The sequence below is a fragment of the Myotis myotis genome, unplaced genomic scaffold (assembly GCF_014108235.1).
Source record: "Myotis myotis isolate mMyoMyo1 unplaced genomic scaffold, mMyoMyo1.p scaffold_m19_p_1, whole genome shotgun sequence".
Lineage (NCBI taxonomy): Eukaryota > Metazoa > Chordata > Mammalia > Chiroptera > Vespertilionidae > Myotis > Myotis myotis.
In genome coordinates, this window is record NW_023416313.1 from 56,014,168 (window position 1) to 56,086,256 (window position 72,089).

General features: G+C 40.8%; 1 protein-coding gene across 1 annotated transcript; it reads left to right on the forward strand.

Moving 5' to 3' along the window:
• Window positions 1-30,274: 30,274 nt before the first annotated feature.
• LOC118678497 (haloacid dehalogenase-like hydrolase domain-containing 5) lies at window positions 30,275-39,285 on the forward strand. Its single transcript, XM_036354626.1, is given in 4 exon segments — window positions 30,275-30,357; window positions 37,557-37,720; window positions 37,723-37,940; window positions 37,943-39,285. Coding segments are annotated over 4 exon segments (1,434 nt in total). The 3' UTR covers window positions 38,912-39,285.
• Window positions 39,286-72,089: the final 32,804 nt, after the last annotated feature.

Genomic DNA, 72,089 nt, shown 5'->3' on the forward strand with positions numbered 1-72,089 from the left:
ACCCTTTACACCTCAGTTACTGCCAGTGCTGTCATGATTAGATATATAGATACAGATACAGACCCAGATATAGATATAGATATAGATGATATGGATATAGACAGATGTAGATGATACATATAGATGTAGATGTAAATGCAGATGTAGATGTAGATATAGATATAGATATAGATATAGATATAGATATAGATATAGATATAGATATAGATATAGATATAGATAGATATAGATATAGATATAGATATAGATATAGATATAGATATAGATATAGATATAGATATAGATATAGATATAGATATAGATATAGATATATAGATATAGATGATATAAGAGTATCTTTTCTCCAAAATTTCAATGGACTACCAATGTCAAACCTGCGAATAATCACAATAAACTTTAGAACTTTGTTTTGGAATCCCAAAACAAAGGCCAGAAAACAAGAAAAGTTTAAGAATGAGACAAAAACATAGAAATACACATAAAAATAGTGGCATGGAAGACAAAAAGAAAAAAATGAGGAAGAGACTGATATGGTAAATTTTGCAAGACCCTGGAGTGGCTCCAAGAAGAGACAAAAGCTGGGGACAATGAGAAACTACTTGTTCTTTCAGGCCTCATGCCCACCCGTCCCAAATCCAATACTCACCCCAAGTCAGGGCAAAGTCTCATTTCTATTTAATTGTTTTTCTCACAGCTTTTCCTTCCATAATCAGAGACTATGATGCCAACTAGCTCTCAAGCCAAGTCATTTTAATGAGGGAAAGATTTCAAAAAGATTATGGATAGGATTTTAAATGTCTACTGAAATACACACAGAAAAGTCTTCATTGTAAAAGAGGAAATGCTTTAAAAAGTACCTTTAAATAAATCCTCAATAACAGAGACTTGGCAGGCCCCGGGGCTGTTACCTGGCCATGCTGGAAGAGTGGGCTCTTTATGGATTCCACTCCAAGCGTTGGTGCTGACAAGAGCCCCTAATCTATAGTATTGTTCAGTACTCGCGAGAGTCTCATTAATTAGTAGCTGATGAGGTACAAAAGGAGTAAATTTTGTTTCAGTTCAACGATGACCTTCACTTTCATTCCATTTCCTTTGTGAAAACCTGAAAATTATATGATTATCCCCAAACAGTAGAGTTTTTAAAAGCTCCTCTAGTCAGGCAAATTGCTTTAATTTCCTGCCTCTTTGATGAATGCAGAGCTGCAGTGGACCTAATGCACTTCTGGAAAAAGAACTGACAAGAAAACATAGGTTTTTGGACTGTTGGGGAAATTTTAGCAGGAGATATATAGGAATGAAAAGAAAGGTTTTGTTTTGCATTTATGACCAAACAAATTACATAAAAAGTCTGAGGGTGACAAAAATATATTGTTAGTATCATCAAAAAAGAGCATTTAGTATATGTAGGAGATCAATCCCTGGCACAGAATATGTTTTTAATAAATGTTTGTTGAATGAATGAATGAATGAACGAATGAATGAATGAATTATTTAAATGTCACCTTACTCTCAGTCAACACTGGTATTTTCAGCTGTAATGTTCTTAAATTTAGGTAAGCAGGGGATTCAACACACTGCTGAAATGTTGAGCAATTCACTGTAAAATCAGCCCTTAGCTGCCCAGCAGGGAATAAACCAAAAGGTACAAGGACAAGTTGACCAGGCAACTGCCTGCTTCACCTCCACTATCACGTCTCAGATTGCAAACCCCAGCACCTGGGGTTCTCCCTTTCTGCCAGTGAGGGGGATGGCTCACTGAAGCAGCTTGGAAGCAGTGCAGGCAGACAACATTACCATGTCTGTGTTTGCACGCAGACATTTTAATGAAGTAAAACAAGTAGTGGCATTTTCTTTTCTTTATTTCACTTTTTAAAACAAGAAAACTGTGCAAACGCACTTTTCAGCTTCATGTCATCCCTGACCCTATCTTCTGAATGGAGTAAGGCTTAGAGATGGGTTGAGGATGTCTGCATCATGCATTACTTGGATGTTTTTCAAAACTCAAAGTTAAATTGCTTGAAAGCCTAGTAAAGTGCCCTATTTCCCACCATGACCTCTCCATTGCCCTGTACACACACACACACACACACACACACACACACACACACACTTGCATGAGTCTACCAGGCTACTATTTGAATGAATGAATGAGGGAGTGGTTGCTATCGTGAATTACAGCTAGGCATAGAATTCACATCATTGGCCACACTTAATATTTACCCAAACCAAATATTTCTAGAACATTGGATGGGTGAGTGATAATCTGAACAGAACAAGACATGATTTAAAACTGTCCTGAAGAACTTAGATCTAAAACTCTCTCCAGCTGAGAGAATCAAAGGTTCTCATGACCCAAGTGAGTTAAACCTTCGGGCCACCTTGGGGCTGTGCTGTCTCTTTGTTACTGTGGGAGAGAGTAACAGCTAGGATTCCATGGTGGTATTCCACTCTGCTCTAAGGACTGGAAACCACAACCCTTATTTCTTCTCGTCTCCAAGAACATTCCTAATCTCTCTTATTAATGGATCCAAAGTCATTTCAAAAACTATCAGGAAAGATTACTCTTCTGCCTAGCTACCTGTCAGTTCTGGACACCCCAAATGTTCTACTCACGCCCCTGTTTTCCCTCTTAGAACCAGCTTAACACACACACACACACACACACACACACACACACACACATGCACATACACATGAACAGAAACACTCATGGTATAATTTAAGAAAAAGTATCTTTCCTATTTCCTGGCTCAATTCAAAAGTTAGAGACATGTTTGCATTATAAGTAAACATCAGCAAAACAAAGAAAAAGAAAAAAACAATTTTATTAAAAATGGGCAGAGATTTCAATAGACATTTTTCCAAAGAAGACATACACATGGCCAATAGGTACATGAAAAGGTGTTCAGCATCACTAATCATCAGGGAAATGCAAATCAAAAGTAAATGAGATTAATCAAGAAACTTATATGTATACTAGAGATCCAGCACGCAAAATCAAGCGAGACCCTAGACCCGCCCTGTGCAAGCCGAGGGCCCTGCCTCTGCCATGTGAGCCCCGCCAGCCCTGCGTGAGCCCCGCCTTGCTGTGTGAGCCACAAGTCCTGGCCCACCAGAGGTGCTTCATGCACTTCCTGGTGACCAGTTGTTTGGTCGTTCCGCCATTAGGGCGTCATGACCACAGGCCTTTTATGATATAGGTATGCACAGCCCATAGACACAGACAATAGTATGGTAAAGGCCTGGGAGGGGTGGATGCAGGGTGGAGGAGGTCAATGGGGGGAAAAAGGGTGGGACATCTGTAATGCTTTCAGCAATAAAGGTAATTTTTTAAAAAGTAAATGAGATTACACCTCACACGTTAGGATGGCTAATATAAAAAAGGTAAGTGCTGACAAGGATATGGAGAAGAGGGAACCCTGGTGCACTATTGGTAGGAATGTGAATTGGTGCAACCATTATGGAAAATAGTATGGAAGTGCCTCAAAAAATTAAAAATAGTACTACCATATGATCCAGTTTCTGGGTATTTAGCCAAAGAAAACAAACACACCAGCTCGAAGAGATATATCCATCTCCATGTTCACTGCAGCATTATTTATGATGTCAAAAGCATGGAAACAATCTAAATGTCTATCAAAGGATGAATTAATATATTACTCAGCCATAAAAAAATAGGAACTCTTGCTATTTGTGACAACATGGATAAAAATTGAGAGCATAATGCTAAATGAAATAAGTCAGAGAAAGACAAATACTGTATTATCTCACACATGCAATCTTTTAAAAATTGAAAAAGTAAATACAGAGAACAGAAAACAGATCAATGGTTTGCCAGAGGTGGGAAGGAGGCATAAAATGGGTGAAGGTGATCAAAAGATACAAACTTCTAGTTATAAAATATCTAAGTCCTAGGGATGTAATATACAGCATAGTGGCAAAAGTTAATAATACTGTATTGTATATTTGGAAGTTGCTAAAACACTAGACCTTAAAAGTTCTTATCTTAGTGAAAAAAATTGTAACTATGTGTGGTGATGGATGTTAACTAGAAGTACTGTGAGGATAATTTCACAACATATGCAAATATTGAATCATTATTCCGTACACCTGAAGTAAAATAAAGTATATCAACTATATCTTACTTTAAAAAACAGAACAAGTCAACATCCTTAGTGAGAGCGAGAGAAATCTATCAACCATTCATACGCAACTGCAAATTACTAAGATCCACCTGCTTTCCTCCCTTATGTCTGCCTAAAACTTCTGGGGGGTTTTTCTCATGGATGAGCTCTGAGAAACTATTCTCAATAAAAAGAATCTGTGATAGAGACTGGGTATGTGGTGTATGTAGAGCCCATGCACAATAAATTTAACAGAAATTTTATTTGCTAAAACTATAAGAACTTGGGCATAATGATAAATATATATATTGCTCTTAAGCTTCTTCTCTTGCATTATTTTTCATTGAATCTCCACACAAGGCTCTGAGATACTATTATCACCAGCCCTATTTTATAGGTGAGAAAAAGAAATTGGACATCTTGTCTAAGAAGAAGGCGATCTGGACTGTGAAACTCATATAGAGGGATCCCAAAGCTGGGTGTCTTTTACAGTGCCAGGGTCTCTCTGGGGAAGATAACCTTGAGGTATCTTTGGAAAGGCACTCCTATTAATGTGTTTTAAGACATTTGCTACCAGCACATGACAAAATTTAGAAAGTAGCAAAGATACTGGCAATGACAGAGGTCCAAATGCAAGAAATAAGAAAAATAAGGGCCCTGGCCAGTGTTCTAAGTGGTTAGAGTATTGGCCCGCACACTGAAGGGTCTCCCGTTCCATTCCTGATCAAGGGCACATGGGCACATACCTGGGTTGCAGGTTACATCCCTAGCCCTGGTTGGGGTGCATGCTGGAGGCAATCAATGGATGTGTCTCTCTTCTCTCTCTCTCTCTCTCTCTCTCTCTCTCTCTCTCTCTCTCCCTCCCTCCCTCCTTCCCTCCCTCCCACTCTCTCTAAAAATCAATGGAAAAAAATATCCTCAGGTGAGGATTAACTAAAAAAATAGAAAGAAAAATAGGGATGCTTGCAAAGGTAGGCAAGTCCTTTCAGCTCCCTCTTTTTACTTTCCATTGAGTCTTCCAGAGTAAATGCAGTCAAGCTTTGTGCTTCTTCCTTCATCTGGACCATTTTAACAGCTCCTTCCATCCTGGCTTAAATTTCGTCTCCAAGCTCGGCCAGCATTGGCCTGGGTGGAGCAACCTGCCTGGCTTTGAGAGCAACACCACTGCTCAACTCACACTGCTCTGAGCTGGCGAGTCCAGGTGGAGGATGTTCCGCTCTGTTCTGTGCTCCTCTTTATGGGACAGGGTCCACTTTGAACACATTAAGGGGCAGGAACCCCACATCAGCAGCCAAGAAAGGTAATAATAAGGGCTAATAATTATTAATGTCTCACAAAGTCCTCCACAGTCCTATGAAGTGGAACTTTCACTAATATTATTCCCATTTTCAGGCATGGAAACTGGAAAATGGAGAGGTTAAGTAATTTTCCCAACATCACACAGCTCTTAAATAACGGGACAGAGATTTCACACAAGCAGTCTGATCCAAGAGCCTGGGTTCTTAACTAAGCACTATCAAAAAACTAAATCACGTGCCCGGCTGGTGTAGCTCAGTGGTTCAGTGTCAACCTATGAACCAGGAGGTCATAGTTAGATTCCCAGTCAGGGCACATGCCTGGATTGCAGGTTCAATTCCCAGTATGGGGCATGCAGGAAGCAGCCAATCAATGATTCTCTCTCATACTTGATATTTCTGTCTCTCTCTCCCTCTCCTTTCCTCTCTGAAATCAATAAAAAATATTAAAAATATAAAAAATTTAAAAAATTAAATCACATGAGATTTGTCAAAAACCTGGGTGCATTCATCCTAGGTAACCTAGGACTTGGAGATGTATGACAGTCTTCTATTTGAACAGGATGGAGAAGTGACTGCAGAAGTAAAACCAACAAGTAGATCGGAGGAAAAATGGCGGCGGTATAAACGGATGTGTCCTGTGCCTTGTCCTGGAGCAGATAAGGGTGAGCAGCTGAAACGGGTAACATGCAGCCCAAATAGGCAGAGGATTTTCAGCTGAGAGACTGTCTGCAGCTAGGAAAGACCGAGAACCCCCAGGAAAAAAAGGACGGTTGGAGACTGCGGCTGAAGCCTCTCGTGGTGCGCCAGCTAAGCAGCGGAGACTGCGCCATCTTGGGTGGTTGTTGCCGGCATCCAGAGACCAGCTACTAACCTGGAAACAAGGGATCTCAAGCAGCGTGACTGCCTGAACTCAGACGAGCACTGCTTCTTCTCACGGAAAGGTTGGACATCCCCTAAAGGTGCGGTTTGCAGTTCGGGTTGGAGGGAGGACCAAGTATCGCACGCGCTGGGCGGAATCTGCGCCCCACAGAGTCTGCAGCTGTTGGGACCAGCGTGACCCGCGAGTGGGGAAGGGGCCCCACAGGGCTGCTGGCAGAAGGGAACGCGAAAAATGAGCCCATAGCTGGACTGGATGTAAAGGAGCAGCCTTGGACTTTGCCAATCTGCTGGCTGCTTGGTGCCAGGGGCGAGTGGGCGCGCGGAGACTGTGCACAGAGACTGTGCGCAGACCTGGAAGGTGGAGGCTTGCGAATTCGCACAACTATCAGGCTCTTGTTACAGTTCCCCTTAGATCCGTGCATTTGATTATTAAACCCAGTGCATGGGATTCCCCAGTTGGGGTCATTCACAGAGCCTGTAGGGGAAAGTTCTTTTTGGGGAGCCTGGGAAACAGTGGGCAGTGGCAAGGAACCAGCTCTGGGCAGTGGTCTTTCCCGAATCAGTTCCAAATACCATAGAGGGAAAAAAAAAACAAAACCCTACTGATAGAGAGGACTTATAGCCTTGGAGGTCAATCCAGACACACTGCCACCCAGAGGCAGAGCCACGAACTGTCTCTTCTGCGATCACAAATAAAGGCAGTCTGGTAAACAAATACAAGCTGCCTTAAAATCAGGTCTGTGGTTTACTGCACGGAGGGACAGTGTATCACAGGGAAGTTCAACACTCCCCTGAATGCCTGGCAGGACTGAGGCGTGCCAAAAGGAAGAGTGGAAGATGTGAAGCACCTTCACTTCCGAATATTTTTATATATATATATTTTTTTTTAATTCTTTTTTCACCATTTCATTAAGAACCTATTTTATTTTTTATTTTTTATTTTTTTCATCACTTGATTTTACCTTTTTAATTACTACATTTTTTTAACCAGTATTATTGCTATCCTTTTACCATTTTTTCAAGTGTCATTTTATTTTTTATTATTTTTTTTATTTTTCTTTATTTTATTTTGGGATTAGTGTTATACACACTATTTTCATCGTTCCTTTAGCATCATTTCTCTCTAGCTCACATTTACCCTTAAGCCAAAACTCTCTTCCTCACTTTTCCCCTTTTGTTGTCCTGTTTCTCTTACCCTATTCCTACTTTGGATTTTACCTATTCCTTCTTTCTACCCACTGTCTAAATTTCACCCTAATTATATATCTAATTTCCAATCCCTCACTCTCCCCATACAAATAGCCTCTTCCCCACCTCTATTTCATTCTCTTACTTTTTTTTTTTGTCTTTTTGTTTTTTTCTTCTCTCCCTTTTCCCAATCTCATTTCAGCACTCCTTTTTGTTTTTTATTTTTCTCTTTCATCTTTTTCTCTTTTTTCTTCTTTATCCCCTAATTCTCTTCGCTCGGGGGGTCACCTTTATTTGGGGTTATTAATATCGTGAATGCATTTAGTTTGTTGCCTTGTACGTTGTGCCTTGTTGTGTTGTATTTTGTGCCTTTGAATCAGTGCAGCAGAGAGAGAACTACATAACCAAACACCTTGAGAAGAGAAATCATGGTGAAACAAAGAACCAACCCAAATATGAAAGAAAAACAGGCATCATCAGAAAAGGAAGTAAACGAAATGGAGGCAATGGAGGCAAGCAACCTGTCAGAGAAAGAATTCAGAGTAATGGCCATAAGGTGGATGAAAAGAATGGAAGACCAATTCAACAATATGTGTAGGAACCAAGAGGAAATGAAGAAGAACCAAGAGGAAATGAAGAGAAACCAAGAAGAAATGAAAAACGACATCACTGCCATAAAGAACTCAATAGAAAGCATCAACAGTAGACTAGAAGAAGCAGAGGACCGCATCAGCGAGCTAGAAGACAAGGTAGAAAAAAATACCCAAACAGAACAGCTTCTAGAAAAAAAAATTAAAAAGCAGGAGGAGAGCCTAAGAGAACTATGGGACAATGCTAAACGAAACAACATCCGAATAATAGGGGTGCCAGAAGGAGAGGAAACTGAGCAAGGAATAGAAAACCTGTTTGAAAAAATAGTAACAGAAAATTTCCCTGATATAGGGAGGAAAAAACTCACACAAATCCAAGAAGCTCACAGAGTCCCAAACAAAATGAACCCGAAAAGACCGACACCAAGGCACATAATAATTAAATTGGCAAACACCAACGACAAAGCAAGAATCTTAAAAGCAGCCAGAGAGAGACAGAAAGTTACCTACAAAGGATCCCCCATCAGACTAGCGACAGATTTCTCAACAGAAACACATCAGGCAAGAAGGAAATGGAATGAAATATACAAAGTCATGCAAAGGAAGGGTCTGAATCCAAGAATACTATACCCAGCGAGGCTATCAATCAAAATTGAGGGTCAAATCAGGAGCTTCACAGACAAAAACGGTCTACGGGAGTTTATTACAACCAAACCAGCAATGCAAGAAATGCTAAAGGGTCTGCTGTAAATAGAAAAAACAGGAAACAAAGAAGGAACGCAGCGGTAAAGAACAAAAATGGCGACTAACAAGTTTCTATCAATAATAACTTTAAATGTAAATGGATTAAATTCCCCAGTCAAAAGGCATAGGGTAAATGAGTGGATAAGAAAACATGACCCATATATCTGCTGTCTACAGGAAACCCACCTCAGAAAAAAAGACGCACACAGACTGATGGTGAAGGGATGGAAAAAGGTTTTTCAGGCCAATGGAAATGAAAAAAAAGCCGGGATAGCAATACTTATATCTGACAAATTAGATCTCAAAGTGAAGGACATAAAAAGAGATCAAGAAGGCCACTTCATAATACTAAATGGAGCAGTCCAACAAGAAGAAATAACTCTGGTAAATATATATGCACCCAATATAGGAGCACCCAAATACGTAAGAAATCTTCTGGAGAAGATCAAGGGAGAGATTGACAGCAATACAATCATAGTAGGGGATCTTAACACCCCATTATCTCCACTGGACAAATCCTCTAAACAGAAACTCAGCAAAGAAACATCAATCCTAAATGACTCACTAGATCAGATGGAATTAATTGACATCTTCAGAACATTTCACCCCAAAGTCACAGAATATACATTCTCCTCGGGTGCACATTTGTCATCTTCAAAGATAGACCATATATTGGGTCACAGACAAAGTCTCTTCAAATTCAAGAAAATTGAAATCATATCAAGTATCTTCTCAGACCACAAAGGCATAAAACTGGAAATCAACTACAACAAAAACAATCCAAAAAAATCAAACACATGGAGACTAAATAGCATGCTATTAAACAACGACTGGGTCACCAGTGAGATCAAAGAAGAAATAAAAAACATCATGGCAACAAATGACAATGAAAACACAACAATCCAAAACCTATGGGACACAGCAAAAGCAGTCTTGAGAGGGAAGTTCATAGCTCTACAAGCCTACTGCAAGAAACAAGAAACAATGAGAATAAATGACCTAACTCTACAACTCGAAGAATTAGAAAGAGAGCAGGAGAACCAAGATGGCGGCATAGGTTAACGCCGGAGTTTGCTGCTTTGAACAACTACTTCAAAAGTGAAACCAAAAAACGGAAGGGACATCACCCAGAACCACAGGAATGCTGGCTGAGTGGAAGTCCTACAACTAGGAGGAAAGAGAAATGCATACGGACACTCAGAGGAGGCACAGTGCTGAAGTCAAATTCTGAGGTGCGGAGTGCGCGGAGCGGGCTGGCGGCGGAGGGCGCGGTTGGCGTTTTCAATCCGGAGGGAGTCGCAGATTCTGAGCTCCAGATACGGGCGAGTCTCTAGGGACCCAGACTCAAATGGGAGAAGCGGGACTGTCTGGCTTCGGTCAGAGCAAGTGCAGCTTTCTCTCTGAGCTTTGCAGCGGGTGCTGGGACTCAGAGAGGCAGAGCCCCTGGGGACAGGACTGAGAGCCGCCATAACTGCTCTCTCCGGCCCACCCTGTAGATCCTGTGCGACCCGCCCCGCCCAAGCCCTGCACACAGGCATTTGCCGGATAGCCTCAGGCAAACGCCAGATTAGCACCTCCCTAGAGGACAGAAGTTCTCTCACTGCTGACACAGCTGATTCTCATAGCCACTTGGCCTGGAGGTCAAACCCTCCCTGGAATTAGCTACACCAATCAAGATTTAACTATAAAACTGCGAACAAAGACCACTAGGGGGTGCACCAAGGAAGCATAACAAAATGCGGAGACAAAGAAACAGGACAAAATTGTCAATGGAAGATATAGAGTTCAGAACCACACTTTTAAGGTCTCTCAAGAACTGTTTAGAAGCCGCCGATAAACTTAATGAGATCTACAAGAAAACTAATGAGACCCTCGATCTTATATTGGGGAACCAACTAGAAATTAAGCATACACGGACTGAAATAACGAATATTATACAGACTCCCGACAGCAGACCAGAGGAGCGCAAGAATCAAGTCAATGATTTGAAATGCGAGGAAGCAAAAAACACCCAACTGGAAAAGCAAAATGAAAAAAGAATCCAAAAATGCGAGGATAGTGTAAGGAGCCTCTGGGACAGCTTCAAGCATACCAACATCAGAATTATAGGGGTGCCAGAAGATGAGAGAGAGCAAGATATTGAAAACCTATTTGAAGAAATAATGACAGAAAACTTCCCCCACCTGGTGAAAGAAATGGACTTACAGGTCCAAGAAGCACGGAGAACCCCAAACAAAAGGAATCCAAAGAGGACCACACCAAGACACATCATAATTAAAATGCCAAGAGCAAAAGATAAAGAGAGAATCTTAAAAGCAGCAAGAGAAAGAAACTCAGTTACCTACAAGGGAATACCCATATGACTGTCAGCTGATTTCTCAACAGAAACTTTGCAGGCCAGAAGGGAGTGGCAAGAAATATTCAAAGTGATGAACACCAAGAACCTACAACCAAGATTACTTTATCCAGCAAAGCTATCATTCAGAATTGAAGGTCAGATAAAGAGCTTCACAGGTAAGGAAAAGCTAAAGGAGTTCATCACCACCAAACCAGGATTATATGAAATGCTGAAAGGTATCCTTTAAGAAGAGGAAGAGGAAGAAAAAGGTAAAGATACAAATTATGAACAACAAATATGCATCTATCAACAAGTGAATCTAAGAATCAAGTGAATAAATAATCTGATGAACAGAATGAACTGTTGATTATAATAGAATCAGGGACATAGAAAGGGAATGGACTGACTATTCCTGGGGGGGAAAGGGGTGTGGGAGATGCGGGAAGAGACTGGACAAAAATCGTGCACCTATGGATGAGGACAGTGGGTGGGGAGTGAGGGCGGAGGGTGGGGCGGGAACTGGGAGGAGGGGAGTTATGGGGGGAAAAAAAAAGAGGAACAAATGTAATAATCTGAACAATAAAGATTTAAAAAAAAAAAAAGAAAGAGAGCAACAAAAAAAGCCCACTGTAAGCAGAAGGAAGGAAATAACAAAGATCAGAGCGGAGATAAACGACATAGAGACCAAAAAAACAATACAAAAGATCAACAAAACCAAGAGCTGGTTCTTTGAAAGGATAAACAAGATTGATACACCTCTAGCCAGGCTCACCAAGAAACAAAGAGAGAGGACCCAAATACACAAAATCAGAAATGAAAGAGGAGAAATAACAACAGACCCCATAGAAATACAAAGGATCGTTAGAAAATACTATGAACAACTCTACTCCAACACACTAGACAACCTGGAGGAAATGGACATATTCCTAGATAAATACAACCTTCCAAAACTTAACCAGGAAGAATCTAAAAATCTCAATAGGCCAATAACTATGGAGGAAATCGAAGCAGTAATCAAAAAGCTTCCAGCAAACAAAAGCCCGGGGCCAGATGGCTTCACAGGGGAGTTTTACCAAACATTCAAGGAAGACCTAAAACCTATCCTCCTCAGACTATGTCAAAAGATCCAAGAGGAAGGAGCACTTCCCATCTCATTCTATGAAGCCAACATCACCCTAATCCCAAAACCAGATAAAGACAATACAATGAAAGAGAATTATAGGCCAATATCCCTCATGAACATAGATGCCAAAATCCTCAACAAAATCCTAGCAAATCGGATCCAGCAGTACATCAAAAAGATCATACACCATGACCAAGTAGGATTTATCCCAGGGATGCAAGGATGGTACAATATCCGCAAATCAATAAATGTGATACATCACATAAACAAATTGAGAGAGAAAAACCACATAGTCATATCAATTGATGCGGAAAAAGCATTTGACAAAATCCAACACCCTTTCTTGATAAAAACTCTCAGCAAGATAGGAATTGAGGGATCATACCTCAACATAATAAAAGCCATATATGACAAACCCACAGCCAACATCATAATCAATGGGCAAAAACTAAAACCATTCCCCCTAAAAACAGGAACAAGACAGGGATGCCCCCTCTCACCACTCCTGTTCAACATAGTACTGGAAGTACTAGCCATTGCGATCAGACACAAAGAAGAAATAAAAGGCATCCAGATTGGAAAAGAAGAAGTAAAACTGTCCTTATTTGCAGATGACATGATACTGTACATACAGAACCCTAAAGACTCCATCAAAAAATTATTAGACTTAATAAATGAATTCGGCAATGTAGCAGGATACAAAATTAATGCTAAGAAATCCATGGCATTTCTTTACACCAATAGTGAACTTACAGAAAGTGAAACTACAGAAGCAATCCCATTTACCATTGCACCAAAAAAATTAAAATACCTAGGAATAAACTTAACTAAGGAGGTAAAAGACTTATATGCTGAAAACTACAGGACACTGAAAAAAGAGATAGAGGAAGACATACACAGATGGAAGAATATACCGTGTTCATGGATTGGTAGAATCAACATCATCAAAATGTCCATACTACCCAAAGCAATTTATAGATTCAATGCAATCCCCATTAAATTACCAACAGCATATTTCACAGATCTAGAATGAACGTTCCAAAAATTCATCTGGAATAAAAAAAGACCCCGAATAGCTGCAACAATCCTCAGAAAGAACAAAGTAGGTGGGATCTCAATACCAGATATCAAACTGTATTACAAAGCCACTGTCCTTAAAACAGCTTGGTACTGGCACAAGAACAGACATAGATCAATGGAATAGAATAGAGACCCCAGAAATCAACCCAAACCACTATGCCCAATTAATATTCGACAAAGGAGGCAAGAGCATACAATGGAGTCAAGACAGTCTTTTCAATAAATGGTGTTGGGAAAATTGGACAGATACATGCAAAAGGATGAAACTAGATCACCAACTCACACCATACACAAAAATAAACTCAAAATGGATAAAAGACTTAAACGTAAGATGGGAAACCATAAAAATACTAGAGGAATCCACAGGCAGCGAAATCGCAAACATATGCCGAAGAAATTTCTTCTCTGATAATGCTCCTAGGGCAATGGAAACTAAAGAGAAAATAAACAAATGGGACTACATCAAAATAAAAAGCTTTTGCACAGCAAAGGAAACCATCAACAAAACAACAAGAAGACCCACTACATGGGAGAACATATTTGCCAATGATACCACTGATAAGGGTTTAATTTCCAACATTTACAGGGATCTCATGAAACTTAACAAAAGAAAGATAAACAATCCAATAAAAAAATGGGCAACGGACCTAGATAGACACTTTTCGAAAGAGGACATACAGAAGGCCGAAAGACATATGAAAACCTGCTCAAAGTCACTAATTATACGAGAGATGCAAATCAAAACAACAATGCGTTATCATCTCACACCTGTCAGAATGGCTATCATCAACAAATCAACAAACAACAAGTGTTGGAGAGGATGTGGAGAAAAAGGAACCCTTCTGCACTGCTGGTGGGAATGCAGACTGGTGCAGCCACTGTGGAGAACAGTATGGAGCTACCTCAGAAGACTAAAAATGGAACTCCCATTTGACCCAGTGATCCCACTACTAGAAATATATCCCAAGAAACCAGAAACGCCAATCAGAAAGAATATACGCACCCCTATGTTCATAGCAGCACAATTCACCATAGCTAAGATTTAGAAACAGCCTAAGTGCCCATCAGCAGATGAGTGGATTAGAAAACTGTGGTACATATACACAATGGAATACTATGCTGCGGTAAAAAAAAAAAAAGGAACTCTTGCCTTTTGCAACAGCATGGATGGAACTGGAGAGCATTATGCTAAGTGAAATAAGCCAGTCAGAGAAAGATAAATACCACATGATCTCACTCATTTGTGGATTATAGAGAACAACATAGACTGATGAAAAGGGACAGACCCAAAGACTGAGAAACAGCAATCAGGCTATCAATCCCCAGAAGGAAAGTAGGGGAGGGCGGGGGTAAGGGGAAGAGATCAACCGAAGGACTTGTATACATGTATATAAGCCAAACCAATGGACATGGACAACAGGGGGATGGGAGCATGAGTTTGTGTGGGGGGGGGGAGGTTGGGGGTTAATGGGGGGGATGAGGACACATTTGTAATACCTTAACTAATAATAATAAAAAAATTAAAATAAAAAAACCAACAAGTAGACAGAATAGGCAGATGAATGGAGCTTTCAACTTTCTAAACACTAATGTAGACCAAATATTTCTGCATCGATTGGGATGCTTTTAGTTTCAGCTATAAAAACCCAACCCCAAATAACTTAACCAGAAAAGAAAATTATAGGAAACTGAGTTTCCTGAAACTTGAAGGTAACTGGAAAGTGTAAGAGTGAATAGGCATGGCTAGATCTAGGTGTTAAGATGATGTCATAAGCAATCTGTCTTTTTCTTCATCTGTCCACTCAGTTTCTCTGTCTGTTCACATTCTCAGATGGACTCTATCCTGTTGGCCAGATATATCACCAGAAGTTCTAGACTTTCGTCATCCTAACAGTTGATAATCCCTCCAGAAATGCACAGAAATTAGTAGTTAACTCTACCCATGGGCATGGGGTGAAAAAATCTGGGAGGACTTTACAGAGGAGGTGACATTTACTTTCACTTTAATGATGGTTAGGGGTTTCCCAGGAGAAGAAGGATGCAATGAGATGGGCTTTCCTAGATTTGAGAGACTGTTCCACAAAGTTTGAGCCTATTGGAGCATGTGGAGGAAGACAAAGAAATGAGGACAGCTGCCAGGTTCCCTGAAAGGCATTTGCCAAATGACCAATTTGAAGAATGGCTAATTCACTGTAAAAACCAATTTGCCAAACATTCAATTCATAATTTACCAAATTTATTGATTTGTTAAAAATAACCTTTTTGACTATTTATATAAAGCATACAACAATTTTTAGTGGATCAATGGCCACAGTTAACCAGTTTTTATTTTGCCTTTAGAACTGCATTTTAAGGGCTATTCAGTTTATTAAGAATTGAGATCATATGGAGGCGGGTAGTCTTCTTAGGACTATATTTAATATTCAGAAGTGTATATTTTAAGTAAAGACCAAATGTCAGTGTTTCATATGGGAAGTTTTTTAGTTGCTACTGATTTCTTTCAGCCTTTTCTCACTTTTAAACATTTCACCATGTCTTGCCAAATCTTATGGGAGACCGTTCTCTTTGAAGGAAATTGTTGCTTTTTGGTTCAGACCTCATAGTTCTAATAATTTAGACTCATACTATTCACTGTGATAGCCACTAGCCACGTGTGGCTATCTAGCTTTCAATTAATTAAAATTAAATGAGATTAAAAGTTCAGTCCTACAGTCACACTAGCCGCACCTCAAGAGATCAGCAGCCACACGTGGCTAGTGGCTATTGTATTGGCCAACGCAGAGAGAGAATGTTTTCATCTTCATGGAAAGTTCTATTGCATGGCAAGTTTTAAACCTGCCTAATGAGTCAGGAGCCACCTTTTCCCTAGGAGTCTGTCATTGATTCCCTAAGCTCTATGCCCCACAGCAGCTCATGAGCCAGACTCCGCTCCCTCCCAAGGACTGACTTTATGTAGGAAGGAAATTTAAAAAACAAGCTCGTGGTTGATTATTTCAATTTTGTTCATTTTCTAGCCCAGCTATAGGATGACTTGTTCTAGTGTTTTAAGGGTCACTGTGTAAAATTTTCTAGGGGATGATCTACCTCAAATAAATCCAAATAAACGCTATCCTTTTTGGCAATGCTCTTATTTCTCTCACTCCACTGACCTTCAGAGAATGAGGGAGGGGAAAAGGAAGGGAGGGAGGGAGAAATGGAGGAAGGGAGAGAGGGTGGGAAGGAGAGAAGGAAGGAGAGAGAGAGAGCACGCGAGAGAAATCCTCCTGTCGGCAAACTCTTTACTGAAAATATTAATTCCACTAAAAGCATCAAAAGAGCTTTTTTCCCCCTTAAAATGAAAAAAAAATACAGTTGCATAGCAAAATGGAAGGCTTGAACGAACATTTCAAATCCTACCTGTCACAAGCCATTAGTTGAATTGCCTGAAGAAATTCCTTGACAAGTATAAGTGCTGTTTTTCTGTTGGAGTGCTTCATAATGTTGGCCACAAGAAGAAATTTCTCCACAAAAGCTCCTTCTGTTTAATAAAGTGATTTGTTCCAGTAACAGTGATAATAAAATTGCTGAATTGAAACAGGATTGTTCCACAAAGACCTGAATCCAATTTGCTGGACTAGTATGATTACACCTTTATCTCTGTGTTTACTCATTTGTAGAATTGCTACCAGGCTTTCGATATGCAATTAATAGGATTAATGGTTTGCAGGACCAGAGACAGTAGGAGGGAACAGGACCATTCAGGGGGCCTGGCAGCTGAGTGTGGCCTCTTTAGGGCAGTCCACTTTACTGGCTGTGTTCTGCAAGTTGAATGTCTTGCCTTGTCTTTTCAAATGAAATTCCTTTTTCCAATGAAAATTATTTTGAATAATTATATCTGTGGTAATTTATGCGTCCCCCCTCTGTGAGTTCTTCAGAATGCCGATGGTACAGCTTCACAGTCTAAGAAGAACAGGTAAAGGTTAGGGTAACAGTAATGATTTTCTAAAATTTAACTTTTGGGTGATCTATCTTCCCCATCTAATCCCATATTGAAGTTCTTATTACCACTATTAGTGGCTTTACTAACTGAATGAAAAAATTTGACAAACCATTTCATTCATTACCTAGAAATTTTTGAAGGCTTAAGTGTACACATATTTCAGTTATTTTTGTTACATATGCATATAATTTTTTTAAACTCCATGTCTTTGGGCTGGTGCCACATTAAACCTTCAAAGGGATTAGTGTAATCAGATGGTATACAAAGTAAAATTTACTAAATACATACTCTTTATGTGTGTGTGGAGGTATTTGTTTTATTTTGTTGTTTGTTTGTTGGGTTTGTTTGGTTTTTTGTAACAGATCAAGAAACGTAAAAATATATCTAATAATGACAGAAGCCAGCATCTTTATCAGTTACCAGGATACTTTTATTGAAATACATTTGACATATAACATTCTGTAAGTTTAAGGTATATAACATGTTGATGTGATACATTTATATATTGCAATATAACTGCCACTGTAGTGTTAGCTAGCACCTTTATCACATCACATAATTATTACAAATGCCATCAATAAATGCAAAAGGATAAAGAAGATGTAATATACAGTGGAATATTATTCAGCCGAACAGAATATTTTAAGACCAGACCTGGGTCATTTTTCCAAACACTGGTGTCTTTGCTTGAGTTCCTAGTAAACAGAGCATAAGGTAATGCTTTATTGAGGGCACAATGACCAGGAAGCAAGAGTGAGGTGGAAAAAATGAAGCTAGGCAGGAAAAGGGGAAAGCATATACAAGGTGGTATATTACCAAGTTGATAATCACTGGTATCTTAGTCATGCTTGGGAGTTCTCTATCCACCTATAGGGAGAATAAAGGGAAGCTCTGTATCTTAGAAATCTGTCACAGGGAAGAAGAGAGAGCAAATGTCCACTGGCTCCTTTCTGTCACTGCCTTTCACTGGTCAACATTACTTCATTGGGGTATTCACAACCAGATGCTTCCCAGTTGTCTGATCCCTCAGGAAAGTCATCAGGGAAGTCAGAGCCCAGAATATGGTGTCTTAGCTACTGCATTTATCCATGGGCTCAATGAAGAACATTCTGGAGACCAGCATTCACCAGAGAGTGGTCAAACAACCCCAGGAATTAGAAAATGAGGCTGTGACAGCTATAGCTTTATAGTCACAGGAACAGTATGAGCTGTCACCAGAGTTGATCTGATTGGGAGGCAGGGAAAATCGCCAAGGGCTAGGGAAGGGGGACAGGCAGATGAGACAAAGCAGATCTGGAGAATGCATACGTGGAGTCTATTATAACTACCAAGGGTAAATCTATTCTGAAGAGCTGTTTCCACAATAAAGAGGAACATTTTCCCCACATGTTGGTCAAATGTAAAATTATCAAAATGTTTGTTGTATATTCTAAAGTGACATTTCTTAAACAACCCTCTGTAGTGAGTGGAGTATTGACTATTGACATAACTATAGTGGTCAGCTAATTAGCCCAAGGTATCTACTTCTTCAGCCACACCCATATCCCCAGCTCTTCCTGAGTTTACTGATTATGACCAAGTTTGCTTCTTTAATTGGAAAATTAAATAGTAACTTTGGTATGAGAATATTAGTAGGAAAACATCATATATATATATATATATATATATATATATATATATATATATCCTATCTGATAAAGAGGGAATATGCTAATTGACCCTCATGCCATCACAAATATGGTGGCACCCACAACCCATAAGGGGGGAATATGTTAATTGACTGCCCTTCCTTTAAAGATGGTGGTGCCCACAGCCACAAAATGGCGGTGCCCAGTCCCCTCAGCCCCACAAGGGCAGCAGGCATGCAGCAAGGCTGGGCCCACCTCCAGGAGGGCCCAGCTGCTTCACGCTCCTGCCTCTGGAGTCCCTCAGTCCCCTTACCCGCCAGCCACCCAGGGCCAGTCTGAGGCAGAGGCAAGCCTCGGATGGCGGCTGCCCAGCCACCCAGGGCCACACAAGGCTCAGGTAACCAGGGCCAGCCAAGGCTTGCACTGCCAGCAATGGCAGCAGCAGAGTTGTGATGGGGGCATCACCTTCCCCTGATCTCCAGGTTGCCTCCTGACCCTGAGGGCTCCCAGACTGTGAGAGGGGGCAGGCCGGGCTGAGAGATACCCCCTCCAGTGCATGAATTTTTATGCACCGGGCCTCTAGTGTGTGTGTATGTGTGTGTATATATATATATATATATATATATATATATATATATATATATATATATTTAGTATATATGTATTATATATACACTAGAGGCTCAATGCATGAAATTCGTGCAAGAGTAGGCCTCCCTTTCCCCAGCTTCGCTATGGCACCTGTCCCAGCTTTATCTGGAAGGTCGTCCAGAAGGAGGTCTGGTCTAATTAGCATATTATGTTTTTATTATTATAGATAAGTTTCTATAGGGAGACTACAGTGCAATGTATCTGACTCTGATCAACTACTGAACAATTTTGAAACACTCTTTTTCAAGTTGCGTTCTCAACACCTCCTCCATTTGGTGTTCTTTATTCCAGCATAGGTAGCGACCAATCTTCCATGTAGAGTGATAGTGTCTAGAAATCTTATGTATCTGGACCAGAAGTTCACTTTTTTTATATGCAGGCAATTCTCACTTTGCATGGTAGTGTAGGACCATAAAAAAGACCTATCTAACTGAAACTATGCAAAGTAATCTTAATCAACAAGAAAGATCATAACAAAAAATGTTGTCCAAATGTTGTTATAAGTGTATAATAAAATGAAAAAATAGTATAACTAATTTTTATTTAATATGCTAATTTAAAACATTAAAAACATTAATATGTTTTATTCTTTTGCAAAAGAAACTCACTAAGAATTGTTTTATAGTATTTGACTCTTTTCTGTATACTGTACACATTAGCATCTTTTCTATGTCTTGATAAATTGTCATGCCCCTTTCTAAGTATAACTCATCTTCTAATCTTTTATTCTTGTTATGTCAATGTTATTAAACACCTGCAAGAATTTCTTTCATGTGAAATTTTTGCCAACTTCACTTCAGCTGGTGCAAGTCCAGCCTTTTCAGCACAACCACTTTCAGTTATGTTAATAAGTTTGTCTTCTCTAAGTTTCTCTGCACATTCAGAGTCTTGAATAAAGAGAGTCTGAACATGCTCTCAGTCAGTTATTTCTTCTAGAACTCCATTTAAATTTTGTTTGAATTTACAGCATTATCACTTTTCATTTATTTGTTGCAATTTCATATTTGCTGACCAATTTCCTCTTTCAATTACCCACTTTTATAAAATATCGCATAGCTTTATCAGTCTCTCAAATTCACCATGCATCTGTCCCTCAGAGGGTATGTTGTGCACCACTTGATCTCTGACACTGAGCTTGCCTAGTACACCGTAAGTGTGTGGTAAATATTTCATGAATGAAAAAAAAATGACAAGGAGACAACTGTGCATTAGATGAATAACAGATGCTCAATGACCAGTCAGATAATTTTAAAAAGTAATGTGATTGGCACCAATCATGAAAACCATCTTATTTATATTGTGACTAGAGGCCCAATGCACAAAGATTCGTGCAAGAATGGGCCTTCCTTCCTCTGGCTGCCGGTACCCAGCTATGGCCAGAGCTGCCTTTCCACCTTCACTCCAGCCTGGAGCTGCCTTTCCACCTTCCCATGCTGCCCAGAGGCCCAGAGTGGCTGGAGTGGTGCAGAGCACAAATTAACCTGCCATCTTTGTTGGGTTAATTTGCATACTCACTCCTGATTGGCTGGTGGGTGTCGTGAAGGTGTGGTCAATTTGCCTCTTTCTCTTTTATTAGTGTAGATTTGTGGTCTGAAGAGCTAGTAGTGAAGTTTGCTCACAGTTAATATATCATGGAAACTAAAATTTGAATCACATTTTTGGGTACTGGTACTGTTTAAGTAAGCTATATAGAAATCTGCTCACATCAGAACCTGGCAAAGTGAGGACTGCCTATATTTGATATCCATGGCTTTCTACTTGGTAAGAGATCCTATGTAACTACTACAAAATAAAAGAAATCTTCACCATCTTGGCCAAGAGATGTCAAAGGAATGAAAGAACATATGTGATTTCTTATACATATGTGTATAGGTACCCACTAGGGACTGTACCTAAACTCATGGAGTACAGTAGGTTAAGTGTAGATGTCTTGGAACCTAACAGAACTGAATTCAAATGTTATTCAATCTCTCATTAACTCAATTTCTTCATATGTAAAACCCAGCCTCAAAAAATTGTGAGTATTAAGTGAGATGATATAAATAACATTTTTAGTACAGTATTTGGTTCATAGTGGGGAATCATTAAATGGTATTAATAGCAGTAAAAGTGATGGCATTAGTCATAATGGTGTACTGGTGGGTACCTGAAAGCACAATGAAATATAGAACTTTAAAAAATAATAGAACTAGAATAATGGATGGGGAAAAGTTGAGTCTCCAGAAGGTTATTGCAGTATAATATTATAATAAACTCAGATAACATTTACTCTGAAAATTTAGAGCTTTAAATAGGTTAAAATGCCTACAATTTTGGAAAAAATAAGCTTTGACATACATGCCAAGTTGTGGTGCCAGAAAAGCATTTATGTCTCTGTTATGAGCTTTATCCAACATCCATTTCCCAGTTCCTAGTTTTCAGATTCAATTGCTTTAGGATTGGGATTTGAACAACAAAATTGGCAATATTTTAAGCTTGATAAATTAGAGCTGTCACTATGATTGCACAATTGTAGAAAATAGTTAAGCTTGCCCATTTCAAGAGTTTGCCATGAATTTAGCTTTGAGCAAATAGACTTTCATGAACCATCTCAATGCCATACACATTTGAGAAATTTGAAAGGAACCTATCTTAATTAAGACTGGTTAAATTTACTTAGGTTAAATTACAAAAACTTCTAGTATTTTTTAAAAAGGCTTTGACCTTTACAGCTGTTTCTTAAATTGTGTTCTATGGACCATCAGTGTTCACTGTGATGTAATATGAATTCCTCACAAAAAAAGGGGGGAGAATTTTTGTAATCATGAATCTGGAGGTTCACAGTGTACATTAGCATTTGAAGGACTTTGAGAATCTCTGCAGTAAAAAGAAAAAATAACTCTTTACATTAATACTATTTTCAAAATATATTGACCCTGAAACACTTTAAAAGCAAAAAAAGATATTGCTTTCTCACAGAATGCCATGTTTCATGTAACAGTTTTGAAAACCCACAAAAAAGTATAAAAGAACTACATAGTCACACCATTACATGATTTACATCTTGAAATATTAAAGAGATTTTAATAGTATTTCTGTGCTATATCCTTGAATACCCACACATTTTGAAAGTAAAGTTCAGGTAGCTTTCAGCAACAATTCACAAAATAACCCACAAGTTTACCTAAAATGGTTTATTTCTGATACAAGTTTTTCCTTCACTTCCTTCCATTCCATTGTCTACACTGAACCATGCTATATACTTTAAGAACCACTTTTTTAATTGGATAGAGTTCTTGCTCAGTCATTTTAACTGGTCCTCTCATTCAATTCATTAACAGGAAAGCAATTTTCAACTCCTATGATGAATTCTTAGCTCTGTGTTGAGAGGAATACAAAAGATATATTGTGGAGAGTGGCTACAGCATTTGGACAGGTTCAAGCCTAGGACTAATGAGAGGGCACGATCCTCTTGTGGGAGAAAGCCACATGCAAGTCCCAGCACAATTATAGCCAAAAACTATAGTTGTAAGCTTGACCTTATGGTCCAAACCTGTGGTCCCACGTGGCTAAGTGATATGGGCTATGGGAGGTGCAGCAAGTAAACAAAACTTGATCAAGTGCATGTAATTGAGTAGATTCGAAACCCGCGAGAACAGTGTAAACATCTTGACCACACCCTTACTTTGCCTCACGGAATCTGGCTATAAAATAAAGACTCAGCTTACAGACTGTGGCACTGTCTCTCCATCAGAGAGGTCAGTGTCCCACTTAGACCCAGCTTTATTCTCTTGTCTGTCTTTTCTGAATCCTTCACCACCCCCTCTCAAGTTCACTCATGGCTGTGCCAGCTTGGCACATAGGGCGCCCAACGTGGGGCCTGAGTACAGGGGAACTACAATTGTCAGGTGAAAGGAGGCTTCCTTGAGGCATTGCAGAAAGAAAAGCAAAAGTAAGGTCAGAAAGCAAAAGTAAGGTTGGAGCGAGGTTTGGTAGCAGCTAGGTGTAAAACAAGGGCAATTTAGGATCTCAGGAAAGAGATCCCTAAAACAATGCTTAATGAAGCATTTTTAAATTTCTAAAGTGCAAAGGGCAAATTTTAATGAGTGGAAGACTAGAAGTAGAGGAGAGCACAGGAATAAAAACAAGGAGGAAATTAAACTTTTGGTAATTTGTTTGCTCATGGGCACTGGACCTTGTGGGGTTTTGCAGGTTCAGTTAACAGGCCATTGTTTTCCCCGCCTGGAGCAAGGCAAAAGAGGAAGAAAAAGAAGTTTTTAATTGGATATGTTTGACAGCTTTTCCAGGTGTGGTATTTTGGGAATTTAACTGAGAGACAGCTTTATGACATCTCAAGGGCCCTGAGGTGACACAAAGATCTACTCTCTACAAAAACAAAAAGGGGAGGAGGATGTTATGTGTTAAATTTTTTAAATTAAGATGCAGAAGGTTGTACAGTGGCCGAAGGGCATCAAACCTCCAGTGCAATAGCCTCCGCCGAGTTGGCCGGGTGGAAGGATGCACAAACTGGACAATAGTTTTGCCAGATCCAGTAATGATGTGGGGAAGAGGATGTTTGTATCTTTCCAGAGGGAGCAGCACGGCCAATTTGGGTGCCAGAGCATTTACGTGCATCACCGCAATGGACCCAGAGAAGCTCCTTGTCACTCCGTTCAAAAGACTGAGAGTTGCAATGCAGAAAAAGATAACAAAGGTTACACACAAAGGACAGAGGTGCCAATATGGGGTCAGTTGAAGAAGTTAGCGACTGAGGCCCAGCAGATGATAGAAAAGCAAGAAGTGGAAGGTACTCCTTCAACCATGTTTCTGGCAATGCTAGCGTTGGTGAGCTGCCAGTTTTCTGTAAAGTATTGCACAGCCAAGTCTGAGGACTCTGAGTAGATATACACCAGCAGCAAAAGAAACTTTAACATATCTGTAGTTTGGTTTCTCTCTTATTGCTGTGTTGCATTGGCATTGTTTTGTTATTGTTTTATTAATAGTGAGAGTTTTGTTCTTTCTTGTTGCTGTATTATATTAACATTACTGTGTTGGTTGTTTTTTTAATAGCCAGAAATTTGTTCTTGATGTTTTTGGTTATGCTGCATAATTTGCCTAGAGCTTTTGATGATGTAAATGGAAGTTTTTACAAACAGAAAAAAGGAGTGATGTGGGGGCGGGGGGATGGAGATGTGGAGAGTGGCTACAGCATTTGGACAGGTTCAAGCCTGGGACTAATGAGAGGGCACCATCCTCTTGTGGGAAAGCCACATGCAAGTCCCAGCACAGTTATAGCCAAAGGCTATAGTTCAGTGGTTCTCAACCTTGGCTGCACATTAGAATCACCTGGGAATCTTTTTAAAATCCTGATTTCTGGGCCTCATCCTCCAGAAATTCTGTTTCTTTGTTATGGGGTGAGGCCACAACATTAGTAACAAAGAAACAGAATTTGCAGAGGGTGAGGCCCAGAAATCAGGATTTTAAAAAGATTCCCAGGTGATTCTAATGTGCAGCCAAAGTTGAGAACCACTGCTATAGTTGTAAGCTTGACCTTATGGTCCAAACCTGTGGTCCCACATGGCTCAGTGATATGGGTTACAGGAGGTACAGCAAGTAAACAAAGCTTGATCAGGTGCATGTAATTGAGTAGATTTGAAACCCATGAGAACGCTGTAAACATCTTGACCACACCCTTACTTTGCCTCATGGAATCTGGCTATAAAATAAACACTCAGCTTACAGGCTATGGCACTGTCTCTCCATCAGAGAGGGCAGTGTCCCACCTAGACTCAGCTTTATTCTGTTGTCTATCTTTGCTAAATCCTTCACTGCCCCTCTCAAGCTCACCCATGGCCGTGCTGGTGTGGCACAATATATAAGCTCTGATACTTGGACTCAAGAGCCTTACTATTTAGCAGAAGAAGCAAAACTAATATAAGTAAAGAAATTAAAAAACAACTCCAGAGGTTTTCAAATAGGGTAATGTGGGGCGCTGCTACAGTGTTTTGGCTAGGTTCAAACCTCGGACTAATGAAAGGGCAGGGCCCTCCCAGCACAATCATAGACAACGGCTGTAGTTGCAAGCTTGAACCTATGGTCCAAACACGTGGCCCCCGTGCCTTGTGATATAGTTCAGGTGCATGTAGTTGAATAGGGTTGATACTCATGAGGATGCTGTAAACAACTTGATCATGCCCCTACTTTGCCTCGTGGCATTTGCTATAAAATAAAGACACGGCTTGTGGACGTTGGTGCTGTCTCCTCATCAGGGAGCAGCGTCCCACCGAGACCCAGCTTTCATTCTCTTGTTTGTCTTTTCTCAATCCTTTTACCACCACCCACCCCCACCCCACTCAGGATCACCCTTGGCTGTGCTGGCACAGCCCAGGGTAAAATCAACATAGGCTGAGGTAACTAGAGAAGACTTTGTTGAGAAAATGGACTTGAACATATGAATAGAATATAGGAAAGTGTCAAGGGAGATGGGAGATTTAAGACAGAGGAAAAAGCATGACCAAAGTCAAATGGCAGAAAGAAGTGTTTGGATTCATGAGGAATTAGGGGGATAGATAAGTATGGAAGTCATCCTGTACTGGGACATTCATGTTACATGTGTAAAGAAATAAGATAGGCTAAAAATACAGTGGGCTCTACACTATAGAAGATTCTGACCACCAGATTGAGGAGTTGGACTCATTTTGTTAAGTAGGAGGGAGACATGGTCACAAGGTCACAAATTTGAACCTGGTCAGAAAATAGTCATATGAGTGTTCTAGAAAGATTAGTCTTAATATCTCACATGGAAACATTGAAAAGAGAAAGAGAAAGACACTAAAGGCCAAGATTCAAGTTAGAATTCTGTTGAAGTAATTTGTGTGTTGAGGCTTTTGACAGATTGTAATGAAATAGGAATAATAAAAAAATGTGAATCCATAAATCTGAAAGTACAAATAAAAATATTTGGTGCAAGAAAAGGGTAAAGTCGAATACAACCCCAAAGTACCTAGCCTAGGGAGATGGGTGGTTTTAAGAACTAAGTTTTGGAGAAAGAAGATAAGTATTTATTAAGAAATGAAAATACATCTTCTCATGGCCTTCTAATTTAGTTTTCTACAATTTAATCCCAACTTACGTATCCTACAGTATTTTCCACTACCCCATCATCAATTCAACAATTAGTTTATGAGCACCTGTTGCATTCCAAGCAATATTCTAGACACTGAAGAAAAAAAAATGTGGGATGCACCATTTGAGGCAAAGGTGGTGATGGATATGTAAATAAATAATTGGATAATGCTAAATTTATCAATATATTGATATTGAAATTGATAAATTCAGAGGGGTAGGTACTAATATTGATTGAGCTCTTACTATGCACCATGCCTTTTAGATTCATCTAACTTAATTTCTACATCAACACACAGAAGTAGATAATGTTATCCCATTTTTCTTGATCAAATTTACTAACTGTGAGGTCCTTACCTTACAGAACCACTGAAGACACCAACAATGTGAAAACCACCTGGAAAATATTACTTACTCTCTTGGCACAACTCCTGGATGGATGGCAGGATTCCTTCATTATGAGAACAAGTCTTTTCAAGGTCCTGCAAGGCTTCAGAGATACTAACCCACCACCAAGACCAACCTACCAGATTTCAAAGATTTTAAGATGCATATATTTTTTCATATTTTATCATCTTGAAGTTGGAACAATCACTGAGGTGTCCTATTCTTCTGGTAAAAAAAAAAAAAAAAAAAAAAAAAAAAAAAAAAAAAAAAAAGGTGGGGGAGTCATTTCATCCAGCCAGGGGTGCTTGGTATCTGTGTACAGAGAAAAAGCAATGGTTTGCCTAATGGGAATTGTTCATTTTTTGCTACCATTTTTATAATGTTTTCCTATCATGGAGGTTGCAATTTGCATCCAAATGAACTCTCTATAATAATTTTTTAAAAAGCAATCATAAAATTGCATTAGAGGATTTAGTTTCCAACTCACATTTTTTATCACCTGAATTTATTAAATACAAGAAAATGTTTCATTAATAAGCAGAAATCATTCTTCAAGTGCTAAACATTACTTTTAAAAAATTATTCTAATAATTGTATTATCACTGTGGTTTTCTTATTAATTTTAAAATGCTTCTTTACAGTGATTTGCTCACAAAATTGGTAATAAGAAAACCTTTGGTATTTAAAACTTTTCTGCCACCTACATCAAATAAAATTAGGACACTGTGGCCAAAATGAACTTAACCCCAAAAGTTTCATTCCAAACAAAGTGAGAAATAAATATTAGCAATTGTCCACTCTGGGAAGTGTTCAATCGAATGAGCCTAAAAATGAAGTAGCAGCTCAATGCATCTACATTTTACTGTACAGGTAGCCAACTCAGCGTTTTAGGTTTTGTCGCAGTGCCAGTGTTTTTGTTTGGCATGACTTCAAGGGCCTATGTGTTTAATCCAAGGCAGTCCCCTTCAGGATACGTGAGCCAAGCTAACTGCATGCAAAGCAGGCCGGGTCTTGGAATCAGTTTACATGGGCATGTTGTCAGAGAAAGATGTTTATGTGTGTGTGAGAATCTTAAAGGACTGAATAGAAAGATCAGAAGCAAGGTTAAGCAGAATGGGACTGGGAAGCATTCCACATGTCCTTAGAGGACAGGCAGGGGATAAAAGAAGGTACAGTAGGGAGGCAAGAACAGAAGTGAATTCTTCACAGTCTGGCTGGCAAGCCCCGCAACAGTGCCATTCTTCAAACAAAACCTCCCTGGGCCTCAGATCCTGCACTGGTCATGCCAGCTCTAGTGATTTACATAAAACCCTCAAGACTTTGATCAGCTACCAAAATGCAAACATTTTAAGCGATGGCCCAAAGAAGCTTGTTTAAAAAACAGTTGATGTAAGGGTTTAAAACAGTCCATTAACAATCTCATGTAGAAATGTGCACACATCTATGCCCACCCATGCATGGTTCTATGCAAAATAACATTTTTATAGTCTATTAACAATGCCATATACTTATTACACATACTCATTTCAAGTCCAAGGAAATGTTCTTTACTAGCAAATATAAAGGCAAAAACATATCATTAAACTTTTCTTTCACTGGACCTCACACTCCTTCCCACCCAAAAAGGGAAAAAGGAAATCATAATCTACCCACCCATCAGACATAAAAGGGGTGAATTATAGTTGGGTTTATTCAAACCATAAATTCTTCCATAGGGTAGAATTTTAGGATATGAATTAATCATATAATCTTAGAGGCTTGAAATATCCAACTCTTTGCTTACAAACAATGCCCCAGGTGTGTCGATCTGATAAGTACCCAGTACATTAATACAATCAAGTGGCTGCTACTAATAATGCCCCACTACACACGTTAAATGCCAGCCTCTGTGAACCCTGAGGTCTTGCTCAACCTGAAGAATTAACTCAGGGAGCTAGCTTGAGGGAGCAACTGGCAAGATTTATAATTATTAAATAAGGAGCCAGAGAGTTAATGGTGTGGCTCCTGTGCTTTAAAGAAATTACTAATTAATATTTGTCTGCCTTGAGGCATTTGGGCTCTATTTCTGGACCTGGTGAGTATAAAGAGCTCTATTTAAAAAAAAAAAAAAAAGGCATTTCATCCATTCTAATAGAATAATAGCACCCTGGCTCCAAACTATTCCTTTAAAAAAATGACTCACTGGTCCAATTTTTCCATACAAAGTCACAATGAATACTCAGGCTTATAACAGGATATGCTAGTGACCAGAGGTGGTCAGCTGCCTCTCCCCTAAGGCGTCCTCCAGCTGGACAGTCAGACAGCAGGAGAGCGACTTCCTAACTCAGAGTGATACACTAATCTGAGAAGGCAGGTCTAGGGGCAGCACAATTTCAGTTGTTTCATCTTCAAAAGAAGAATTCTAGACACGGTTCTATCTCAGTGACTCCGAGGCCACAAGTTCCAATTGATACCAAGCCCAGTGTGTTCTGCACTGAAGTTCAGGACTAAGAAGCACTAAGAAATGTTAAAACAGAGACCATCTCTAGGCTACAAATAATACAGGCCTTTCCTGGCTCTTTACCAAATACACTGCTTCTAGAACTAGCCAAGTCCTCTCTGGAACCTACATGGAAGGGAAGTACCCTCCAGACTACCAAAAAATAACAAAGACTCAGCCAGGGTCCCCTTTGTTGCTTTGGGTTCTCCTCCCCTGGTTCACCAACATGCTCCCGGTTCACTCTCCTCCTTGCAGTTGAGCAAACTTCCTCAACGCCCCCTTCCTCATATTCTGTAGCTTCTAATACTATTACCCATGCCTAGGAGAGCAGGAGCATGCAAAACCCCCCTCCTTCATTTTAGCATTTACAAAGACTTCCCCCACAAAATGGAAATGAAGGAAGTGATTAAAGATGCTACCTGTGGATTCAGGCAAACCTTAGTTTGCAGTCTAGCCCAGCTCTTACCAGCTGGGGGACTCTGGGCAAGCGCAGATGCTCCTTGACTTGTGACGGGGCTACATCCTGATAAACTGTCATAGTTGAAAATATCATAAGTCAAAAATTCATTTAATACACCTAACCCACTGAACATCATAAAAGTACTCAGAGCACATATATAAGCTGATATAAGCCAAAATAATCTAACATGAGCACACTAGAGAGTACTGGTTGTTTACGCCCATGATCCTGTGGCTGACTGAGAGCTGTGGCTTGCAGCCACTGCCCAGCATCATGAGAGAGTTTCATACCACATATCTCTACGGGTACAGTTTCTACCAATGCATATTGCTTTCGTAAGTAAGTCAAACCATCATAAATTGGAGACTGTCTATACTGCATCTGTTTGAGCTCCTGTGTTTTCATCTACAAAATGTGAAGGAAGAACTTACCAGGCTCTGACAGAGTGAATGCTATGTGTAAAAAGAATCTAGGATCATATCTATGCAAAAACCTACATCTGCTCTAGCCAATTGGCTCAGTTGTTTGGAGTGTCCTCCCGTACACCAAAAGGTTGTGGGTTTGATCCCTGGTCAGGGCCAGTATAGGAGGCAACTGATCTCTCTCTCTCTCTCTCTCTCTCTCTCTCTCTCTCTCTCTCTTCCTCAACCTCACCCTCATCTCTAAAAAGCAATAAAAACATATCTTGGGTAAAGACTTAAAGAAAAAACACCTGGACATAGGTATGTATAGCTGCTTTATTCATAACTGCCAAAACCTGGAAGCAACCAAGATGTCCTTCAGTAGGTGAATGGATAAATAAACTGGTACATCCAGACAATGGAATATTATTCAGCACTAAAAAGAAATGAGCTACCAAGCCATAAAAAAATGTGGACAACCCTTAAATGAACATTACAAGTGAAAAAAGGCAATTTTCAAAGGCTACAAATGATCTTACCTAATAATAGAAAAATATGTAAATTGACCATCCCTCCGCTACACTCACAAGCCAATCAGGAGAGTATGCAAATTAACGAAACAAAGATGGTGGTTAATTTGCATACGTAGGTGCAAAGCGGCGGACCAAAGACTGAAGGCTCTGAGCCGGAGCAGCAAAGACTGAAGGCTCTGGCCGGAGCCAAGGCCTGGGTCCCAGGTGCCAGAGGAAAACCGGTGCCAGGAGCCAGGGGAAGGGAAGGCCTATTGCACGAATCTCTTCGTGCAATGGGCCTTTAGTCTTATATAATAAAGAGCTAATATGCTAGTGGTTGTGACACCCTCATGCCATAAAGACTGTTCAGCAGGAGGCTCCTTGTGTGGCAGGGTGGAGCCACCACATTGGTCTGGAGATGGGGCAGAAGTGGGGAGGCGCCTGGAGGAGGTGGGACCATCCCATGGTGGGAAGGGTGGGGGTGAGAGCCCATAGTGTCCCTTTCACCAGTCCTTCGCCACTCACCACTCACACTCAGAGCACCCCACCGCTCACCTGCCAGGGGAAGGAGCGCAGTGTGCCACCAGGAAGTGGCACTCGAAACTCTGCAGCAGGCACAAGGCTTCCATGCTCTCCTCCGGCACCATAACAGGGCAGAGCCACCACGTTGCTCTGGAGATGGGGTGGAAGCTAAGAGGCACCCAGAGGAGGCGGGACCAGCCCAAGGCAACTCGTGGGGACTGAGGGCGGGGCTTGAAGCAGCCAGAGAAAGCCAGAGGGGTTGGGACAGGGCCAGGTGTGCTTGAGCTCTGGGTGGAGAGGTTAGGGTGTCAAGGCAAAGCAACGGGCCAGTCGGCGGGGTGCACACAGGTGGGCGGGGCCACTCAATTTCACCCGCTGGGCCTCTAGTGTGATTACAGTTACAGACAGTCCCCAACTGCCCAGGTGTGACTGGTCCTCCCACCTGCAGGCTAGTGGCTGGAAGTCCAGGAAGGGTGAATGCAGAGGGCACTGAACAGGACACCTGCACTGTGCTGCATACTCACAGGGTTGGTGTGAGAATTAAATAAACGAGTATACAAAAGGGTGCAGAGTCATGCCTAGACAGAGGGAGCACTTCAGTGTTAGCTGTTGTTACTGCAATACATCAGAGGCACTCAACAAATGTCCACTGGACTCAAATGATGAGCCTGGCACTTGACATGTTACCCAGTTAATTCACAACAACCCTGAGAAGAAGAAATGTTATTCCCTTTTTGCACAAAAAATGATAAAATAGATTCAGGGAAGTGTAACCATAAACTTAGGAGGCAGAATAAACTGATGTTTAACGCCTAAGTCCATGTTGAAATGCAAAGTTATACAACACTAATAATATATATTACATTTTATTTTCTATATGATACACAATATAAAATCAACTACTTTACTTTCATTGTCACTCTAATAGTGGACATCACTTCAGAAAATTGAGAATAAAGTTTGATTACCTATTTTTTTGTGAAGTTGGAAATTTCCAAGAATATCCTCATGAATCTACTAGGGAGAGGGACTAAGCTCAATATGATCACTTTAATTAAGTCCCTTATCACAGAGTCCAATCAACATTATTCTCTTGCAATAAAAGTTTCTTGAATTAAAGTAACAGAAATATCAAATTTGCTTAGGAAGAAGAAGAAGAAAGAAGAAGAAGAAGAAGAAGAAGAAGAAGAAGAAGAAGAAGAAGAAGAAGAAGAAGAGAAGAAGAAGAGAAGAAGAAGAAGGAGAAGGAGAAGGAAGAAGGAGAGAAGGAGAGGAGAAGGAGAAGGAAAGGAGAAGAGAGAAGGAGAAGGAGAAGGCGAAAGTAGGAGAAGAAGAAGGAGGATAAGGAGAACGAGAGATAAGGACGACAGGAGCAGGTAAGGAACAGCAGAGGAGAAGTAACAGATTCCGATAGCTAAGGAGACGAAGTCCCCGGAGAAGTAGAAGAGATGGTAAGAATCCAGAATCATACGAACGAAGATCCGCAGCCGACGCAAGATGACAGGATCAGTTCTTTATTTTTTTTTAAAAATAGTCAGAGAGCCGAAACCGGTTTGGCTCAGTGGATAGAGCGTCGGCCTGCGGACTGGGGGGTCCCGGGTTCGATTCCGGTCAAGGGCATGTACCTGGGTTGCGGGCATATCCCCAGCGGGGGATGTGCAGGAGGCAGCTGATCGATGTTTCTCTCTCATCGATGTTTCTAACTCTCTATCTCTCTCCCTTCCTCTCTGTAAAAAATCAATAAAATATATTAAAAAAATAAAAATAAAAAATAAATAAATAAAAATAGTCAGAGAACCTCAGGGAGGTTCTCCGGGACCTGAAAGCTGGCAGGAAAGCAGCAACCCCTCCCTGGAAGGCATCACATAGTCTCCTCACTCAGCTTCATCCTTCTTTGCTGATCAATTTTCTCTGCTTCTCCAAGCTCATTACCACTCACAGCTCCTTACTCAGAGCATTCAAGCAACTGACCCAGACTGAGACCAGGAATCTCAAGATATTCTCTCTCTCTCTTTCTCTCTCTCTCTCTCTCTCTCTCTCTCTCTCTCTCTCTCTCTCTCTCACACACACACACACACACACACACACACACACACACACACGTCACAGATAGAGCTAGACAACTATTATGAGCCTCTAGCAAAGTGAATTATTTCTACTTTGTCTTATCTCTACCCATTGCACCATCAAATAATTCATGAAATTCTGAGCGATTTTGAAGGGGAGTCCAATTCTCAAGCATTGGACAGTGAAAAGAGAAATTCAGTAAAGAGATTTTTAAATCGGACACATTTGAGCTCCCAGAAAATTGCCTATAAGCAGCAGCTGAGCTGGGGGCTGAGCAAAGGCCTTTATGTGATGCTTAATCAGATGGTGATGAGGGAGGGGCCCTGCCAGCTAGCAACCCATCCAGCCCCGCCAGGAGCCCCGGGAATAGGGAGCAGTCTGCTGTAGAATTCTCTCACAATGGCCTGGCAGAAATGGATGGTCCACACAGGGAAGGATCAATTGTAAAAAGTGGAATTAGTCATTCTAAATCATGCAGCTGTGGTCGAAGGGAGCTCTTCTAAAAATCATTAAACAATCATGTATTCCTATTGATTTATTCAAAATACCTTGAGGGAAAGCAGATTAAACACAAGGTAAAAGTAAGCTAATGCAGATTAAATGGATGAAGGATGGGCCGAGAGTTCCCTAGGTAGTTTTTGTACTAATGAGAGGAAAATTATATGTACACTATTACCAGGATAAAAGGGTCTATTAGAGGTCTTTTGCTTGACATATTTATGTATTTCAAATACTAAGTAGCATAGTGAATTAGGTTTACTCTGGACATTTGTTATTTTTATTGCATCTCCAAAGTGATAAACAGAGTTCTCTGTTGAGGGCAGCGTGCTGCCTCACTCCCAGAAACCCTGCCTGAACAGACAAACTCCGATGCCACTGCAACTCCCTGGATGTCATTTATTAACACGCTCAGTGCAATTTCACTGCAAGGACAAGGCCTTGAAAGTCCCCGAGCAAAATGCATAATGCAGCAGTGGAAAGGAGCTGCAGCGCTCCTGATGTCTGTTCCCTGGGCCACATTTGAGACGTCCTTTCCTCCTCAAGTGGAATTTATCCAAACACCTCATCACACCAGAAAAACAGGAATGTGATGTACATGCCTCCCCTCATTCTGGTGTGTGGGAGACACAGCAGGGGTTTTGGCCCTCAGAGGAAGAAACTGAAGTGGAGAAATGGTGCATGAGGGGTCCACGAACACAGAGGAGGTGTGGATCAGTATTAAGACCTTAAATTTCACAAATATCACATGATCTCACTTATTTGTGGAAACTAATGAACAAAAGGAATTGTCCAACAAAATAAGACCCAAAGCATGGAGGCATGGAACAGACTGACATATACCAATGTGGGGTTGGGGGGATGAGAAGAGATAAACCAAAGAATTTATATACTTATGAGTGACCCAGTGCACAGATTTGTGCACATTAAAAGGAAATTAATTAGAAGGTGGCTGGAGGGGTAGGACTGGGCAAGATGGGCCGGACATGCCCTGGAACCAAACTCCCACAGTCCCTCCCTGGCTGGCCACACCTGGGGTGGCACCGTGGCTCAAAGGGCATCTGCGGAGTGAGTGGGTGGGTCCCTCTGACAAGTGGGGTCCCTCAGCTTGGCCTATGGAGATTGGGCCAAAACCGGCTCTCCGACATCCCCCGAGGGGTCCCAGAGTGTGAGAGGGCACTCTGCAAAGTTGCTGTCATGGAAGACAAATGCAAGTGTGCAGTAAACCAGATTCAGGGCCGACAGTGCCCCAGCAACAACATCAGCCACAGCTGAAGGTGGAATCGTGTATCCCTGAAAGGAATCAGGCTTCGTCCTCTCTGGTTTCAGAGTGCATCACCTGAGAACTGCTGCTGCCAAGACACTGCAGCTCAGCAGCTCCTGCATTGACTATCTGCCCCCTGGTGGTCAGTGTGTGTCATAGCTACTGGTCAGACAGACACTTAGCATATTAGCCTTTTATATAGAGAGATATGCATAGCTCATGGACTCAGGCAATAGGATAGTGAAGACCTAGAAGAGGGGATGGGGAGGGGTTTGGAAAAGGGAGGTCAAGAGGGGAATGGAAGAGTTCTGTAATACTATCACAATTTTTTAAAAAGACCTTAAATTTCCTTTTCCTTGGTTCAGGCTTTTTCTGCTACACTGTTTACCAGTGAAACTTGCATTTTTGGTCCACTATTTAACAAATGGGATTATTCTTTAGATGTTTAATAACAAAGTGATTGTTCTCCATACACTAGTTCTGTCCTTCACGTTGCTCACTTCCACTATCATCCCAACTTCAGTCAACTAGGAAATTACATCCTTCACCCATCATCCCTCTGGACCAAGAAATACAATTTTACTGATGACCTTGCTTCCACTCTTTTCTCCCCCAAATCCATTTTGCATCACACTGCAAGCTTAGGCTTCCTAAAATACAGGGTAAGGCAAAAGTCAGTTTACAATTGTGAGTACATGAAACACGAAGTTTGTTCTTGTGTTATTCTTTGTTAACACATTGTTTGCGGGTAGTTTTTATCGTGCGCTAACAGGTGGCGCGGGCCATTTTTGCTAATTTTTTGCGCAAATGGCAACGTTCAGTAAAATTACGATAACTTTAGTTTACGTATTTATACGTTACCCGCATTCTACCGTTAGTCTATAAAAAACGTATTAATACGTGTCCCGTGCTCTACTACACTGGTAGAACGTATAAATACGTAAAACGTGTAAACACATTTCCTGCATACAATGTGTTAATTATTGTATTACTAGAGGCCCAGTGCATGAAATTTGTGCATGGGTAGGGTCCCTAGGCCTGGCCAGCAATCAGGGCCAATTGGGGCCTTCCTTCCCCCAGCTGCCAGCTGTTGGCTGGGGCCTTCTTTTGTTCCGTGCTGCCCCCTGGTGGTCAGCATACATCATAGCTAGAGGTCGAACTCCCAGTCGGTCAAACTTCCAAGGGGACAATTTGCATATTAGCCTCTTATTATGTAAGATTTTCCATATGAACAACTGTAAACCTACTTTTGTCCCACCCTGTATTGCTTCCATCATACCACTCCCTATTCAGAAAATCTAAGGAGGTAGGGTGGCAAGTAAACATATTTCTCTTCCCAATCTGGAAAGGTGTCCTGGAAGGTTGAGATTTCTGCTAGCTTTGAGTGATGACTTGTAAAGAATGTATTTCTGGTTGATGAAGCTTGCGGTGGCTTCAATCATGAGTTGGTGGATCAAAGCGAATGTCACAAGGTTGTATGGTTAGAGCAAAAGCTGAAAGCTCAGGAGGAGGAAGGAAAGCAAGATTAGTCAGAAGGCCTAGAAGGTGCATTATGCTAAGCAAAATAAGCCAGTCGGAGAAAGATAAATATCACATGATCTCATTCATTCATGTAATATAATGAACAACATAAAAATGATGAACAAAAATAGGTCCATAGACATAGAAGCTCAGAACAGACAGTCAAACCTCAGAGTGAAGGCAGGAGAGGAAGGGAGGGGAGGTTAAGAGATCAACCAAAGGACTTGTATGTATACATATAAGCATAACCAATGGACACAGACAGTAGGGAGGTGAGGGCCTTTCAACAATAAAGAAGTTTTTAAAAAAAGAAGGCATAGAAGGTGAAGAAAACACAAGAGTGAAGACCTGGGTGTAAATGACAAGTCACACAATGTGGGTGATATCATTGACAAACTACAACTACAACAAAGAGAAACATAAACCTTGTTGTTCTATAGTAATGACTTAAACCAGTAAATATGAAGATGCAGCATTAGTTCTCAACTCTACAAATGTCCAGGCCCACTCAGACCTCTGGATCAGTAATCTTCAAGGGAAAAATTCACAAGTACATGGTTTAAAAAAAAACCTCCATATATTCTGATGCACAACCAGGTCAGAAGCCTCTACCTATTGCATTAGACTCCTTCTATAAGCCATCTACACTAGTTTCAGATAAATCATATATTTCTTTATAGACTCTCTGTATTTCTCCAAGTGACTCTTCTTATCGACAGAACAGATATCATCACATGTGATTGTCTGTGGTCTGGCCCCAAAACAAGAGACATAACCTATTCTTGCTATGAGGTTAAAAATCGTTACATTTCGGCTGTTCCTGGTTTGTTTGCCGGGGTCCGTGCGGCGCCTGGGCCCTGGAAGCGGGTGGCGTGCGCGGCCGCAGCCCTGGAAAGGGTTACGCTGTGGGCCTCGCGCAGAGCCAGCCTACCTTTAGGTTCCTGTTGGACATCGATGGAGTGCTGGTACGGGGCCATAGAGTGATCCCTGCTGCTCTGAAAGCCTTCCACAGGCTGGTGAATGCGCAGGGGACGCTGCGGGTGCCTGTGGTCTTTGTCACGAATGCTGGGAACATCTTACAGCATGACAAAGCCCAGGAGCTGTCAGCTCGTCAGCTCTGCTGGGCTTTAAGGTGGAGCCAGATCAAGTTATTCTCTCTCACAGTCGCATGAAGCTTTTCTCACAGTATCATGGAAAGCGGATGATAGTATCTGGGCAGGGACCCCTGGTGGAAAATGCCCAAGTACTGGGCTTCAAGAATGTGGTTACTGTGGATGAGCTGCGGATGGCCTTCCCTGTGCTGGAGGACATGGTGGAGCTCCAACGGCGGCCAAAGACCACGCCCCTTCCAAGGAATGACTTCCCCGCTATTGAAGGAGTACTCCTCCTTGGGGAGCCAGTACCCTGGGAGACAAGCCTGCAGCTGATCATGGATGTCCTTCTCAGCAATGGGAACCCTGGGACAGGTCTGGCGACGGCCCCTTATCCCCATCTCCCTGTCCTGGCCAGTAACATGGATCTTGTTTGGATGGCTGAAGCCAAGATGCCCAGGTTTGTCCATGGCACGTTTCTGCTGTGCCTGGAAACCATTTACCGCAAAGTGACAGGCAAAGAGCTGAGATACAAGGGCTTGATGGGCAAACCCAGCATCCTCACTTATCAGTATGCAGAAGAACTGATCAGGCTGCAGGCGGAGAGGCGGGGTTGGGCTGCCCCCATCCGGAAGCTCTATGCTGTAGGTGATAATCCTATGTCTGATGTCTACGGTGCCAACCTGTTCAACCAGTACCTGCAGATGGCGAAGCATGAGGGGGCAGAGGAGCTGGGGACGAGTGGTCTGTTGAAGCAGCGACCCTCAGCAACCCAGAGCTGTGCCTCCATCCTGGTGTGCACTGGTGTATACAGTCCCAAGGCCCCGGGGTCCACAGAGCCTGCTCAGGGAGGAGAAGAGCCTCCCTTCCATGAGCACCGGGACTTCAGTTTTAGTCCAGGGCTTATAGAGGCATCCCACATTGTGAATGATGTGGATGAGGCTGTGCAGCTGGTTTTCCACAAAGAGGGTTGGGCTTTGTAGTGAGGACTGTGTGTTCCAGGCAGGGTGACAGAGGGTATCTTGGAGCTGTAGGTGAGTCCCATTTACTGGTTTCTGGCCTGGATCACAGGGCAGGGCATCATGTCAGGGTCTGCTCCCCATGACATTCTTCCTGCTACCCCACAGATGTGACACTAGTGATTACTTGGAAGAAGACACTGGCTTTTTCTCCTGCTGAGCAGTAGCCATAGAATTGTACCCTGGGTAGCATTATGGGTAGAACTGTGAGGATTTTCTCGGTCCAATTCCTATATGTTTCTCCTGGCAGTCTGACCTCAGCCCAGTCCCTTTACCTCTGTGCCTTGGTGTCCTCCTCATTTCATTAGGGTCTTCTGGGAAAAGAGGAGACAATATGTAATAACATGGAAATTTCTACAGGACCTTTGCCTGCATTAAGGGAACTATTGCGTGCCAGCAAGGTGTCTAACACTCAGATACTACATTTTATTGTATTTCAGCTTATCGCTCACAGACTTTTGAACTTATTTTTTAAATTAAAATGACAATAAATATTCATTATGCTAAAAAAAATCGTTACATTTCTTGCCATCTACTTGTGTTCTTCACATGTTCAATGTGTTGGAACTAAAATCCAAAGCAATAATGGCATCTTGCCATTGTCATAACACTTAAATTACATTGATAAATTAATTCATTTTGTCATTGTTTCAGTTTATAAGAGAAGCAAAGTATATTATTATTCCTATTTTGCTGATAGAAAGACCCGCTCATAGTTAGATGAGTAGATAGTAACAGAACTTAGACTAGAATTTAGTAATATGGTCTTTTTCATTAATGTCATTTTTTAACAAGTTGGACACAACTCTAAAATAACCCCACTCTAAACTACGACAAATGTGACACACAGGGAGAATGGATGTGAAGATGAAGGCAGAGATTGGAGTGATGCAGCAGTGGCCAAGGACTACCAAAGATGACCAGTAAACCACAGAAGCCAGGAGGTGAGTGGAGGAGGTTCTCTATCAGAGCCCTCAGGAGGACCCAACTTTACAGGCACTTTGATTTTGGACTTCTGGCTTGCAGAACTGTGGGAGAATATGTTTCTGTTGTTTAAGTCACTCAGGTTTCAGTATTTTGTTATGGTAGCAGCCCTGGGGAACTAATACATATTTTAGTACCGGAAGTGTAGTGTGTGGTAATGAATACCTAAAAAAGTGGAAGTGGCTGTGGGATTGGGTAATGAGCAGAGGCTGGAAGAGTTTGGGAGTGCATGCCAGAAAAAGCCTTGGTTGCCTTGAAGAGACCTTTGAAATATAGATATTAAAGGTGATTTTGGTGAGAGCTCAGAAAAAAAGAGGGGAGAGCAATAGAGAAAGCTTCTCTCATCTTAGGGAATCCACAGGACAGAACGTTGCTGCCATGAATGTTAGATGCCATCCTGGTGAGGTCTCAGCCAGAAATGAGGAACATGGCATTTGGACTGGGGGAAAGGTGATCCCTGTAATAAAGTGGCAGAATTGACTGATTGTGTTCTGTTGAAGGGAAAGTAGGACTTGTAAGTGATAAACTTGGATATTTGGCTGATGGGATTTCTAAGAAAATGTTGAATGCATGACCTACTTTTCTTTGCTGCTTATAGTCAAATATCAGAGGACAGAAATAAACTGAAGGACAAATTGTCACACAAAAGGGAAACAGAACTTGAAGATTTGGAATATTCTGAGCCTGTCTATATTGCATAAGAACAGAAAGTGTACTGTGGAGAGAACCCCAAGGGTGTGGTTGGACCACCTCCTCAGTTCCAGAGGTCTTGGCTCAGGTAGTGGGCTGCCATCCTGGTGGGTCTGGAAGATAGAACATCAAGCCAAAGAGGATCTTTCCCAAGCCTTAAAATCTAATGGAATTTGCTGTCCATGTTTTCTGACTTGCTGAGACACACAGCCTCTTGCCTCCCTGATTACTCCCTTTAGGAATGGGACTGTTTATCTTATTCCTGCTCCTTCATTGTATTTTGGAAAGAGACAATTTGTTGTCCAATTTCACAGTTGAAGAGGACTTTTGCTCCAGAATAAATCTTACCCCTAGTCTTACCCATAACTGATTTGGATGTTTAAAGGATGAGATTTGGAACTTTGAGCTGATGATATTTCTTTATTTTATTTCTTTATTTATCTATTTATCTATTTATCTATTTATCTATTTATTTATTTATTATTTATTGAGAGAAAGAGAGAGAGAGAGAGAGAGAGATAAAAGGAGAGAGAGAAACATTCATGAGAGAGAACCATTGATTGGCTGCCTCCCTCATGCCCCTTACTGGGGATGGAGCCCACAAACTGGGCATGTGCCCTGACTGGGAATCAATCCAGCGACCTCCTGGTGCATGAGACAATGCTCAACCCACTAAGCCATACCAACCAGGACAAGCTGATGATATTTAGACAGGATTTTAGACTTGGAGTTGATGCTGGGGATATAGTGATGAGGTCACTATATTTTATAAGGGCATGAATTTTGGGGAGTCAGAGAATATACTATTATGTGTTGACTCATGTCCCCCAAAAGATGTTGATGTCCTATCCTCCCAGGAATGTGGCCTTATTTATAAACGGGAGCTTTACAGATTAATTTAAAATAAAGTTATTAGGGTGGGCCCTTATCCGATACAACTGTTGTCCTTATAAAGAGGGGAAATTTGGACACCAAAGACCTGCACACAGGAAGAACACCATATAAGGACAAGCACAGATGGGGTGATGCAGCAGAGGCCAGGGAATACAAGGATTGCCAGAAAACCAGCAGAGTCTGGGAGGTGCACGGAGGAGATTCAGCCCTCAGAGGGAGCTGAAACCTTGATCTTGGACTTCTGGCCTTCAGAACTATGTGAAAGTAAATTTCTGTTGTTTAAGTCACCCAGTTTGCAGTGCTTTGTTGTGGCAGTGTTAGGAAATTAATACAGCTCTCTATCGGTTTCCTGTGGCTGCTATAGAAGGGTGCCATAGCTTGGTGACTGAAGACAGCAGGGGTTTTGTGTCCTATATTTCTGGAGGCCAGAAGTACAAAATCAGTTTCACTGAACCCAAATTAGGGTGTCAGCAGGGCAGGTTCCTTATGGAAGCTCTATGAAAGAGCCTGTTGCTTGCCTTTTCCAGCTTCTGCTGACTGCTGGCATTCCTTGGCTTTTGGCCATATCATTCCAATCTGTGACCCTGTGGTCACATTGCCTCTCTTTGTGTTTGTCAAATTTTCTTCTACTTCACTCTTACAGGAACATTTGTGATTGCATTTAGGGCCCATCCAAATGATCCAGGACAATCTCATCTCAAAATCCTTAACCCTGCAAGGACTCTTTTTCTAACTAAGGTAACACTTTCAGGTTCCAGGGGTTAGGACCCATATCTTTAGGGGCCATTATCAGCCTACCTTATCAGTCTACGTCATGTCCCTGGCATCAGGTAGAAATGGCCATTGGTCATTAAGATGTGAACCTGGAGTACACAGGATGGGAAGGGATATGATCAGAACATATGTGAGAGTGGAAAACATGAAAATGGATATGATTACCTACAGAGAGTATGAGGGAGCTAAGGACAGAACTCTGGAGAATGTCTCCCTTAAAGAAGTGTGTAGAAGAAGATGATCCAGTGAAATGGGTTAAAAGGGATGTTCTAGAGGTGGGAAGAGAACCAAGAGAGTATGGTGTCATGGAAGCCAAGGGAGGAATTTTAAAAAAGAGAAAATCCCTCATCTGCTACAAAATAGGGAAACCTTGAGGACATTATGCTAAATGAAATAAGCCAGTCACAAAATTACAAATACTGTATGTTTTCACTTATGTGAGAGTTACTTAGAGTAGTCAGATTCATAAAGACAGCAGTAGAAGGGTGATTGCCAGGGTCTGAGAAGTGGGGTTATAGAAAGTTATTCTTTAGTGGATACAGAATTTAGATTTTGCACAATGAAAAGAGTTTTGGAGATCCGTTGCACAACAATGAGAATGTACTTAATATGATGACATTATACACTTAAAAATGGCTAAATTTAATATGTATTTACCATTGTAATAAAATTTTTAAAAGGAGGAAGTTCTTGTATTTTAATCAGGAATTTTGTTTAGTGTCAATGTCATTCCTTCATGTAACATACATGCTTCTAATGCAAGTGAAGGCAATCTATGTCTAATTTCTTCATTACATCGTCTATAAATAAATGATTTACCTGGCACACATGACTGACATGAGAATAAAAGATGAGATGAAATAAATAAACTCTAATAAATATTTTTAACAGCACATCTAGATTTCATCAAAAATTTAAACAGATTAACAGCAATAGGATTTACCCTTCAATATAACATTCTGGTAAAGTATTTAAATACTTTAAATAAGTTAAAATATTTAAAAGAGTTAAAAATTTAAGTCTGCATATATGTTTTAAGAATTAATGATGTTATCACTTCACTCATTTCCAGCTTTATTCTGTGCATTTTAGATATTAGCAGCACACACACACACACGTATGTACTAGTATGTGTGTGCATGCACATACAGTTTGGCCATTATACAAATATAGATAGTAGAAGCAAAGATCTAAGAAATGTCTGTTGGTTAAAACTGCTTAAATACCAAAGAACTCACAGAGAGAGTAGAAATATTGTCCTAACATCTTAATCATCAACGCTGTAAAACACAGTTGTAGTCCATTCTGGACTGTTTAAGATAACATCCTATTCCCCAAATCATCAAATTACAGTCTGGGTTGCAATGCCAATCAAAAGGATAAGAAATATGGCTTCCTCTCCCATTTTGCAATGCAGAACAAGATTTTAAATGGTCCAATTCAAAAGGAGGCATTAGGGGGAAAACTTCTTAGCTCAGGAGGCCCTACGCAGTTGACAGTGTCTTTTGTCCTCTTCTTGGGGAAACAACTTCACTATGGGCATGTACGTCTGGGACAGGAAAGGCCTTCTGCTCACTGAAAATGAGTTCTATTCACAACTGTGCTTTTTCAGAGTTTGGCTGTTCACATTTTCTTGGACGCTGTGAGAGTTATAAAATAAACACTTCCAAGATTGTTTTCTTAAAAGTCAGTCCAACATAAAATAAAATGAAAAGAACTTTTCTGGGTCTTCAGTTCAACACGGGTGCATTTAACTAGAAACACACCTTTTTCTTCCTCTCTTTGAACTTCTTCAGACTGATCTTTGTTTTTCAAAGTCTCAACACTGGCTCATTCCACTGGATACTTCTGTTTGACGGTTGGCTCCATACTTAACTCGGGGACACATTTGGATGTCAGCTATTTATTTAAGATCTGAATTTAGGCAAATACTGAGACAGGTGTTTAGGAACTGGAGCAGTAGTTGAGTAATTATAGAGTTTAAACTAGAAGGAACCTCAAGGGGCATATGATCCAGCTATAAGCTTCCAAACTGGGGCACCTGTGATACAGAAGAAGTACATTCCTTTGCTAATGGATGCACAGTTTCTTAGTTAAGGAAGAGAGGGGAAATGAGAATGAGAAGAACCCCAACTTTCCTGCATTTTCAAAATGAACTGCTGCCTAGCGGTCATGGCTCAGTGGTTGAGCATCAACCTATGAACCAGGTGTCATAGTTCGATTCCCCGTCAGGGACACATCCAGGTTGTGGACTCAATCCCCAGTGTGGGGCGTACAGGAGGCAGCTGATCAATGATTCTCTCTCATCACTGATGTTTCTCTCTCTCTCCCTTTCCCTTCCTCTCTGAAATCAATAAAAATATTTTTTAAAGTGAACTGCTTCCATTTTATATAGAACACCTGGCATCATCCACCTACCACACATTCAATACTAACACTATGGCAAAGTTATTAACAGCTTGGATTCTGATCTAATCACTCAGGCCTAGGTTTGAAACCTGTTTCTTCCATCAACTAGTCATGAGAATGAGCAATTTACCTTATCAAGTGAGAAAAATATAGAGTAGGTATCTCATAGAGATATATGAGAAGGCTTGCATGTGTTTATATCTGCAACACACTTTCAAAGTGCTTGGATCATAGTAAACACTCAATATATGTTAACAATTAGAATGCTATTTAGGAATTCATAACTTGGCCATCATTTCCTTTATCAATGAATTTGCACATAAAAACTGATATAATGCAAGCATGCATTCATTAATTACTCACCCTATAAATTTTAATGTGCAGATCCTGAGTGCTGGGGATACGTACAGCATGAGGATAGACCCAGTCCCTGCCTTCTTGGTGCTCAGAGTCCAAAGCAGCCTTTATTTCATCTAAAAATGCAGGGGGAGGGGGATTAATTAACTCTGTTAGTATTTTTAGTGACACTACAAATGGACTTATTAAAATTCTTTTAGTTGATGGTGCTAATTGCTTATAAAGCACCCAGTAGATCTCTGCCCACTTCAGAACGGTCTTTGACAAGGGTTTAATAAGAGCGTGGCAGGATGCAAGCTGCATGCAGTTATTTCTTAGTTAATCCCTTAGAGATCAGTCTCCTTGTTAAGTGTCAGGATAGAGTGTCTAACATGGGGGAGGAAAAGCCTCGATTTGTATTGGTTCATGTGTTTCTTATTGCCTGGTGAGCCTCCACTCTTCATTTTCAGAGAAGTGTCATTGAAGAGACATCTTTGTGTCATCTAACATGTGTTTAGTGATTACTTTATCTGTAAGTGGTGAAGATCATACTAAAGGATTGCTTCCTCTGTCTAGTTAAAGCTGACAGGGTTGTCACTACTTCAGTGATGGATTCAACACCCCAGCTTCTTTTCACAAATATGTCTTATTCTATATCAGAGAAATATGGACAGTTTGAGGATGGATTTAGCCAGCAGTAGACAACGGATTCAATATGATATTCTTAGAGTCAATATCAGAAACGGAAGTTTTATTTAATGTTTGTCCTTCCTCTATCCCATAGCCCAGATCTGTTCTCTTCTTATAATGTCAACATGGTTAATGCAATCAACTATTAAATGCTGATTTTTCAAAAGTTTGTTCATGGAAGGTAGTTGTGCTTCTTCCTCCCTCAATTCCTGTGCCCCTTCCTTGTAACAGCTGTACATTCCAGCAGTGGCCTCTATGGTAAATATTCCTACCTTAATGAGCAAGAATGACTCTAGTGATGGGAATTTCTAGGCAGGATAAATGAAAAATTAAGCCGTTGAGGCTCTTATTTGGGTAAATGAAGCCTGTGCCTAAATAACAAGTATACAGCCAGTTACTGCTAATAACAGCAAAGAAAATACCTGAAAAAAAAAAGAAAGAAGTATTTTATTATACCTATTCTCTTCTTGTCTGGATGAAAGCTGAGTATTCCTCCTCAAAGTCATTTTAATTACCCTGAAGGAAAGGACAATGCTCAGCTGCTCAGACAAGCTAGCCTGTCACATAGTCCTTTTCTGTTAATGAAGGAATAATTCTAGATACCGGCATTCACTGATTTTTATTTTTCTGCTAGGCTTTAATTTCATCATTTTGTCCTCACCTTGAAAAAAAAATGGGCTAGAATAAGATAAACAAGATCTTGGCAAAGAAATATACTGGAAAAGGTCAGGGCATTGGTAGAATGATGTACCTGGTGCTAAGAAGGGAAGGAGACAAGAAAGTTGCTGAAGCATTTGGAATAGGGAATAGAAATGGTCAGTCAACCAATCAGCAATGAATAATGAAAAGGTCGGGCTACTTTTGAACATTACTATGTCTTTCACAGGCTAAAGTGAGCATTAAAATTCTGAAGTCTTCCATGCTTACCAAAGTTTAGCAAGAACTGAAAATGGCATCACACCAAGATTGTGATGATATTTTGAAATGATCTGAACATCTGGGGGTAAATGTGAGGTCACCCTTGGAGCACTGCCATCAACCTGGTCACACTCTCCACTCCCCTCCCACACACCCCTAATCCCTTCCTTCTCACTTCATGCATATCCATGGTACAGCTGCCTGATAAATCAGACAGAATTCTTCAAAAGGCCCCTGAGGGGCTGATAATCACAATAAATACTACAAGTTTGTCCTCACACAGACTTTCTTCAGAAGGCCCTCTAGGCTAGCCAGTTTAATTGTTATGACTGCTCTTTTTTTCTTTCATATGGGTTTGATGAAACACAGTGGCTTTCTTGAGGTCACCCAGCAGGATGGACTCCCTACCAGAAGTTTCCATACTGCCTAGAGAACCAATGATGTTGCAGCATGGGGCTCCATAGGAGCCAACAAAAATATGTCAGTAGATTTTAAAAAGGACTTCTCAATAAAATAGCAAAACCTATTTCTGTATCAAGTCATTTCAGTGGGCTGTGCTATGTTATTTCAGTGGTCTCTGATACCAAAATCAACAAAATGGAGAACTACATTTTGTGTGCTTATAGGATGGATAATCCTAAGTGATGATTAGCTACATTTTAAAAACAGAGCAATTCCAATAACAGAGAACCCACTTTACCATTTATGTTCTTAAGCCAATAACAATCAATAACCATTCTCCTAACAAAGTGGTTCTCAACCAAGGGCATTTTTGCACAGTAGGGAAAATTGGGCAATGTCTGTAGACATGTTTGATTATGAAAACTGGGGAGAAAGGTACTACGAATTTAGTGGGTGGTGGCCAGGGATGCTGCTAAACATCCTACAGTGCACAGGACAGCTCCCCAAAACAAAGAGTTGTCAAGAATGTCAATAGTGCCAAGACTGAGATACCAAAAGCCTTGAATCAGAAATGAGAATTGTTACTGAAAAGAGAGAAACTCGTTGTAAGACATTTATTGGATATTAGCATCTCCCCGTTTTCCCCTCAAATCTGGACAGCAGGCAACTACTCCATTGTCATTTCTACCTTTGCAGTAAACCCTCCAGGTTCTGTTACATTTATCTGTATTTCTAAAGCATAGGTACAAAAATGCTGGATTTTGTTATTTTTGACTTAATGATAAAAAGTGTATCATGCTGTATATAATCTTTGGAGATATATTTTGCTCCAAATTATTATAATGCTAAGATATAGAGAGAGAGAGACTTCAGAGAGGAAAGGAGAGGGAGAGTTAGAAACATCAATGAGAGAGAATCATTGATTAGCTGCCTCCTGCATGCCTCCTACTGGGGATCGAGCTTGCAACCCAGGAATGTGCCCTTGACCAGAATTGAACCCAGGACCCTTCAGTCCACAGGCCGATGCTCTATCCACTGAGCCAAATCAGCTAGGGCAAGATTCATCTATTTTTTGTGGCCAGCTTCCGGTCATTGTTTTTGACTGCTATATACTATTCTATTGTATGAATTAGCCACAATTTGTTTTGATGAATATTCAGGTTGTCTATAGGTAGTTACTATTATGAACAGCCCTCTAATAAATAAAACTCACAGTATATACATACATTTTTTCTTTTTTGTAAAGATATGTAAGTAGGTAGGTAGGTAGGAAAGTATCCCAGATATTCACAGTGATTATCTCTATGTTGTGGAATTATTATTAATTTTAACAATATAATAATGATTTTCTTCTTTTTCTTATTTATATTTTTAAATTTTTCTACAATAAATATGTATCTATTTTGTAATAAGGAAAAAAGGTTTTCTAAACAACTAGGAGATTGGCATTTTAAATAATGTGAACAGCCAAATATGCACAAATATCTATAAAATTGATTTTATAGTATAATAAAATATCTCATTAAGTTTAGCTTAATCCAATCTGCAGAATATTCATGATTTTTTTGGTTTGGTTGAATTTAAAGCTAGACTTTAACCAAAATGATAAGTACATCTACATTAACTTCAATTTGCCCACTCGATATATAAAGCCAAAAGTAAACTATACACAAACTAAAACCTAACAAATAGTAAGTGATGTCAAGACACATGCCAAAAGACAAAGAAGAGCAACACTTTGCTTGTTGAGGTCCTTGCACATAATAAAAAGTCAACTATAACTCAATAAAACTGGGGGATCCACTTTCCTAGGAAGAAAAAAACTTGCTTAGTCTTGTTGCAAAAAATATAGATAAGTGATCAAATGTGAAAGTAAACTTTAAATAATCAAAGAAAGAAAAGACTGATAATAACAGCAGCAAAAGTTTATCTTTACTCCCCACACCCCGCCCCCCCCACACACACACACACACATACAAACAACACATTGTAAACACTGTATCACCTTCAAGTTTTCAGTCTGACCATTCAAGATGAAACCTTTGATTATAAATTACAACCTACTTCCAGCGTCTGTGAACAGGTGATGGCTGGGGGGTGACCTGGTCCCCACTGTGTAATTGTATCGTGGAGAGCAGCCACTTGCTCTGCCTTGATGCTGCCTCGCATCCATAGAAAAGGCAACAACGGACCTTAAGAGAGACAAGCAAGAATGGAGGCTGTGCCCTCACACATTAACCAAGACAGACCACACGGAAACGGCTCCATTTATCCATGCCCCTTTCTCTGGTCCCATAACAAGTAACAGCACCCTTTCTGAGTTTGTGAGAGAAAATACAGGTGAAGGCCTGAACTAACTGCATTTTCTTCTTTAATTTTCCATCTCATTTTTTTGAGTGGAGAAAATCTCCATGCTTACCTCAATGCTACAGGATATATATATTTTTTTCTTTTCTATATTACATAACCTGCATCCCCTGCTGTGGGCAGTGGTTAGAACTGTGTGATCTGAGAGTTGAACAGTAATGTCATGTAATACAAGATAAAAAGGGGTGTGAGGGGATGCAGAAAGGAAGAGAGGAGAATAACCGTGTGACTAACTATGGCAACAATTCATCACGTAAACCCAAAAAGTTCCTCCTTCAAAGAAAACGCCAGTCCCACTGGAAGCCAAGACCTATCCAGAGTGTAAGCTACTGTCAAGTGTATTCTTCCTTTTGTCACTGGAGAGAAAAATCGCCAGGTGGCCTGGCTTCTGCTCCTGCTCCTGCTTCCGCATGATGGGCCCCGACTGTGCACGCAGGCACACACAGAAAGACAGATCTGCAGGCAGAGACACTGGATGCAGAGAAGCTCAGTGTTTGCCAGAGGTCTTACGGGGATCTTCTATTTCATTCCGTAGTAATGCCCTTTTTGTTGACAAAAGTAAATTGATGATCGTCAAGAGGGAAGCATTTGGTGGAAAAATTCTGTTGACCCTTCTCAGATTGAATTTGACCACAGAACAGGATACCAGCAGTTGCAGAAATGATAGATTATTGTAATGACTGCCAGAATGGCCTTTTGGCATGTTTAAATGGCAATAAATTTCACCAGGAAGAAGGCAATTTTACTACTTTAGAGCAGTAAGGAAACAGGGTGTTTAAGGTGTAAATAAATCGTGGGTCATTAACAGCACGCATATTCTGTCCGTGGTGCAATTCTCAATCAGTGGCTATTCATATTTAATTTAATTACGTGCATTTACTTAGCCAATCATGCTTTTTCGTTCCAGGCCACAGAATTCTCAGGCTGACAATTTTGCTCTCTTCCTGTCTCCCTTATGTCCATAAACACAGCCCTAGTTTTGCCCTCATTTTTCCTTCCACAGGTACATAAATATGATCAGGGTGGTTCAATAACCCTCTCTCACTGAATAGCATACTGAGATGATTAAGTTAGAGACTGATCTGCTGTGTGGTCTTTTCCTTGGCTCCAAAATCCCCTCTGTCCCTCGCTCATTAATCTGGCTCGGTTCTTCACTGAACTCTGCCATTAAAGGCGGAGACGAGAGGGAGAGGTGTGCAATGAAGTTTGACATTTCTTCCAAAACGATTGTATTAAAACCCACTTACATTTATAGCTCCATCTCATTTGAGAATGTTAATAAGTTGCAATTTCATCAAGAGAAAGATATTGGGATCTGATCAAGCTGAAGGCTGGCTCACACTGGTATGGATTGTGTTCCTGGAGCATCACTTTAAATACAGCTTTAAGGTGATAATTAACAAAGTTCATTAATGCCAATCTGCTTCTGGGTCATTTAAAACATTTGGGCTCCATCTACTGTATCAGTTTCAGGCCCAATTCAGCTTGCTTTCAGCTTGTGTCAGACCAGAGGAGCAACATTCAGGAGACACACTCAAAATCAGACAGGCCAATACCGTGCCGTACAGAACCAAAATAGTGTTGAACTTGGGGTAGCCAAACAAGCACAATACCTCCGAAAGCCTACCTTTATACTAAGCAGAGTGCAAATTGTCCTTTCTTTGTATGACTGAGAGGATAGTCCGGTGACTACTCCCAAGCCTCACTGTTACCTCAAAAACCAGGCACCTGGATTTCTTTCTGTTGACTTTGTATTTTCTGGAACATTTACTGAGACCACACTGGAAAGTTATTCTGTTCCTATAATTTGGTAAACTGCCAGGAACATAACAGAAGCCCAAATCACCTTTAGGCCAAAAACACCTTGTTAATCTCAGAGCAGCCCCCAAGAACTACTGAAACTCTGGGTAGCCTTTGTGGGGCATGGAGGATACAGGGGTGCTCATCACATTGAATTACCAACCAGCCCAGAATTCATGTGGTTGGCATCCCAGGTGGATATGGAGGAGAAAATACAAGAAGATATTCAACAAAACAAGCCACCAGTGGAAGTTTCAGAAGGCAAAATTTGACGGGTTGGGTTGAAAATATGGGGAGTTATAGCAAGAGAAAATACTCATTAATATACCAGCTTGAGGATTTTAGAAAATGATCTATCGATCATCTTATTTTACAGGTGATGGAGAGGCCCAAAAATCTGAGTGGCTTCCTCAAGGTTAATGTAGTTTGGAGGTCAACCAGGAGTAGAATAAGGACTTCAGACGGCTAATTCTACTATTCCAGTGAACAGCATTCTGGAAAGGCAAACCACTGAAAGTACCCAACTGCAGCAGAAGTCTGGGGCACACGCAGGAGCCTGAGAAAACCTGCAGGTGTCCTCACCTCACCCTGTGGCAGGAGGCTCTGTGTTCACAATTCCTGAAAACAAAGGGCTAGTGTGTTTGAGTTGCAAGGGTGGGAATGCACAGTTTTCCAGGTCGACACGTCAGTTTCCAAGACCCAGGCTCATTTCTGTCATTATTGCTAGAGAGATAAAAAGAATCCTGGGGCAGGCAGAGTCTTTTTAGACTACGGGGCAAGGTTATCTGGCTCTGGCTGAGATAAATGTGAAGGGTCAGAACCTTGCCAGTGTTCACTGCAGTAAGTCAAGTTGACCACATGTGAGGAAGATGGAATTTTTATAGAAGCTGTCGACATTTAAAAGCACATAGTCACATGCAGCGATAAGTCAAGCCTCCTGTGTTTTTAATGGACTTGCCTCCCAGCCTCCCTTCACTAGCTGATGATAACCTTATCTGTTAGTGCTTAGTTAACACTCCAGCTAGATTTACCCCCAGTCAGGCAGGCCAAGGGGAAGTCTGCCTGTGTTCCCTTTGTTTACCATCTCTGGCTAGGCTAATTGTAGGTTAGCGAAAATGTCCCTGCACCGGGTAATCATGACCACAGGGAAGATAATGGTGTTGGTGATGATGATGATGATGATGATAATGATGATGATGATGATGATGCCAGCATATGAGGTAGATGTGGACAGCTTTCTCTACTTAGTGATGGGTGCTAAACTCTTAAAGCAAATCGCCTGAGATAAGATGTAAATGAAGGGCGTGAGTCAATAAATGACTGTCTACTTCACATTGTGAATAAATATGGTGGCCTTATGACCAAAAAAATAAAAAATAAAAAAAAATAAAATAAATAAAACATTTTTCATTTTCTTTCTGTTTGATTTCTACTTGTTTGCCTTCATGATTTGCTTATTTTGTCAGGTTGATCAGGTACAATTAGCATGTCTTTCTAACAAAGATTAATTACTTTTCAGGTCAACAAAGGGCAATTAGATGTGGGGTATATTATACCAATATAGTGTGAAGGAGAATTATTTATTTGACCTTGTGCTGTTAGTCATATGCAAGGAGTCATAGACTCCCAGCTATACCACAGCAATGAGGGAGAAAAAACAGTTCATCCAAGTGTAGGTGAGAGCTAATTGTCCTTACACAATGCTTCCGGAAGCGGTTGTTTTGATTTGGCTGTGTGAAGATAACATCTACTGAGCAATTAACACATGCAAGACACTATGCCACATCTTCTATGTGCATTTTTAATTTAATTTTTACATCAAGCCTATGAAAGAGTGCAAAAAAAAAAAACCTACTTCTTACTCACCCTATAGGAAATATTAAAAATCTGCAAAATAGCAGGATTATCTATTAGATTCTAAAATATCCTCCCCCCCACCACTGGCTCTATATTTGTTCATCAGTTTATGCTGTTCATTATATTCCACAAATGAGTGAGATCATATGATATTTATCTTTCTCTGACTGGCTTATTTCACTTAGCATTATGCTCTCCAGGTCTATCCATGCTGTTGCAAATGGTACAAGTTCTTTCTTTTTTACAGCAGCGTAGTATTCCATTGTGTAGATATGCCACAGTTTTTTAAACCACTCATCTTCTGATGGGCACTTAGGCTATCTACACTAATAAAAGACAAACATGCAAATTGACCATACCTTCGCTATGCCTTAAGCCACGCCCACTGGCCAATCAGAGCAATTATATGCAAATTAACCCGACCAAGATGGCGGCCAGCAGCCACGGAGCTGGAGCAAGCAGGAGGCCTTGGTTGCCCCAATGATGGAGGAAGTCAAGCTTCCCAGCTGCCGTGGCCAGCTCTGAGCTCCACTCAAAGCAACAAAGTTTCAATTATAAAAGGTAAATAAACCCCAGATACCTGCTTTCAGCAGGCTGTGGCCATGAAGATGGAGCAAGCAGGAGTGGGTTACCCCTGGGGATGGAGGAAGCCAAGCTTCCCTCCCGCCCACCCAGGCTACAAAGTTTCAATTATAGAAGGTAAATAAATCCCAGAATAAAAAAAAGAAAAAAAGGAGAAGCTGGGAGCTTCCGTCCCTAGGGGGGCTTGGCCAGCCTGAAAACGGCCCTCAGCCCCTCACCCAGACTGGTCAGGCACCCAGGTGGGGACCCCCCACCCTAAAGTGGGTGTGGCCAGCCTGAAAACAGCCATCAGCTCCTCACCCAGGCTGGCCAAACCTCTATGGGGTGAGGGTCCCCCCTGGGGGGGGTGGGCTTGATCAGCCTGCAAACAGCCATCAGCCCCTCACCCAGGCTAGCCAGGCACCCCAGTGGGGACCCCCACCCTGAAGGGGGTGTGACCAGCCTGCAAACAGCCATCAGCCCCTCACCCAGGCTGGCCAAGCACTCCTGCGGGACCCCCACCCTGACCCAGGACACCCTTCAGGGCAAACCAGCCGGCTCCCACCCATGCACCAGGCCTCTATCCTATATAATAAAATGGTAATATGTAAACTGACCCTAACAGCAGAAAGACTGGGAATGACTGGTCACTATGTCACATACTGACCACCAGGGGGCAGATGCTCAATGCAGTAACTGTCCCCTGGTGGTCAGTGCGCTCCCACAGGGAGAGCTCTGTTCAGACACAAGCCAGGCTGACAGCTGCCAGTACAGCGGTGCTGGTGGGAGCCTCTCCCGCCTCCTCAGCAGCGCTAAGGATGTCCGACTGCAGCTTAGGCCTGCTCCCAGCTGGCAAGTGGACATCCCCTGAGGGCTGCTGGATGGCCAGAGGGATGTCTGACTGCCAGCTTGGGCCCAATCCTCCAGGGAGCGGGCCTAAGCCAGCAGGTGGACATCCTCTGAGGGGTCCCAGACTGCAAGAGGGCATAGGCCGGGCTATGGGACCCCCCTGAGTGCACAAATTTTTTGTGCACCGGGCCTCTAGTTTCAAAATAAGATTTGTTTTAATTCTTCAAACCAAGCTGGCCCTGCTGTCTTATTTTATACATTCACATGTCATTACTTTTGACTGAAAAGCACTTTTCCTTCTTCACCACCATTATCATCTTAATCATTATTGCTAAGTTATGTCAGTCTTCATAAGCATCCTTTTAAGCTCAGGGCTCTTATTATTTCCTTTTTTTAGGTAAGAAAAATGGAACACAAGAGGAAACTTTGCTCAAGGTCACAATGAAAGACAATGGTAGAGCTAGGACTTAACCCAGGCAGTCTCACCTTTGTCTATCAGGCATTCACTCATGACATGAATATTTATTGTGTGTCTTCCATAAACCAGAATCCATGTCAGAACCCAGACATAAAGGCAGAGCACTAGGCAGGATGCAGAGTGTACCCTGAAAAGCTCAAGAAAGAAGAGGAAGAGCTGGGGGAAGCGGGGGACGGGAAGAATGGGAGATGAAGGAATAGAGTTCTTTGCTTATCTCACAGGTTTACAACTGGTAATAAAATTTAGAATTCTCTATAGGCTTGGCTTCTACTTTTGACACATGTCTTGCCCCTTTCAGTGTAACTCTGGAGCCTGTTTGCCCAACTACAGGCTGGTTTCATCACTTACAACCTAGGCAAGCATCTGTTAACCTCTCTGAGTTTCACCTCTAAAACAGAGATGCAAATGCTTACAGCCTGCCTCATCAAATAATAACTGTTGGAAGAATTTAATGGATGAGTCCATGCAGATACAGCACTAACACTTTTCTTTTTTCCTGAACACCTTCTAGAAAATTTAGTTCTGACAGTCCTTTTGGTTAATGATCTGAAAAGCTTCTCCCAATAGAGCTAATCCCAAAACTAAAAAAAGAATTTCCTCCTACTGCTTTCTTTCTGAGAAAGGGGGATAGTGTGCGGTTCCCCCCAAAGACTTCTTAAAAGACAGGTAAAAAAGTGTTTGCACAGGGAATGATCCTTTTAAAAATGAAACCTTTGGTCCCCATGGTCTAAACCTACTCTCAGGCCAGATGCTTTCCCCAGGCAGCTGTTTAGAATTACAGTAATAGTTACCTTTGGTTGACTGGCCTGAGGATCTAGGAGCTATGAGCACATTCATTTAAAATTAAAGGGGAAAAAATCCTGAAATCCTTACTGAACTACTGGTTCCAAAAGACTTCTTAAACTCAAAACCAAGCTCAATTAAATTTCATATCTAGTTCCATTTCATCTCAGCCCTAAACTTATGCTTTGTTCATTTATTATTTATATCAATAATTATTTTTATATTCACTATTTTTATTTCCATTTATTGTTTATTTATAACTCACTCATCATGCAATATTAACCAGGCTGTAACATCAGCTCTGATGGAAAAGTGGACTCCTTTTTCATTTACCTTTATAAATATTTCAAACTGGTAGCCAAAATGTACAATTCCTTCATTTTTATATAAGCTCCTTGATGTGCTAAGTTATGAAGTCCTACAAACTCTTTGCTATGTGTCCCAAAAGAAGTGCTTAATATAACTCCCCCAAACTTCTCTGCATTTAAGAAGATACTCATACGTAGAAATGATATGGCACTGATTAAACTGCAACTAAGAACAAGCCTCCCCAAGAAAGTTAGAGGGCACCTGACTGTTGTGTTAGAGAACACCACTGAGGCACAGATCAAGTAGAAGAGACTGACCTGCTAATTTAGAAAGTTTGGTTTGTACTTATCTTTGCACTGACTCTAAATCTCATTAAACAGTGTACTCAATCCAAGTATTGCACAGTACCACTATAGAGATGGCAAATTCCAGCCATTTCAGGTACAAATGATTATTAAACATTATATTACATTGCATGTCATAATTTCATGAAAATTTTCTGTGCATTGGTCTCTACTCCTAGAATGTGAATTTCTTAAACACATAGAATATGCATAATTTTTTAATGAATGAGTCTGGTAGCTAATCAAAGATTCAGTCACTAACAATAGTATTGTATATATGAAAACATATATAGGAGGTGAATCAGAACTATTCAAAACTATCTAAAAAGAGCCATCCATCCTTCAATTACAAGACTCTATACTTCACCATTCTTAAATAACAATATCAGTGCTCCAATTATACTACAAAGCTACATTAATCAAAACAGTATGGTACTGGAATAAAAACAGATATACATATCTATTAGCCCCAGAAATAAAACCTTGCTTATGCGGTCAATTAATGAATGACAAAGAAGGCAAGAATGTACAAAGGGGTAAAGAAAGTCTCTTTTAAAATGGTGTTAGGAAAACTGAACAAATACATGTAAAAAATGAAATTGAACCACTTTCTTATATCACTTACAAGAATAAATTTAAAATGGATTAAAGACTTAAATGTAAGATCCAAAACCATAAAACTCCAAGAAGAAATCATAGGCAGCAAACTCTGACATTGTTCTTCGTAACATTTTTTTCTGATGAACCTCCCCAGGCAAGGGAGGCAAAATAAAAATAAACAAATAGGACTACATCAAACTAAAAACCTTTTGCACAGCAAAGGAAATGACTGGTGGGGTGCAACCACTATGGAAAACAGTATTAAGGTTCCTCAAAAAAATTAAAAATAGAACTGCCTTATGACACAGCAATTCCACTTTTGGGTATTTATCAGAAGAAATCCAAAACACTAATTTGAAAAAAATATATTCACCCCTATGTTCTTTGCAGTACTATTTACAACTAGGGTCCCAGTGCATGAATTCATACACCTTGAAAGGAAATGTGGGCCGCAAGGCTGCTGTGGGCACAGGGGCATGTCTTGGCCCATCCTCCATACCTCTGCCCAGCCCCTCCTGCCACAGCCCCCAGTCCCCTGTCTGTCCGCAGCCCCGCTCCTGCTGTGACCGCTCCCATGCACTGACGGTGCTGGCCACATTCGCACCCACTGATGGTGCATAGCATTTGGGGCCAGTGCCAGCAGTGGGTGCCAGCGGGGCCAGCATCGTCAGTGGGTGTGAGCAGCGGCTGCTGCCTTGATTGCCCCTCAGGAGCAATCAAGGAGCCCTCAGGGGTGATGGAGACCAGCAGCCAATGCTCGCACCTACTGATGGCGCCAAGTGATCAGGGCCAGCTCCAGGCATGGGCAGCAGGGGCGAGCGGGGCTGGCGCCTGGCACCAGGAGCAGGTGTGAGCAGCAGCTCCAGCACCGGATGTGGGTGCGAGCAGGGCTATTGCCGACAGCAAGTGTGAGAGGCGGCTGCCAGCCCCAATCACCTCTCAGGAGCAGGAGGAGGTGGAGAAGCCCTGAGGGGTGATCGGGGCCAGCAGCTGCCGCTCGCACCTGCTGATGGCACCGAGCGATCGGGGCTGGCCCAGGAGCTGGCAGTGGGTGCGAGTGGGGCCAGCACCAGCAGCAGGTGCGAGCGTTCAGCAGGACCGTGGCACGCACAAGCAAAGAATTTTCAGTAACCACCAGAGGCTTGCTCTGATGACAGGGACCAGCGCCCTGCCTTGGTCTGGTGCCCCTGCTCACCTGCTCAACCATCCCACCTGCTGCTGATGCCCACCATGTTCCACACCCACCATGTTCCATGTTCCCTGGTGGTTAGCGCACATCATAGCAACTGGTTGTTCAGTTGTTTGGTTGTTCGTTTGTTCTGCCGTTCAGTCTATTTGCATATTAGCATTTTATATATATAGATAGCCAAGATATGAAAGCAATCTAAGTGCTCATCAATAAACTATTGGATGAAGATGTGCTACAGTAAAAAAGATATATACAATGGAATATTATTCAAACTGAAAAAAGAATAAAATCTTACCATTTGCCACAACATAGATGGACTTAAAGGGTATTATGCTAAGTGAAATAAGTCAGATAAAGGAAGACAAATGTCATATTATTTCATGTATCTGTGGGATCTAAAGAACAAAATAAATGAACAAATAAAATAGAAACAGACTCAAAGATACAGAAAACAAACTGATGTTTGCTAAATGGGAGGGGGTTAGGGGTCTAGGTGAAAAAGGTGAAGGGATTAAGAAGTACAAATTGGTAGTTACAAAATAGTCATTAGGATATAAAGTACAACATAGGGAATATAGTCAATAATATTGTAATAAAGTTGTATGGTGCCATATGGGTACTAGTCTTATTGGGGAGATCACTTCATAAATTATATAAATGTCTAACCACTATGCTGTACACCTGAAACTAATATAAAATAACATTGAAAGTCAAAACATACACATAATGAAATATTACTCAGCAATAAAAAATAATGAAATCTTATTTGTAACAACATGGATGGACATATAGCATATTATGCTAAGTGAAAAAGTCAGACCAAGAAAGACAAATACCTTATGATTTCATTTACATGTGGACTATAAAAAACGCAAATGAACAAACAAAACAAAATAGAAATAGATACAGAGAACAAGCTGATGATTGCCAATGGGAAGGGGGTAAGGGAATGGGTGATACGGAAAAAATAATATTAAATAGGCTAAATAATTGAAAGTATGACTAATAAAATAGGTACTGTAAAAAAATCATCAGTGCTCATTTAACGAGAACTTACTATGTGTAAGACCAATCTCCAAGTATATTGCAGTTTCATAAATATGTTGTCATTTAAACTTCACATTTCAATGAATTAGATTCTCCTTATGTTTTCACATAAGAAGATTGCACTTTTTGCGAGCTTTACTTTTTTTACTAAGATTTTTGTTAACTTCAATAAATAAACATTTTAAATGACACCTCAAGATTTCAAACTATCATGTAAGTCATGTACCCCTTTCCTGGAGAGATTACAAAAAAGTATTCTTACTTCAGAAGCAGTATCTGTTTGGGATACACACTTCCTCACTGAACATGGTTTTGGTTGGTGGACACTGGGAATTATAATTACTATAAACCCTCTGCTCTTTACTAGGTCTCTTACCAATCTCCTTCTTACCCAACTCTTGACCTTCTGACTTTTTCATTAGGGAACAAACAGGTAAATGGGAAAAAGTTGAACCCCACCTCTATCCTTGTCAGATATTTTTTACTAAGTTTCACATCAGTCACAAACCTTTGTTAAACTATTGCAGCATACCTGGTCCGTTTGACACCAAAACAAAACAAAACAAAACAAAACAAAAAGTTTATCCTACCTGGCATATTCAATAATTAGCATCATATGGTGTGCCATTTAAAAAGTAATCCTGTTTGCCCAGCTGGCGTGACTCAGTGGTTGAACATCGACCTATGAACCAGGAGGTCACGGTTCGATTCTGGGTCAGGGCACATGCTCAGGTTTCGGGCTCAATCCCTAGTGTGGGGTATGCAGGAGGCAGCCAATCAATGACTCTCTTTCATCGATGATGTTTCTATCTCTCTCTCCCTCTCCCTCTCCTTTCCTCTTTGAAATCAATAAAAATATTTTTAAAAATAACAATAATTCTGTTTACTTAAAACTGCCTATAGTCCAACTGGTATGGCTCAGTGGTTGAGTACTGACCTATGAACTAGGAGGTCACAGTTTGATTCTGGTAAGGGCACTGCCCAGGTTGTGGGCTCAATCCCTGGTGGGGGATGTGCAGGAGACAGCCAATCAATGATTCTCTCCCATCATTGATGTTTCTCTCTCTCTCTCTCTCTCTCTCTCTCTCTCTCTCTCTCTCTCTCTCTCTCTCTCTCTTTCTCTCTCTCCCCCTTCCTCTCTGAAATCAATATATATATTAACTGCCTGTAAGAAATTTAACAAGGCATTTAGGAAGAAAGCTTTAGTAATGACTATGCACTGATGATTATCCTGGAGATTCAGCATCCAGCACAGTACCGAACACAGGTAGGCACTCAGTAAATATTTCTTGAATGAATTAATATGCTGTTACCTATGAGTCTAAATATTCCCTGCTAAGGCTGTCTTCCCTTATACCACCAATCAGGTCAAATTCTAATCCCTGTCCTATTACATGGCCCTTAAATTAGCAAGCGTGTACAACAACCAAAGAGGCAGTCATTTCTTAAAAGGATAAACGAGGCCTGGCTGCCAGGAACACCACGGGAGTGTTCGAAGAATCACAAATGGCTTACCCTTTGGGATGGGAATAGAGAAAAGAGGTGAGAAAATGAATTCCCCACTTCATGGACAGTGATCTGGTACTTTTTGGCCTCAAATCCCAGAGGACAAGCACTAATTGAAAAGGTCATTGCAGAAAAGTTTCCAGGAGGCAGATTCAAACTAGCTAGAGGAAATATTTCCAGCTCTTGTATATTTCACCCGAAATGATTTTTCCTCCTAGGTAACAATTGTCTATAAACTTACAAAGAAGCCAGAGGATGATGGGAAGGACAAGAAGCATATAAAATTTTATTCTGCATTTATCCTCAACATGGTCTCTTAGAATCAGTACTTCAAACGACTGGCATTTACATAAATTGCGGCGTGATGTCTTTCCTTCAGGCTGTCACTTCTTCATAATTGGCCTGGCCTACTGGCAGCCAAATATGAAGTAAAACAAAAGGCATTATGGTATTTGCAAGGTACCCACTAACTATAACATGCTGATTCCATTGCTAAGTTTAAAAAAAAAAAAAAAAAAAAAGCATGTACACCTATAAACACTGATTTACTCTCGGCTCTCTGATGACAAAAACTAAATTAGTCTAAAAATTATGAGTATTGCATCTGTGTTATAACTACCCCACCTCTTTAATCAATTTGCTATTCCGAAGTGGAAAGTGATTTAGGAAAAGCTGTCAAACAGGAGAGAAAGAAAATCTAATCTGGATAAGTTATTAAGAAAACTGCTGCTTCGAGTCTTTAACATTTAAACTGTCCATAGAGATTCAGAAATGAAGGTGGGGGGGGGGGGCAGGGGGTTAGGGAGAGAGGCCAGGCTAGCAAGGGGGACTAGATGCCGCCACGGGCACAGTCTAGTGGTCCCACGGCAAATGGAAAGGAAGAAGGAGGGGGAGTTTACCTGGCAAGGGATAAAGAGGAAACGCAACAGAGACAGGTGGCAAAAAGAACAACTCTGAGACATGGGCATGAATAAGGGAAAAGACAAAGAGGAACAGGCAAAGTGGAGGAAAGGGAAGAGACAAGTCGAGAAGGGGGCATGAAAAGAGAGGGAGCTCAGAGGGCACCCGCAGAGAAGAGCGAAAGGAGGAGAAGCTGAGAGAGAAGCAGAGCAGCCTCTCCATCACCCGCGTTGCCTTCTTCATCTTCGTCTCCCTTCTTTCAGATGGCACTCTGACAGAAGATTAATTCAAGTCAGCTGCTGAAAATAATTATTGCATTATGGGAGCAGTAATCATTATTTAGAACATGATTAAATATGTCTGCACCTATTGACTCTGCCTATGATTTATGTATTTGTTTAGTCAATAGTCTAATGTAAATGATGTAATTAATTATAGATGGTGGTGTCAGGTCATTGGTGAAAACAATCTGAAGAGAACAAGGGCTCTGTTTTTTTCATGACAGATGCAGGGGGGGAGGGGGGCTGAGTTGAGGGAATTCCAGGGGAACTTTTTCACGTGTGAATGGCGGCTTGGCTCTCAATTTGCATGTTGTCTTTCTCTTGTTCAGCCTTCGTTTAGAAATTGAAATAACTTGTTAAGCAAAGGGGAAGAGAGCACATGATTGCCAAGAGGACGCCTGGGACTTGGGCGGGTGAGGAGGTAAAGAGCCAGCTGCTCCCTAACACAGGGGAGCGTGGCACCATCATTTACCGCTTCATAAAATTAAATGTTTTCCAAATTAAATCAGTAGGCAGTGTGCAGGAGGCCTACTATCTCTAATAACAATTTTTCAATCAATATGAGGGGCCTTGCCTGGATGAAAGCTGAGCTGAGAGAGTTAGCACAGGTTTTGGGAGGCCAGGCTGGCGGGGGTGGGGGTGGAGCAGAGGTGGAGACAGGGTTTGAGAACTGAAGCTTTCAATCAAACCAAAGGTTTCAAAAATATAGATATATATGCATGGTGGATTCGCCATCACTGTGAGTCTATTCCCCATAGATTTTTCTCTTAACTGATAATTCGGTCAGTCACATTCCTCAGAGGGAGGTCATAGGTCACCCCAGCCCCTGTCAGGCCTCAGAGAAACCATTTCCATTTTAATGCCACAGCTATAATCTATCAAAGATGTGATGTACAAGATACAATGAATTTAAGTGGTCTTCATATATCACTGAGCTTTCATGCCTTCACCTGGGTAATAGTCTGAATTACTCTCCCTACCTCACAATCTGTCACCCCCAGTAAAATAACTGCCATGCCGCTGTTAATGGCAGATTTGTCCAAATTGGGGCCACAGTAGCCAAAGTCATTCTACATCATAAACTTTAGCATTCAGTGCCTAGCCTGGAAAGGGCCCGTAGCTTAAATTCTTCTGTAAATAATTCTGTAGAGAGGCTCTGCTCATGTTTTTATTTATAAGCACTAAAATAAATCTAGCGGGGGCTACACACAGTCTTCCTTCTCCATTTTTCTGTATCTAGTCCTCCAGTCCTCTTTCCTCCAAGCCCATTTAATCTGACCTGTCACTTTCCCCCGAAAGGTGTCTAATAGACACAGATCTCTTCTTTAGACAATAAACACAGCAGAGTTCAGAAGACTCAGCTCATAGTTAGTGACCTTCTCTGCAACTCAACTATTAACCCTTCTTCTTTTACCACTAGGTAGTAAAAGTCCTCTAATTTTACACTGAGTAGTAAAAGCTGCCGACACATATATCTCCGGCCTAAACTATCCCTGACTGTGAGGCTAGTGCCTGCAAAAGCCTCCAGAGGTGTAGCTCTCAAATGTGCCCCTTATTCAAGGTTCATGCATCCCTCTCTGTTTCTAGCCTCTTGTTTTTCAACTATGGTTGACATATAAGACTCTATTGGTTTCCAGTGTGCAATATAGTGATTGTACTTTTGTATATCTCATGAAGTGATAACCCTGATAAATCTAGTACCCATCTGACACCACACATAGTTATTACAATATTATCGATATGTTCCCTATGCTGTACTTTACATGCCCATGACTGTATTCTTTTCTAGTTTCTAGTCTACCATAACCAACATCCAACCTTCTATTTTATTTGAAACCTTTAGATCAAGATGTAAAGAGCTGGGTTTGGACCCAGGGCCTGAGATTTGGCAGAAGTATTATAAAGGGATGAGATCTGCCCTAACCTGAATAATATTTGCCATCCACCAATGAATCCATATGATAGAAAAGCCTATATAATGGTTGGTCATTTTTGTATGAACACCCCTTCGGTCAGAAAGGTATGTTAGTCAATTGGCTATAAGCACTCATCTCACCAAAGCTCCTATATAAACATCTTATAATAATGCAACATCTATGTTTGAGAAACTCAAAGTACACAGGCAATATTGAGAGGGGTCCTCAGTTTCTATGCATCGGTCTAACATGGTAAGAATATACACTCTAAATGAAATGTTATCATATATTACAAATCCTCCAGGAAAGGGGCAGTTCACTTTATTTATAAGTCACTTAGTACTACAGCCACCCAATGCTTATCTATAATAATAAAAGCATAATATGCTAATTAGACTGGACCTCCTTCCAAACATCCTTCCAGATGAAGCCACGGTGGACAGGGACCAAGGTAGAGGGAACTGCGGCGATGGCAGGGGCTGAGCCCCTTGCATGAATTTCGTGCATCGGGCCTCTAGTAATTAATAATCACAGATAAATGTATGAAGACTGTTAGAGGCCTCTACTTCTATGCAGCCTTTCCTCCCTTGTTCTTCATATATGAAAATCGGGGCCATTCGGGCTTATAGATATTTACCTTTCAAGGCTATAATAAGGATTAATGAAGTAATGTTTATAAAATGTCTTGGGCCACTCACTCTTTCCACAGGCTGTGGATTTCTGGAAATGGAGGCAAAGCTGTCTAGAGAGCTGAAGGCTTGGTTAAAGGCCAAAAAAGTCAATAGCATCGAAATTATTTAGGAAAGGTTCAGACAGAACATGGAGCAGCAATTATTCCTTCAGGTTTCAGACTGCTTGTGTTTAGCAATAACAAAAGAGTCCGGCCCTCCCGTTCCTGATAGTGCTTTCATTAAGATAAACAGGATATTATTCATGCAGACGGTTTCTCCAGCAGGCTCTGTTTGCTTCCACTTTATCTGAGTTTCTTTGCAGTGAATTGTACATCCCGGAGATGTAAATTAGAAAAATGCTCCCAGCCAGTCAAAATCAATGAAAACTCTTACCTTCATCTGGGAAGAATTGTAGTAAAATTAGGTCGAAACTAGAAATGTTCTAACAATGTTCTTGAACCCACTGTGGAATATACTTTATTGGACTCTCAGCCTGTTCATGAGGCATTTCGTAGGCATATATGATGCAAACATATACAGTGAAAAGATGGCCTCACTCATACAGTCACATCTCAGCAGGTCCCTGAAGAGAAAGCACATCCCATGGGCATCAATGTCCAAAGGAATCACTTTGTCATCATCCTGCACACCTGTTGGCCTGAAAGATCCTTTGGATTATTGTAGATACATTTAACTCAATTTTCCTCTAAAAGAAACTAGAGCCCTAGCCGGTTTGGCTCAGTGGACAGAGCATGAGCCTGTGGACCAAAGGGGCCCAGGTTCGATTCCAGTCAAGGGCACGTACCTTGGTTGCAGGATACTCCCTGGTCGAGGCTTGTGCAGGAGGCAACCAATGGATGTGTTTCTCTCACGTCAATGTTTCTCTCTTCTTTCCCTCTCTCTTCCACTCTCCCTAAATATCAATGGAAAAAATATCCTTAGATGAGGATTAACCAAAAAAATAAAAGAAACTAGAACTTTCACAAAGACTTTCAAAGAGTTTTCCTTAAAAGGTGCAGACTGATTTTACCAAATAATTAACTTTACTTCCCTAAAATGGATAGAGCTGAACAAAGAGTCAGCAAATTGTATACCCCAATATTTAGAAAATCAAGGTTCAAAAAGAAAGTAATGAAAATGTCCATGTAGGAAGCACCTGTCCATCCCCTTCCCACCCCCACCAAGGACAAGGCTTTAAAGGATGAGGCGGGGGAGGGGGGGGGGAGTGCTGATAAGACTCACGTTTCCTAAGCTGTCCCTTTTCCTGTGGGAAAACACCTTGTAAAACAGGATGGAAGCATGGCTTTGCTGACCTCTTGTTTGCACACTTTGGTAGTTTACAAAGCTCTTCCTAGGCATTTAGAGTCAGATCAGCAAAAATCCTGCCACCCTTCATCTCTCAGAAAGTTCTCAGCAAAGGCCAAAGCTTTGCACTAGTCCAAAACTCTTGACTATGTCCCTCAAATTAGTGTTGCTCAGACTTCAGTGCACATAAAACAGGATTGCCAGGTGAAAGACAGGGTGCTCAGTTCGATCTGAATTTCTGATCAACAATAAATAGCTTTTTAGTAGAGTTACAGTCCAAAAATTGCATGGGCTACACTTATCCTTTAAAAGTGTTGTTTGTCTGACATTCAAATTTAACTGGGTGTCCTGGGTTTTTGTATTTGCTTGTTTTGTTTGTGTGTTTACCAAATCTGGCAACCCTAGAATAAGAATTACCTGGGAAGCTTACTTTACAATGTAGAGTCTCAGTCCCTAAAGCCCATAGATTTGGATCTGATAGTTTTATGATGGGGTCAGGAAATCTAACTTTGTAAGTAAGCACGCTGGGTGATTCCCTGCAGGCAGACTTGAAACCACTTTGAGTGACACTTCTTAAATGGTAGAATGTCCCTGATGTTCCTCCCTATACCAGCAGCAAAATGTTTTGAATTTAAAGGTGCTAGTTATTCTAACTTTGCCATGGGAAATTTAACCTTTTTGCCCCCCTTTCTAAAACCCCAAAGATAGATAGAGTCCTTGATCCCCCAAAGGGGATAAGCACAAACAATATGAATTTCTGTCACGGGATAAATGGAGCCTATTACCTCTTACTGGTAATTTTCCTTTTTCACATATAGAATAAACTGATTTCTGTTGCCGTATTTCTTTTGCAACTTGGGTATTATTTACAATAAATTGAAACCTTTCCGGGCTTGACATATTACACTGATCTATGACTTTGCTTTCATTTTGTTCTGTTAACTAGAAACCCACTTCATCATGAAATATGTTCCTCACACTTTCCCCCATAGTGAGTAAAAACATTGATAAAGCATCATAAATTGTAGGTCATTTCTCAAATGCTTCCTGTTACAGTGAGGATTGGGAGAAGGAAATGTAAGTACTGATCAATGGCCACTTGATAAAATTTATGCTGAATGTATGAACAGAAAAGGAATGGATGTATTAGAGGCTGCATTTTAAGATGTTTGTCTCACATCCAGACTTCATTCTTTATTCCATCGTGCCAAAGGTAATTCAGCCTCCTCTCTCTGGCAAACTACTCCCACCCCCAAAACAAATCAATTAATGTAAACTTCTAACAGTGATTTTGCCTATGTGACCTAGACGATTGAAAAGGAAGTAATGTACCTAAGCTATCAAGATAGTTACCCAGTCCTCCCCTTAATTCTGTGTAAATCTTGGGTACATGTTGTTGCTTAAAACCTAATTTGGACCAGAGATGTTGAAAATAACTCTTACCCCAGAACACGCAGTATCACCAATATAATGGCATGCAAATTTAGAAACACAGAGAGATGCAGAGAGAGACAGAGAGAGAAGAAAGAGGAGGAGGAGTTGGGGAAGGGTGGGAAAAGAGGGGAGGAGCAGCAGAAGACAAAAGGGGAGGTTGGAATAGAAGGATGAGGTTCTTTAAAACCTATTTCAGCTGAACTGTTTTCCACACTCTCTAAAACACCCTAAATATGGCATCAAATATCTAAGATCTTTGAATATTCCAAGGAATAGTTGCTTTTCTTTGCCGTAGCACAATATCCACTTTATCAGCCTCTCCTTCCCTGGAAGCTGTGCCTTAATAAAACTGAGATGTTCTTTATGAGTAAATTCACCTATGAAAATATGCACTCTCCAATACGTCCTAGCAATACAATGGCTTCGAGTACCCAGCCCTAAGCCCTGCAGTGTTTAGGGCTGCATACACCTTTACACAAGAGGCTGAGTATTCCACCGCCAACTCTTCTCAGCCACATCTTGGAAAATGAACATGCCTCTCTGGGTTGGTATGAAGAATAGCTTATAAAAATGAGTGTGAAGCCCTTTGCAAATACCAAATGCTGTATGAATGCTAAGGAAAAATAAAGATCTGTATGAATGCAGCCAAACAGCCCTACGTCCAGGTGCTTTTTCAAACTGAACACCAACCATTTGAGATTCATCCATCATTCACCTTTGGGCATCCCTTTCTTTATGAAAAAATGAAATGGACTGTCTGCGTTGCAAGAAAATGGAAAAATTAAATTTCAAAGCATATAAAACCCACGTGCCTTGACCATTTGAAGTAATGGGTTATGTTAGTTAATAAAGATAATGCTCATGAAGTAATGAAGGGGCAAAAATACCAATTCCCATTAAGACTTTGTTTTCCACTCAGAGGGCACAAGATTCTAGCTGCAAGTAGATTTTAGAAACATCATAAAGACAGGTGGCACACAGCCAGTATCACAGGGTGTGTATGTATTGTTATTATGACTGTTCTTAACTCCTCCAAGAAGTCACTTGTCAGTAATCCCCACTATTGTCTGTGTGTTGGAGACAGGAGAGGGGGGTAAATACCGTGTTCATAAGCAACATGACAATGACTGTCATCCTGTAGCCCCTAATAGCAAGAAGAATAGGGAAAGAAGAAAGAAGGAAGGAAGGAAAGAAGGAAGGAAGGAAGGAAGGAAGGAAGGAAGGAAGGAAGGAAGGAAGGAAGGAAGGAGGAAGGAAGGAAGGAAGGAAGGAAGGAAGGAAGGAAGGAAGGAAGGAAGGAAGGAAAGGAAAGGAAAGAAAAGAAAAGAAAAGAAAAGAAAAGAAAAGAAAAGAAAAGAAAAGAAAAGAAAAGAAAAGAAAAGAAAAGAAAAAGAAAAGAAAAGAAACAGGTAGAAGGAAAGAACTCTTCTCTAGCAAACCATTCCCTCCAAAGACATGATTCACTAACATTTGATTTGACAAGCTATAGGCACTCCTAACATTATTTTTTTCCCCTTTGCTGTTCATTTGGGGAGCAAAGATTTATTGCCTCTCCTGAAAAGGACAAGGGATGCACTAGAAATAAGAATTAACAGTGGGGTTTTTTTCCACATTGCCCATCCTTATAAAAAGGAACTACTTCTTGACTAGATTCTTAATTCTTTTTGGTTCCACAATACAGTGAATCTTTCTCTGCATTGTTAAATAAAATTTGGAGACAGAAGCAAACAGTCGTCAGGTTGTGGGGCAATGGGAGTCAATCCATTTAAAAGTCAAATCCTCTTTCCACGTGAAGTTTCCTTTCCACACTCAGTCAATAGCCCCTGTCACTGAACTGCCCTCCCCATTAAATGTAGTGCGCATAAATCTGCCACGCATCTGTCACCTTGTGTATGGGTTTGCACTAAATGTACACCACAAAAATTATGTAAGATTTCATTAATAAAGTATCAAACAATTATTGTTTAATAAAACAAAGAGAGAAAAAGAGGCTGGCTCCTAGTCTGCATGGATATTGCTAGGTATGTCATGAAGTGCTCTATGAAACAAAAATCAGCCAGGAGAGCCAGGGACTCAGCTGCATCAAGTTTTACTCTTGGGGGCAAAAGAACATCGTGTTTGTTTCCTCCCTAAAGATGGGTAAGTGAGCCTAAAAGGGAAGCCAAAGAGAAACAGATAAAGTTTGCCCAACATGCAGTACATGAAACTAATTTTTATGAGTGCCATCATGTTTTGTCACGGATAACATAGGTATAACTTCCTGGGGTGTGCATACACATCCTTTTAAAGTAGTCCCAGCTCTGGTTGTTCAAATGGCAAAAAGTCTCTCGGCATTTCCATCATAAAACCTGAATTTCAGGGGTTTATAACTAAACTGAAGATTTCCTTCATAGTGAAACAGATTCTTCAAGTCTCAACTCAAAGGACAGTTTTGCTTTCAGTTTTCTGGGAAGTTTAGTTTGGTCATTATCAAGTTATGGAAATGCAAAAATAAATAAGTGAAAGCTTATAGGGGTCTGGCTCTTTTACTCCTTTTTAAAAAACTCTCATAGTGTTTTTGCAATAGCTTGGTTATCTGAAATGACATTTAGTCCAAAATATGGATTTCTTTCTTAAAATGACTGCAACTTTGACATTTACTGGTAGAAATTGGTTATTGCACATGCATAGAAGCTGCTTCTCCAAAAGATACTTGGCAGGACTGTGCAACATTGTATGGATCACGCATACGGAATGCCCACTTTCCAAATGACCCTCTCCTCCTGCTGGGAGGAGGAAATAGCTTTTAACAGGAGTGACAAATATATAACCAATTCAATGATTGCTTTATTATATTGCACTCATTAAAGATTGCTTGAAGAGTAGCATAGATTGTGCAAGAATTACCTCATTTCATGCATGATTTTAAAAGTAATTATTTACTTCCAAATTAATATTGGCTGGAAGACCTTAAATAACCTGCCACTGAAGACTCCTGGAAAACTACAATGGTGCCTCCACACAGACTCCAGGAGCATAAAAGAAAATAATTAAGAGCAGGATAATGCCTAGTAAGCATCACAGAATGAACCGTTATTATTTTGCCCGAAAAGGAAATACTATTCCACATACTCCACAATGTGTTTCAAAATAACATGAATTTCAATCAAGTATAAATAGGTTCATTAAAAAAAATAAAATTTAATTCATTCTGACTCTCACCTACATCGTACTTCCTTCCCTTAATGAAGATGCTTATGTAACACATAGGTAAAAATACATATGTATAAGATGTGTTTAGAAGGTGTGATCAAAAATCTTTTGCACAGCCATTTGAATATCATCACTATGACAAACCCAAATAATTTTAGGAGCAGACAAATCTTTGAAACAGACAATGACATGGCAGATCAAACTTGTGAATGAACCTAGCCTGAGAATTCTGGTGTGGCCAGACAAATAAAACTGGTTTGGTCTGTGGTTTGGTTTGTTTTTCCTGGGACCCTCAAATCCTGGCTGAAAGCGACTGAAAAGAAGGAGTATGGGAAAATGTTTTGTGCCATGGAAGCATGATTGACATATGTGACTTTATTCCATTTGTGAAACAAATATTACATGCCTGTTGCCGCACAGAAACTGAGGGAGGTGCTGAGAGCACAAAGACACCAGTCCTGTTCACAAAGTTCTAAACCGTCTACAATGAGTGCATTTTTATTTTTTAAGTTAGTATCCACACGTAATCAGATGCATGTTTCGCCTGTTGACATATACTCATGAAACTATAAAATTTGGACAAAAGACATTACAGGTCTAGTTTCTGTTCAACAAGCAAACGGAATGAGTGAGTCTTTGGGAGGACACAAAGGAAGGAAGATGCCTGCAGCATCAGTCAATACTCTGTCAAGAGACTGTGTCTTTTCTCAGCTGTCTGAACTCTTTAGAACAAAATATACCCGCTAAGACTATTCAACTGCTTGACCACAACATAATGGATAAGCACAATATGTAATTCTGAAGACCTTTTCAAGTCACAATGCATTTCTACATACTTTTCCCCTTCCGATCGTCACATTAAGTCTGAGATAAGGAAGGTATGTATTATTCTTGTTTTCTAAATAAGAAACTGAAGTTGGAAAGGCCAACCACACAGAAAGTGACGATTCTGGAACTAGTTGGGAGCAATAAGAAATAACAATAATGGTCTTAAATGCAAATGTTTTAAGTTTGGATTGTCAATAAATCTTTTTAAAATTCCAACAGATATTTATTTTTGTTTCTTTCAGTTAGTAGCTGAGGCTTATTTACCTGCCATAATTAAATTAGCCAAAACATGCTGCAGTCAGTATTTCTGGTGGCCTTAGATACTAGTCAAGTCGTAATCAGTTTAACGTCACCTAAGACTGCCGAGGCATTACAACAACAAAATATACAGATCACCTTTGCCTCCATCTGACTTTTTCTGCCATCAAAGTAAATTAAAACCAAGACATGTGCTGTTGAGGTAAAGGGGATGTTTGAGTGCTTGAGTCACCTAGAGAGGCTATCTATCTATACAGGAGTAAAAAATGGTGTTGATAACATGTCTAATCTCCATTTCACTCTGCCTGTGTACATCATCACTGCACTGTACAGCAGGATATAATTAAAGCAATGAATAAGTGCAGTGAATCAAAATAAAGAAAATGATCCATTTGCCCCCAACTTTTCTTGATTTCGTTCTATAATAGAATAAAGGCAGATCGCTCATCTCTCAGGAAAGGACACATGGCTCTATTATACATTTAACAAGCAGAAATAGCGTGATCACGGGTCTACAAAGAGTGTGGTTTACAGGATAGATTGCAGAGCGTTGAAAAGAGCATGAGACTT